The 72,089-nt window shown below is 40.4% G+C and overlaps 6 protein-coding genes across 6 annotated transcripts in view; 2 read left to right on the forward strand and 4 right to left on the reverse strand.

The window, feature by feature from the left end:
- Positions 1-5,813: 5,813 nt before the first annotated feature.
- Positions 5,814-13,526, reverse strand: LOC308378857 (hexosaminidase D; the record flags this gene model as incomplete). Its single annotated transcript, XM_080855860.1, has 13 exons — positions 5,814-6,006; positions 6,143-6,232; positions 7,656-7,754; positions 7,865-7,940; positions 8,115-8,197; positions 8,681-8,885; positions 9,084-9,155; positions 9,599-9,782; positions 11,882-12,046; positions 12,197-12,284; positions 12,375-12,484; positions 12,593-12,854; positions 13,447-13,526. The coding sequence occupies 13 exons, from the start codon at positions 13,524-13,526 to the stop codon at positions 5,814-5,816; spliced, it is 1,707 nt and encodes a 568-aa protein (XP_080711986.1).
- A 1,593-nt stretch (positions 13,527-15,119) lies between these two features.
- On the forward strand, positions 15,120-28,856 carry narfl (nuclear prelamin A recognition factor-like; the record flags this gene model as incomplete). The annotated part of the gene is made up of 11 exons (XM_080856751.1): positions 15,120-15,185; positions 15,866-15,961; positions 16,123-16,266; positions 16,541-16,673; positions 17,374-17,508; positions 19,280-19,398; positions 19,596-19,725; positions 19,829-19,901; positions 20,017-20,154; positions 22,046-22,203; positions 27,893-28,856. 11 exons carry the CDS (start codon positions 15,120-15,122, stop codon positions 28,132-28,134), a joined length of 1,434 nt encoding a protein of 477 aa, XP_080712877.1. The 3' UTR covers positions 28,135-28,856.
- Positions 28,857-35,440: 6,584 nt separating this feature from the next.
- Positions 35,441-37,115, reverse strand: LOC308379799 (hydroxyacylglutathione hydrolase-like protein; the record flags this gene model as incomplete). The annotated part of the gene is made up of 8 exons (XM_080857063.1): positions 35,441-35,653; positions 35,762-35,841; positions 36,021-36,122; positions 36,219-36,322; positions 36,412-36,520; positions 36,639-36,756; positions 36,859-36,923; positions 37,011-37,115. The coding sequence occupies 8 exons, from the start codon at positions 37,113-37,115 to the stop codon at positions 35,503-35,505; spliced, it is 834 nt and encodes a 277-aa protein (XP_080713189.1). The 3' UTR covers positions 35,441-35,502.
- A 6,140-nt stretch (positions 37,116-43,255) lies between these two features.
- Positions 43,256-47,971, reverse strand: LOC308379873 (hydroxyacylglutathione hydrolase, mitochondrial-like). Its single transcript, XM_080857135.1, has 9 exons — positions 47,873-47,971; positions 46,606-46,778; positions 46,434-46,498; positions 46,116-46,233; positions 45,897-46,005; positions 45,682-45,785; positions 45,014-45,115; positions 44,861-44,940; positions 43,256-44,774 (listed from the first exon to the last, which is right to left on the reverse strand). The coding sequence occupies exons 1-9, from the start codon at positions 47,940-47,942 to the stop codon at positions 44,675-44,677; spliced, it is 921 nt and encodes a 306-aa protein (XP_080713261.1). The 5' UTR covers positions 47,943-47,971; the 3' UTR covers positions 43,256-44,674.
- A 329-nt stretch (positions 47,972-48,300) lies between these two features.
- Positions 48,301-50,650, forward strand: fahd1 (fumarylacetoacetate hydrolase domain containing 1). The gene has a single exon (XM_080857191.1). The coding sequence runs from the start codon at positions 48,358-48,360 to the stop codon at positions 49,012-49,014; it is 657 nt and encodes a 218-aa protein (XP_080713317.1). The 5' UTR covers positions 48,301-48,357; the 3' UTR covers positions 49,015-50,650.
- Positions 50,651-66,921: 16,271 nt separating this feature from the next.
- The window catches only part of LOC308379843 (heparan sulfate glucosamine 3-O-sulfotransferase 6-like), a gene marked incomplete at both ends in the record, with an annotated part of 9,502 nt that continues 4,334 nt past the window's right edge, over positions 66,922-72,089 (reverse strand). Inside the window, one exon of the mRNA XM_080857105.1 lies at positions 66,922-67,543. Within this exon, the coding sequence (XP_080713231.1) occupies positions 66,922-67,543 (622 nt within the window). The remainder of the gene's footprint in view (positions 67,544-72,089) is intronic.

Here is a 72,089-nt window from a genome sequence, read left to right on the forward strand (position 1 = left end):
GAACACAAAGTTAAGACCTGCGGGCGGTGTGTGAGAAGAAAGTCTTTACCTGAGAAAGCAGCACCGTTGGTGAATATAACAACCTCCCAGCCCTTACAACTTGTCTGCATGGATTTTCTCTCAGTTGAACCAGATCAGAGTAACACAAAGGACATATTAGTGATCACGGATCACTTCACCAAGTATGCCCTAGCGATCCCTACATCTAATCAAACAGCAAGAACTGTCGCAAAAAGCCTTTGGGAACACTTCATCTCTCATTATGGCTACCCAGAGCGTCTACACAGCGACCAAGGTCCTGACTTTGAGGCCCGCTTGATAAAAGAATTGTGTGAGATTGCCGTAATTAAAAAGATACGGACTACGCCCTACCACCCGAGAGGAAACCCGGTTGAGCGGTTCAATAGAACACTCTTGAGCATGCTTGGGACCCTGGAGAACAAAAGCAAAAGTCGCCGGCGAGAGTTTGTGAAACCACTTGTACACGCCTACAACTGTACAAAAAACGACACAACCGGGTTTAGTCCGTATGAGCTCATGTTTGGCCGTGAACCAAGACTGCCGGTCGACCTAGCATTTGGACTGCCCTTGAGAGACAAAGAACAGACATCACATTCACAGTATGTGCAGAACTTGAAATCTCATCTTGAAGAAAGCTTCAAAATCGCAGCTGTAACACTTGTGGTCATACAATATAGTTGAAACACTTGTACTTACTTTCTTGGATCTGGGCTATCAGAAGATCTCTGTTCTTTTCAGGTGCGCAGTCAAATCACCACAACAGGGTTTTATAATTATAAGATTTTAGTGACAAATTATTATTTACACATACTGTATACAAGGCTCAAATCTGTCAACATTTAGAAAATGTAAAATAAAAACATTCATCAAAATAACTCAATATCAGAACCTTAAATCAACCTCAAACTCTTTATTAATTCCTATTTGTTCTTATTTAACTCTATTATAACCTATTTGCTTCCTATTTATATCTATTTTATAATCTATTTGCTTCTTACTTATCTCTATTTTATAATCTTTACAAGAGTTAAATGTAGTTATCTTTTAATATAAATTATGTATAGCATTTAATTAATAGTTAATAAATACATAAATAAATGATTTAATTATCTAGAATATTCATACAATATACTAAATTCCTTTACTAAATTCATAAAGTACTTATAAATATCCGTCCAATACAAAATGCTTATTATTAGACTATTGTTCACTATTTATTCATATACAGAATCTAAAATATTATAGTTAACCTTGGTTACAATAACCTCACTTTATGTAACTTATGCTGCTATATGTTTATCTGTATGTTCTACTTGTATTATGTAATGTCTTGTCTGTATGTTTGTATGTCCTCTCTGTTGTGCCTGTGCACTTATATGTTTCACCGTAGGAGAGTGGGAAACGTTTTTTTTGAATACTTTGTATGTCTTGACATTTGAAGTAATTGACAAATAAAGCTACTTTGACTTTGACTTTGAAAAAAAAAATGTCAATGTTCCAAAAGCCCATTATTCCGACAGCCCGCTGTTCCGAAATTGTGAGCACAGCAACGTGAACCACTGTAGCCCACATGCACATGAACACACAATCATAAACATATAAATGCCTTCATTTCACAAGCATGAACTTTAATTCAGAATATTGTTATACACACATGGCATTTGCATTGTGATGATACAAATACTTGTATGATAACCAACGCATGCATGCCTTGTCAGTGCTTGTAATGTCCTGCGACAATATCGGAATTTTGAGATTTCGGAATATTGGGCTTTCGGAACACTGAGCCGTCCCCCAGCACAACCAGGTGCTACAGTGTCTTGCGGCAGTGGTGGAGAGTCGACGGATGAGCGGCAATGCCCTTCCTCCACCATCTCGTAGGCCGGTAACAACATTTGTCCAGGAGGGCCGGGTCCAAGCCACACTCACCACCTCAAGACCAGAAACTGGACAGCTAGGTGGGGCACGGGACTGGAAGATGCTGGCAGACTTAGGCCAGAAGCTACATTTCCCAGCAGAAATAACACCAACAAATCTGCAAAAGACCTCGAGCTTTGGTCGACCTCACTCAAGCAGGTTTACATCATCGAGCTCACAGTGCCCTGGAAGAGCGCGGTGGAGGAGGCCTACGAGCGCAAGAAGCTCAGGTATGCTGAGCTGGCAGCAGATGCACAACAAGGCTGGAAAGATAAGGTCTGCCCAGTTGATGTAGGCTGCAGAGGATTTGTAGCCACCTCAACATCCAGGCTTCTCCGAGAGATGGGAGTGCGGGGGCAGGCAGTCAAAGACCTTTCCAGGGCTGCTGAAATGGGGAGTCAGTGGCTAGATAGAGAGGAAGGACTCCGCCTGGGCTGTCGGATGAGTGATGGCATCTAGGGAGTGAGCCCGGGATGTCGGATCTCACTGCTGAACCCTCTGGAGGTGTCGTGGGTCAATCAGCGAAACATCAGAGAAGGAGGGCGCCCACTTGATAACCCATAGGATGCCATCAATCATTCGAACCAACCCACGGAGTCTCGAGTATGCAGAAAAGGGATTTTAACACCTTATCCTACATAACAGATCTTAAGCAAAAACAACTATTTAGTGGGTAGGCATAGATGATAAGCTATTTTTGGTATACACAGGAAAAGATGTTAAATTCCTTGGACTATTGGTTGGGGACTTCCCACAGTGGCCAATCCTCTCACTGTCACATGCAAGTAGCCTACTCATACCTAACAACCTAATATACGTAGCATGATACAGCAACAACGCACAACTGGCTGGTGACAGCCGCAACACGTGCCACATGTTACTATACTGCTTTACTTAAACACACTCAGAATTCACCATCTCTGGTCATATCTAGGATGTTGTCAGTAATAGGAACTAGGCATATTACTTGAAATGTAAGGCTTTAGGAACCACTTGAGTCAAACTGTCTAGAAAATATGTACTGTATGTTAACTGTAGCTATCTTCTTTCTTAGTTATACGGCTTTGGGAAAAGGCCTACAGTCTGATTGTTAGAACCATATCTAGCATGCAAGTTTAATGAACACTTTCACCCAACATGTCCTCAACTAGTGAGTATACTATTTACTATTTTAGTCAATCGGTTGATGTATAGGATTATAGTGAACATACATGCAATTAATGGTAGCCTCTTTAGGCCTATAGTTCACATTAAACAGACGTAGCCTGGGAAATCCATTAAAAAGCCTTTCCACTGAAATAGCGTAAAACACAAACCCACATGTCAATGGATTGGAACAAGTATAGTTCTACTACTCACAATGCTGTCAAAAGTCACACAATGCTTTCATTAAACGTACATTCAGGTACTGCCTTTCAAAACAGGCTTTGTGTGAACATGTACTTACCAGCTGTAGTCTTAACTAAACAAACCGGCAACAAACACACGGTTGCCTGTGTGTCACACTAATGCAACTCCAATAATGAGTCATCATCGACAGACGTCAAAGCAAACAATGTGTATGGCTTCACCTGAGAACCAGCAGGACAAATCTCTAATGTGACCTTGTATTTTACATAGAAACTCCTGTAAAGAGTTTTTTTTATTATTGTTTACACCCCAATATAGCACACTGAGCAACATTTCTGAAACCTTGCATGCAAAACTCAAAACACGTCAGGTCTGCAAAACTACAACCACCTTTTCTGTATTTAATTATTTTTTTATTTAATGCTTCTTGCAACACACAATAAACATTATTAATTAACACTGATCACTCTGTAAGCTGCCACCCTACAAAGTTGCTACCAGTTGCTATGGAGAACATACTGTGCCAAAATATCATGAACACTCACCGATGAGTCGAACCATTTTGTTTGTTATGGCCATACAAGTGGATTTCAGCATCTCTCCCAAATTAATTCACTCAATTCAATTAAATTCAAAAAGGCTTTATTGGCATGACTGCAAACAATTCAACGTTGCCAAAGCATCTGCCAAAGTTGTCTCTCTTTATGTCTACCTATCTCTCTCTCACACATACACACAAACACCCAAAATATTCCAATGTAAGCATGTAATAACTAAATGTGAACAAATAATGAAAATATCACAAGCAGATCAGACCAGATCAGATTGACTAAGCTTTTGAGAGCATCCATACCAAATTGCATTTGAATTAGCCTGTTGTTAGCTCTGTCCCAGCTGACCTCATGGCATCCAATGTGGAAGTACTTTGCAAGTTTGTGCCGCTTCATGACCGGTCTGACCAGCTCCTGCACCACTGCCAGAGAGCCAGATATACTCAGATTCAAGCTGTTGGGGAAATCTTCCATTTCCCTCAGATCGTAAAACTATTTTTGCTTAAGAACAAACTGTTAAAAGATTTAAAGGACACAAATGCACACTACTACCAACCATTAACAAACAAGTCCTGATGCTCTCATAAAAACAGCTCAACATATTGGCAAGTATGTAACTTTTTGTAGCAGGTCAGAGAGCGGCCTTCCTCAAGGTGTCTAAACATTTGAACAAGTGATATCAGCTCAGGGTTATTCAGCTTTACTGGACTCTTTATTTCCTTGATGTCTGATAAACAGGTACATAAAAAAATCAGTTTAAAGTCATAAAGATTCATATTAACTGATAAAAGCCCAAGTACCAAAGTCTACTTATTGCAGCCAGACAAATAAGAGCATAAATGCATCAAAATGAATGGCATCCTCTCTCATTACAACTAAATTTCGACGCCCCACAATCTCTATATCTGAACCTATATGAAAACTCTGATTCGGTTAAATCAAGTGGCCTTTCATATGAGAACATATCTTCATAATCTATCAGAACTCCAAGAGAAGGGAATAGAGGGAAGATCTAGATTGAGTGTCATGACACTATATTATTGTTATTATAGCCTAGGAGAGAAAACAGAGGCCGCAGATTGCAAATAGCTTTTCTTCTCAGACGTCTCAGTGTTGAACAAACTACAAAAAGGAAAAACGCAGAGGACCTAACTTACTTTAACAGATGTGTTTAAACAACTTCAGTTTTCTTTGTTTAGCTCAGGTGAAAACATGCCTCACCTAATGTCTGTGGGTATAAAAAGTAAGGGAATAAAAGATTAGCTAAAAGACAATCGAATCTCATTTGGTAGAATGGTAACTGCAAGTCTGCTCGTCTCTGTTCAAGACTAATTAATTTAGCTGAGGTTGTTGTTATGGTCATACCTTTAGCCAGATAAGAAAACTAACCTGTCTATCAGGTGCTATCAATCACCAATCAGTGGTGAATGTCTTGGTGTGTGTGAGTGTGCGTGACTAGTACAGTACATTTGCGAGACAAATAACCACCTGACTTTACAGCATATTTCCCAAAGTGACTACTACACTTTCGATTCAGCAACAGAAAACCTGAGGAAATACTAAAACTCCCTTTCTAAATTGCTCCCCCTGGTAATAAAAGTGCCTGTGTACAAATGTTTGTTTATTTGGGACTTACCCATTGCCATCTACAGAAATTACTTTATTTAGCACTACAACACAACACTATTAAAGGTACAGCAAACCTCTACTGACCACCCGAATATGTAAGTTTAGCACAACCATATTCACCAGCTATTCTTTTTGTGTGAATAACATGTTAAAAAAAAAGATAAAAATAGACATTTTGGATAAGGCTCTGATTAAAAAAAAAAAAAAAAAAAAAAAAAGGCTCATATGGCACTGTTTCTTGTAAGACAATACTCTGTCCAGTTGTAGCTTTTGAAGCTATGAATCAATTTCTTCTTAACAGTGCAATCCAGCTCAAAGTTTCTTTTCCCACTTGTGAGATACATCCTAAACAAGCTTTTGGGATTTTGGGCGGCCACGGAGTTGAATGACGCGCTGGACATCTTGCAGTACCTCACGGACCCTCTCCAGATGGGGGTTGATATTCTCTTCCAACCACTCCTCAATCGTGTCTGGAAAGTAGATGGATTGCATTTCTGAGCGGAGGTTCCCTATCACAGTCTCCCATTCCGTCAGTGCCCTATGAAAACAAAACAGTGGACTTGTGCCTCAGGCCTTACAGGGAAAGGTTGATGCTAAACGCACCTAAGCATCAAGATGCTGAATTACTTTCTAAGATGTTATGTTTTGTGCATATGCATACTGATATTACTAACCTTGTAAGCTTATGTTGGAAGAAGCCTAGATTCCGTGGATTTCCAAAGTTGTACTTGCGATGATAGGGACTAAAACTACCCCTTAGGTGTCTGTATCCCAGGTAGGAAAAAAGGGAGATGTTAGTAATATATGAGCTACATTACCATAACAAATAAGTTGTACACATACTGCACTATACAGAGATAAATGCATCATAAACAAACAAACAACTTATTGGGCCCTATTTTAACGATCAGAAACGCAAGTAGGACAGGGCCAAACGCAATTAGCTGTGTGGGCGGCTCTATGGCGCATTTGCTATTATAACGGCGGAAAAAACACACTTGCGTCCGGCGCAAATGTCAAATGGGTCGGTCCAAAGGAGGTTACTCAGCCATAGGTGTGGTTTGGGCGTAATATGCAATAAACCAATCAGAGCGTCATCTCACATTCCCTTTAAGAGCGAGGAGCGCATATTCCATAGCGGCTTGTTATTATAATGGCGGAATTACCTGGAGGAAGACCGGAAAGGTTCACATATCACTTTTCTATGCAATATTCGTTAATTTAGCCAACTGTGGTTTTGAATATAGGGTACCGTTCGTGTGAAGGAAATGACCGGCAGATTGTCGCAGGACATTTCAAGCACTGATAAAGCATGCATGCGTTGGCTATCATAAAAGTATTTTATCATCGCGATGCAAATGCCATGTGTGTATAATAATAATCTGAATTAAAGTTCATGCTTGTGAAATAAATGCATTTATATGTGTATGAGTGTTCAATTCATTGGGATGTGCATGTGGGCCTTAGTGGTTCACGTTGCTGTGCTCACAATTTCGGAACAGCGGGCTGTCGGAATAATGGGCTTTCGGAACATCGACATGGAACCATTTGATTCAGTTCTACACTACTGTTCCACCCTGTTCTATACAGTCCTATACTCAGTGGTGGACAGTAACGAAGTAAATGTAATTCGTTCCTGTACTTAAGTAACATATCTATGTATCTGTACTTTACTCAATTATTTCTATTTGGACTTCATACTTTCACTCCACTACATTTCAAAGTGAAACTTCGTACTTTTTACTCCATTACATTAAGTAAAACCTCTCGTTCCTTTTTACCAAAGCGAATCAAATAATGAAAGGTCAAAGTGAGTTCACAATCGCAATTTTTCTTCACGTTTTGTAGCACGTTTGGTAGCACGCGCCCTTAAAATAGCGTCTGAATACGCGCCACGGACTCTACACAATGCGCCTCTGACATTAGACTAGGTTTTTTTCTGGTCTACGGCGCACTGTCGTTTTGAAACTGCAAAATACCACTTGCGCCTGAGAAACGTCTTCTCTGTTCCGCCCCGCCCATTTCGGCGCAAGTTCATTTCGACGCGCGCCTCTGGAGGGAAAATCCCGCTGTGCGCCGGGTGCAAAATAGGAATGATACATGCATCGGTGACAATGTCAATTGCGCTGGGTGCAAGATAGGGCCCATTGTCTTTTCCCCCTGAAGTACATGAAGATGAACACTTACCTATTCTTAAAGAGGTCTTCTATGGATGTTTGGAAATGAGTATGGACAGTGTATACCAGGTGGTAAAGCTCAACTCCAGCAAAGGCACCAGTGCCATAACTGTAGAATATCAAGGGTTGATTATAGGACTACTATCCAAAGTTATTGTTTAGTTATAGACACCCTCTAGGGGGCACCCTTGTTGTGCACTATATACTGTGTCTGCATACCATAGGTCTTTGTCCAGTCTTACTTGACAGCCCAAGATATGCTGAACCTCTGCTTGTGCCTTCTCATTGAAATAACCTGTTACACACACACACACACACACACACACACACACACACATTGTTTTTCACAAAATTAAACTCGTAAAAATATTCCACTTACAGTGTATATAGCACATCGAAAATTATGTTCTTAGCCTTTTTAAATCTTTTTGACCCTATAAACCTCTCCCTCTGTCACCATGACACCTACCGTGCTTCAGAGTCTGGAGACACACAGCTAGGGAAGGGATGCCAACTGGGAGCAGCTCGCACAGGACAGCGAAGTGATCATACCTGCAAAGCACACAAGGACAGAGAAGTGATCATACATGCAAAACACACAAGGACTGAACTATCCCAGCAGCTGAAGATTACTAGTACGGAGACAAATGGCGTTAGACTCTCAAATTCGTTTGCTGTAGCAAATATAATTTAAAAATGACAAACACGGGCAGAGACAGTTCGATTGCGAAATGTGAGGTAAAGGAGTTCAAGGTGCTCGATGATTTCCCTTCCACTGACCTTCATAAACATGGGACTGAATGTGTTTTATGGTTTGGTGCAGCTTTGATTTCCCCACCCATATTAACCAGCACCCATGCATTTATTTTCCGTACTTAAGAAAAATGAATAGAGAAAAACTTCATTGGAAATATCCAATCTCTCTCTCTGTTCCGTCGGCTAGGGAAACCCAGTATTTGTTTAAAATACCTTTGTGCAGCACTTTTTGGAGTATTTCTTAATTCTAAGCAAAGCTAATTAAATGTGTTCTCTCACCTTTGCCAGCCAGTTAGCATTATTCCCTCTAGAGTTATCTGAGGGTAGTTGCCCAGGGAAGAGATTATCTTCAGCCAGGACCCGTGGTTGTGTAGGTGGGGTCCCAATGGTGTCCACATCGTGTCTTCTCCAGTTGCCCCTTTGAATGCACTTGCAAACCACATACGCTTGAACCCTGCTTGCTCGTACCTAGATATCCAGCTGCCTAAATGAAAGAAAAACAACCATTACCGGTGTTCTATTATTTGGCAGGATAAGGATCAATAACTTGGCTTTATTCTTGAATGGTATTCATTGAATGCAACATATTTATCCCTTTTACAGGGCAATGAAAGAATCTTTGTTCATACATATAATTTTGCGCTCTTAAATCAATGAATAAGATGTACAAGAAGACACTTACTTATCATTTTGATGTCCAGTTCTGGCAGATATTTCCAAACTACTGGAGTGACCAGTATTGGCAGCCCTGATTCTAAAGAACACAGTTACATCTCCAGTTATAAAGTAGTTAGGTTAACAAGCTTTGTAACAAGCAGATACAGAGAATAATTCAATAGTGGTAAAGTAAGTGAAATCATGATTATAATTAAATAAAGCTCACATAAATTACATTTACATTTAGTAATTTAGCAAAGCTACGTACATTTAATTCATATTGTGCTTTGCTCAAACACAAGGTACTATGAAACATGAAATAAATTACCATAGAATATATATATAAAATATGTAAATAAAACATGAGACATTTAGAAAAACATGACACAGACAGCAGCAAAGTGTGATAAATAGCTTCTTGTGGCTAAGCAGGAGCTGGATCATGCTTGACTCTCACAGAAATAATAAGGGGCTTGTGGAGAGAGCAGCCAGGGACCAGGCTATTTATCAATGAGGAGAACCAAATGATTAAGTCTGTACCTTTCAATGTATTAACACTGATCTTTCTCAGCATGTCATCCCACATAAGCAGTTTCACGCCGGGCCATGTCTCAGTCATGAACTTTCCCACGGCAGTAACGTGACTGAGATACAGTTTCCCAAGCTCCCCATCACTGCTCTTGAGCCAGGTCTTAGAGTCCTGGCTTGTGCCTAGACCATACACCTGCACAGCAAGAGGAAGGAAGTACAGGCTTAGATGGATACATAACAGAGAATGGCTCTTCAACACAATCATATCAAAGCGTGTCATTAACAGTCACTCAGATCCCTATAAGACCAGTGCAAGAAGAGTCGAAGCCAGCTCTTCTGTCTGGAGATGCTACAGAGAGTTCGTCAGTTTGTCCTAATGAGTGCTGGGCTCCACTGAATGCCACAGAAAGTCATTCTTGGCCTGTGGACATTTACAGTGCCCTCCACAATTATTGGCACCCCTAGTGAATATGAGCAATACAGGCTATAAAAAAATATGTCTTTGCTGTTTATCCTCTTGGTCTTTCACCCAAAATATTCAAAAAAATCTTACCTTTTCATTGAAGTAAAATTATTGAAAGAAAAAAAAAACTGTTAAGATTAAATAAATATTTTTCCGCAAAACATGTGTGCCACAATTATTGGCACCCCTAGAAACATCTTATAATTAAAATCTAACTGAAGTATATTTCCAGTCATGTTTTACATTTTTAAGTTCACCTGTTTGATAAGGAACTCTAAAGAGGTCAACCATGACTTCCTGTTCCACTGGCGTACAAATATGAGGTGATACAGGCCAAATTCCATTAGTCATTCATCACTATGGAAAAGACCCAAGAACACAGTGACGATGTGCGACGAAAAGTTGTTGAGCTGCACAAATCAAGAAATGGACACAAGAAAATCTCTAAACAGTTGAAAATACCCATTTCCACTATCATGGAAATAATTAAGAAGTTTAAAGCGACAGGAGATGTTAAGAATCAGCCTGGAAGAGGATGTGTCTGTACATTGACCCCACGCACCGTGAGGAGGATGGTTCGACTGGCAAAATAATCTCCAAGGATCACAGCTGGAGAATTGTAGAGGTTAGTTGAGTCTTGGGGTCAGAAAATCTCCAAAACTACCATAAGACGCCACCTACATCACCACAAGTTGTTTTGGAGGGTTGCCAAAAAAAGCCTCTGCTGTCAATCAACAACAAACTAAAGTGCCTACAGTTTGCCAAATGTAAGTCAGACTTTATTGGGACCGAGTTATATGGTCAGATGAGACCAAAATAAAGCTTTTTGGCAACAAACATCAAAGGTGGGTTTGGCGTAGACAGAAAGATAGCCATACAGAAAAGCACCTCATACCCAATGTGAAGTATGGTGGCAGATATTTGATGTTGTGGGGCTGTTTTTTTTCCAAAGGCCCTGGACATCTTGTTAAGATACATGGTATCATGGACACCATCAAATACCATCAGATAATTAATGAAAACCTAACAGCACACCTCAAAATCAACACAAAAATGGTTCACCAACCACAGATTAACGGTTTTGCCATGGCCATCACAGTCCCCCAACCTTAACCCCATAGAAAATCTGTGGGATGAGCAGAAGCCGAGTCTACAAACGTTGACCTCAGAATCTGAAGGATCTGGAGTGATACTGCATGTAGGAATGGTCTCAGATCCCGTTCCATGTGTTTACCAACCTCATCACGCATTATAGGAGAAGACTCAGAGCTGTTATCTTGGGCAAAGGGAGGCTGCACAAAACATTAAATTAAGGGGTGCCAATAATTGTGGCACACATGTTTTGGGGGAAAATATGTATTTAATGTCAACAGTTTTTTTTCTTTCAATAATTTTACTTCAATGAAAACCCTAGATTTTTGTGAATATTTCAGTAAGACCAAGAGGATAAACAGAAAAGACATGTTTTTTTATGGCCTGTTTTGCTCATATTCATTAAGGGTGCCAATAATTGTGGAGGGCACTGTAGCAATATCATTAACTTTTCTGTTATAATAATAATCATCATCATCATCCATCATCATTGCCTGTCTGATGAATGTCTTTCAGTCATGTCTCTGAGTCATGCTCCCAATCAATCCTGAGTTATGTTCCAATAATAATGGATCACATGATCATTTCATATCCATTCACTGACTCAGTAGGATAGGGCCAGGCTGATACTAGTTTTTTCCTCTGTGTGGTGCACCCAAAGCACACTACAGTGTAAACACGGTTAGATCAACCATTTGTGGCTCTGTCAGAACACTGTAAACCCAGTCCCAGCTTACCTCATCGCATCCAATGTGGAAGTACTGAGTCTGTGGATGCAACTTCATGACTTGTGTCAGCATTTCCTTCAGCAGTCCTAGAGAGTCAGGAACACGCGGATTCAGGCTGTTGGGAAGTTCTGCCACCTCCCTCAAACCAAAATATTTTTCATGCTTCAGAACAAACTGTCAAAGGGAGTGAAGGTGGTAAAAAAAAAATGTTTTAGCAACAATATTTTTGTGTCCTTATGAAAAGGCATTCAAATAAACAGGCGTATCAAATTGATATATTTTAATGCAGGGGTGAAATGCACCGCTGCCCAGAGAGTGGTGTACCTCAAGATGTCCAAATGCTTGGACAAGTGGAATAACCTCAAGGTTACTGATCTTGGCTAGCCTATTTATTTCCATAATGTCCTCCACGCTGTTAATGAAAAAACTTTAAATTAGTCATCAATAGTCCTTACTAATAAACTGACATGAAAAGAATGAGTCTGTTTCCATGGCACCTGACCTGTATGCAAATGAGGATCTTAGGAGACTAAGGTCTCCATCGTATGGAAACATATCTTCATACTCCATCAGAACTCCACTTGCTCCAAGAGAGGCGAACAGAGGGAAGATCTAGGAGGTCATAGCATGAGAGAAAGCAGATTGATCCATTATTGTTCTTCTGTCACACAAGGAGTATTGTCAGAAATAATAAGTTTTCACTCCCATGGGGTCGCCCACCTGTTCCAGATATTTCACTTTTGGTGGGGCGCCTTTTAGATCTAAGTGCACGATGCGCTGTGCATCCTTATTCTCACTTGGCACCTCTGCTTGTAACACCTGTGGCATCTCCTCTACCTCAGCCTTGTTATTTGCCTGTGGCACACCCAAGTTTTCGCCACCATCTGGTTTCAGTGCATTCACATCACTTTCCTCATCCAGGGCAAGATCTTTACTCCAGAACTGCCCAGTGGATGCCTTCCAAACATATTCTGGTCTGTCACTGAAAAAATATAAACCAGAGGCTACAATAACACAATAATGACCTTGCCTATCTTGCAAAGTTCACAATTGAAGATATATTGTTTAATATAACTATTAGTTGTGAGAAATTAGACAGTGTGTGCATTAATGACACGGGAAGAAGAAACACGATGAGCAAATAAACTCAGGAAAAACTGACAGTAACAAAAGCAGTTTTAGGACCCTATCATGCTCAACTTATTATATAATTGTATTCTATCCTAGTAACACTTCTTATAATTAGCCTTTAGTATAACAATGTCATAATTGTTGATCGAGAGGCCTCAGCATAAGTAGTAACAAAAACTATTTTGACACGGACAAGATTTAAGGCTAGAGGCTTCAACACACTAGAGGGGGAATGTTGCCTCTAAAAATGTTTACAATTACATTTAGTCATTTAACACTTAGCAGACGCTCTTATCCAAAGCGACGTACAAAGGAGAGAACAATCAAGCTACGAGCAATAGAAACCTAGTGTAACAAAACATACTATTTTATAAAATAAAAAAGTGCAGGAATGTAACTACTGTAAGTGCGAGTTAAGTCATGAAGTCACTAAGTCTACTTACCTCCCACGAAGAAGATACCTCACTGTAATCCCAATAAACAAACAAAGGGCAAACACCTTCACTGATTTTAGGTTAGGCATGGTCTAGCCAGGCTAAAACAAAAGAAGAGTAAACTGTGTTCAATGTAACGTGGTTGTGCATGATTCTAATAAATAATGTAGCCGAATACGCAAAACAATAAGCCAATGCAGGAACTTAGTTAGCCTCGCGTTTATATCCTCTGAAAAACATAGAAACCGCCTAAATTGTATGAGTTGAAAAACAAACATTAATAATAATGTAACTATATACCTTAAATAAGAAGTGTGGTGTATGCCAATGTCGTGGATAAACGTCAACGTAGCAAAGACAGCAATAGGCTACCTTTGAAGCACGCTTAGCGAAACTTTGCCATGTGAAAAACGTACCGAGCCGTTTGGTCGGTCAGGGTTGCCTATTTAGAATGCAAAGGGTTGACGTTGGAGTAATAGAGTGACACACAACATCATATAGCAATATAACCTCCAACAACCTGACTGGCTACTATTACTCATGAGAGTTTCACTTCCGTCTAGTCGTTAGACTACCAGCCGTAAGCACAGGTTGAATTTGCTTGCATTATTATAATGGGCGGTGACGGGGTGTGTTCAGTATTGAAGTATTTAGAAGTAGCCTGGCCAATGCTAGAAGAATACAGGCAGTAGGTACATTTGGCAGTAGGTACAAAACTTGTGATCTAAATGTATCTATATGTTTTATTGTAATGATCTTTGTGTGGTTATTATCAAATTATACGGATTCTCCCCATTTTAATTGTTTTAAATCGTAAAATCTTTTTCGTTCTTTTGGTTCAAGAGTTATTAAGAGCATTAACACACAGACGCACGCCACGGTAAATAAATAAACATCAACCTGTGTCTCACAATATCCCCTCTACCCCCGGATTTCCCCAGAGGGTTGCACAGGTGGCCATCCAAGCCAAAGCGCGCTTACAATTTAGCGACATATTCAGGTAAGGCCAAAGCCGCAATCAGGCACAATTCGCGTGGGCGATAGTCGCCACTTCGCTTCACGCGAATCAGGCACAATTCGAGTGGGCGAAACTCGCCACTTTGTGAATGAATCGCGCTTCACCTAGGACGCGATCTGAATTGCACAGAGACGGTCGCATATGAGACATATACGTTGTTGAGACTCTTACTCTTACGAAGTTGAGATCTTACTCATTCTCACAAAGACAAAACAAATAGCTACACATAGCCTATAAACGTTATTGAGACTCTTATTAAAGATCTTACTCATGCTCGTGGTTGAAAGCCGGTAACAAAACAGAGACAAATAGCTACACGGTCAAGCAAAGTCATTTAATGTCATTTACTTCAATGAGAAAGATCTTTAATAAGAGTCTCAACAACGTATATAGGCCTAGTAGGCTAAGATCTTTAATGAGAGTGTCAACAACGTGTCTCATATGCGCCCGTCTCTATAGATTGCGTCCTAAGTGAAGCGCGCTTCATTCACAAAGTGGCGACTCTCGCCCACTCGAATTGTGCCTGATTCGCGTGAAGCGAAGTGGCGACTCTCGCCCACGCGAATTGTGCCTGATTGCAGCGTCCCGGACCTTAGCTCACATATTGCGACAGTTCTTGACTCTTCACCATTCGAAGTGTAGCTTTACGGCACATTTATCCAACATGGCTTCACACTTCAGCGGTGTTTTAATGTTAACGGATCTAGACGATTTCATCACTCCGTCCCAGGTACACTTAAAATTAGTTGTTTAACAGTACATTGTTGTTCGATACAGATTCCCATACAACGATGCCTCTAAACATAAGACGCATGTTCATCGTTAATGGTCAGGTAGATCGAGCTGCTAGAATTAAGCTATTATTACCCAGCACGAACCCCCTAACAACAGTGCCATGTTCACTTTATCTCTAACAGCAAGTTGAAATAAACGACAGCTTCGTGACTTTGGTTTCACTATCTACGTTGATATTATAACTGTTATAACAACTGTCAAACTGTTCTGGCAAGGGGTTTTACAGGTAGCTAGCTATCACAATATCATTTTTGAATCCTAGTTTCACAACGCTGAAATGACTGCGTCAAATGTATGCGAGTGTAGGCTATCATAAAGAAACACTATGCAATAATTTGACACTTTTGAGGTATAGTTATATAGGCGACTAGTTTGGGTATTATCTTCAAATTCATTTTGACAGCATATGGTCATGTGAAGGACGGATACACTCTTTCCCACTAGCCATTGAGGATATGCGCTATGTAGTTCTGTGTTTCCTGTCTGGAACACATTGCAAAAATGGAAGAAAGAAAAGCTTTCACAGCATGACATTTCCAGCTATACTGCCATAAGACACCAGTTAGTTAGAACTCTTTATTGCTGCTTCAATAACGAATTATTCTTGTTCTCCAGGAATGTGTGAAGCCTATTAAAGTAGAGAAAAAACAGGGTCGATCATTGGCCAAAATTCAAATAGAAGATGACGGGAGTTATTTTCAAGTAAATCAGGTAAGATTGATTTCTTTACGTCTGGCAATTCGTTTCACACGAATAATACATATTTCGGTCACATGGTAGTATTTGTACCCCTCCTTCACTCTCAACAACGTGTATTTGACGAGACAGAAGTAGGACTTTAAAAACTTATAGGAGTTTGTCCCCACTTCAAGGATGGCAGAACACAAAAGCTGGAGAAGGCTAAGATCACCCTAAACGACTGCTTGGCCTGCAGTGGGTGCATCACTTCTGCGGAGAGTATCCTGATCACGCAGCAGAGCCACGAGGAGCTGTTCAGAGTGCTTCGCCAGAACAAGGTGCACCATGGGGATAGCATGAATTGATCATTCTGTGATCTGCTTTGTGGCTTCTCACCCCCTCTTTCCCAAATGACACTGAATGAGACATGTGTCTCTTTGGTCATACCTTATGAAGGAACATTTTGAGGATTCAGAGTACTGTCAGATTGGAGCTGAAGCAGGTTTTTTGTTCAGTCTGGTTTTATTTACTTCATTAATCATCTGTTTGTTTAATCAGCTGACTGATTGATATGACTTGTGTGTGTGTGCGTGCGTGTGTGGCAATGAGCAGCAGCAGAGTGGCAGTGAGCAGCAAGTGGTGGTGGTGTCCATCTCACCTCAATCCAGAGCCTCGTTGGCCGCTCGCTTTGGCCTGAGCAGCAGTGATGCCGGCAGGAGGCTCACGTCCTTCTTCAAAAGCCTTGGTGAGTTTAGGGCAGGGATAAGAGACTCCTGGGGCAATGCTCAGGCCTTTTGTAAACATTAGGGATGTCAAAATAGCGTGGTCATTTCGATTAATTAATTTCAGAAAAGTAACACGTCCAACAAATGAACGCAAATAAATCGCACTCTATAATTCTTGCATGGAATATCAATCATGTACTGATGTGTTTCAGAAGAGAGCTCCTTATTTCTAACCAGTTTTTGACCATAATAAATTCCACTTGTGGTGATGCTCCAGGTACTCAAGGAGCCCAAAGAAGGGCTTCCTTAAACAGCACAGCCATTTCCAGCTGCTCAAACACACTAGCAAAAGGGGTTTCTATCATTTGGAATTAGCTAATATTGGTTGCCGTTAAAGTACAGGTGGGATGTTGGCAGAAAATTTACCTTTACTCTTACTCTTTACTCTGAGATTTTCCATTTAAAATCTGCCGTGTCCAGCTAGAGTAATTAACAACATAACACTAGTTTACCCACTATTCCTGAACTTGAATTGACCAAACTGTGATTTTCTTTCAAAAAACAAGGCATTTTATCATTGACTAAAAACATCTGAATGGTAGTGTATGTTAATAATTAGTATTTAATATGTTTTGATAGCTTTTGATGTTTAAGATTTAAGATGTGTTTTCTTTTGTGAGGATGGAAATGCGTGATTGAGCTTTGTTTGTTTGTGTTCAGGCGTTCACTATGTGTTTGACACCAGCTTCAGCCGTAACTTCAGCCTGTTGGAGAGCCAGAGGGAGTTTATCCAGCGCTTCCAGCGGAAGGAGGATGACAAGAAGGCATTGCCCATGCTGGCCTCCGCCTGCCCCGGTAAGGGTCCTGTCCCCTACCCAGTCATAAGCATGGACGGATTATGAAACCATGGGCCCCTGGGCCTGGACATGTAAAATTCTCCCCTTTGTGCGCAATACATTACTTAAATGTAATGACATTTTTTTCAACAGCACAATAACTAAATTCACCTGTACCTCAACAGGATTTACAGCACATATAGGCCATTCTACCGAATTGGTGCAAAGTCACGTCGGAAATATTTTTTCCCCCAAAATTGTTTTATTCCCAAAACTTTGTCCGTATGTATATTCTACCATATCTAAAGTACACATATCTAATAAAAGAAGAGTCAATTTTTATATTGTATTTTCAGAATGTGTTGGAATGTTTTTCCTCTTCCAAAAATTGTCACTACCGAAACATCACATTTACTATAGTAAAAAAGTATTATTATTGACCTGTTCAGATTGTGTTTCCTTCCCTTCTCTGAAGAGTATTTTTTCACAATGAAATCCATAAAAATGAAATGAAAAATCTGTTTTGGTAGTGACTGCACTGTTTCGGTAGTGACTGCACTGTTGGATGGATGTTCATTTCTCTCCCAAAATCTTCCAAAAGGTGCTCTGGGCCGCCCTTTAGACCACACAACACATTTATTTAAAAATTATGGGATTGAACTACTTACCATTTTATTTTGTCACTACCGAAATCATCTGGTCACTACCATATGTTTCGGTAGTGACAATTCTAGCTAACTTTAAGCATAAATAAAGAATTCTAGCAAGCACACGGCTTGCAAACAAATCTTTGAAGAGGTGTACACACATACAAACATAAGATTTTGCATGAAACCCCAAAAGGTTTACTTAATTGAAGAAAACATGGGTTTCGGTAGTGACAATTCTTAAGGTTACACATCGATTTTCAGACTTTGGAACACATTTATATAAAAACTATGGGATTTAGCTACTTACCATTCAACCATGAGGGACAGGGATGCAGTGTCACTGCATGGTCAAAAATGCAGGGTCGTGGCTAAAACACAGGCTCAACCAATGGACTAAAACTCATGTGTTTCGGTAGTGACATGAAAACTAGGGACATGATTTTTTGAGTACAGTTAATTGATTTAAAAATTAAACCCACAATAAATCTAAATATTCCAAGTTATGTTTCAACCCAATCATAAAGATCTTTGAAATTAAATCATTGAAAAAAAAAAAAAAAAAAAATTGAAAAGTGTTATTTGAAGGCATTGAAATTTAGATGTCAGGGTTGGGGACAGCTACTTCCCAATAGAAAGTACCCTATAAATGATGGTTTTGTATATATTAAGCTTATCACTATCTCATTTAATGCATTGGGTTTATATAGACCATAACATATTCTTGCCTAAATACCTAATTGTTTTGTAAATAGTTTTTATTGTTGAGGGACTGCATATTACACGAATTCGGTAGAATGGCCCATATACACATTTTCAAACACAGCGCAGGTACACTCAGGTACACTTTAGGCCAACAGAAAATTAACAAAATACACCTCTTTCAACCACAAATAAGAGATACATAACAGCAACTTCATGCAGAGGCTCTGGCTTTGGGGCCCTCTGAGCTAATGGTAGACCTGTTCTGTGCCTGGGCCTGGTAGACCCGTTCTGTTATCCATTCCTGGACATAGGTCAGCTTCAAACCTGACAAACTAGTTTGACAATATATCATGGCACATAAGCACATGAATGGCAGGTGGTGAAATAAAAATCCTTTCAGGTGACTCAGGTTTTTTTTGTATGTGTTTGTGTGACCAGGTTGGATTTGCTATGCTGAAAAGACTCATGGTGAGTTCATCCTGCCATACATCAGCACAACACGTTCCCCACAGCAGATGATGGGTTCCCTGGTGAAGAACTACTTCGCTGAGCAACAGGTATTTACCCTGACTTCCCAGTCAGTTACACAATAAAGCCAAACAATCTGGAGTTGCTCAAACAGCCGTCTGCTTGAGACATTTGCACCCTCAGTGTAATGAGACAGCAGACCAGCCTCCAGATAGTGAGTTCCAAAGTGCCAATGTGATTTTCAATGAAGGCCTGAATGAATTGGATTGTTTGACTGTCTGCATAGGGCTTGTCCCCCCAGAGGATATACCATGTGACCGTGATGCCCTGCTATGACAAAAAGCTTGAGGCCTCCAGACCAGATTTCTACCTGAATGAAGCTGAGACCAGAGAGGTGGACTGTGTCATCACTTCAGGTATGGGATTAGTGTGCTAAAACAACTGGGCCTTCAGACTTATATAAGTATATGCTTGCCTTTCTTATACATGTGGGTTTATGTGTTGTCTTGGCACCTGTAGGTGAAGTTCTGAAAATGCTGGAGGAGGAGGGTGTCTCTTTGAATGATGTTGAAGCCGCACCCTTAGATCCTCTGTATGTAAATGCCTCTCACGGAATTTCAGAAATAGGCTTTACCTGTATTACCTGTATTACCTGGTATTGGTGCTGGGATTCCCAGTGAATGTAATGTGTGTGTGTGTGACACTAGGTTCAGCCATGTGTGTGGAGAGGAGTTGTTGGCCCACGCTGGCAGCGGCTCAGGGGGGTATCTGCACCACATCTACACCCATGCTGCCAAAGAGCTCTTTGGAGAGGAAGTGAAGGAACTCAGCTATAAAACTCTCAAGTGAGCCCCTGAAATTACATCTCCTCTTGTACACAATCTACACTAGACATCTATGTGGATACATAATCTCCTCTTGTACACAATCTACAGTAGACATCTATGTTGATAAATTATCTTCTCTTTTACACAATCTACAGTAGACCTATATATGGATAAACAATCTTCTCTTTTGCACAGTCTAGAGTAGACATACGTATATGTGGATAAACAATCTCCTCTTTTACACAGTCTAGAGTAGACATATATGTGGATACATTATCTTCTCTTTTACATAGTCTAGAGTAGACATATATGTGGATACATTATCTTCTCTTTTACACAGTGTAGAGTAGACATATGTGGATACATTATTTTCTCTTTTACATAGTCTAGAGTAGACATATATTTGAATAAATGATCTCCTCTTTGACACAATCTACAGTAGACATACATACAGTATATGTGGATAAATGAAAACTCAAAAACAGTAATGCAGGACATATGTAAGGTTTTTTTTTTTATCACTTAGATTTTTATTGAATTTACAGAGCATACAGTAGAACACAGAACATAAGAAAGAAAGAGAAAAACAAAAAAACAAAACAAAAAATAACATAAAAAACAACTTGTAGGATAGTACATTGGTAGATAAAAAAAAAATGTTTAGTATGTGCCTTGTAAACTTAGATACTTGTCCACTTCTGCCACCTCTTCATATGTAAGGTTTTTAGGTATTTGAATCATCCTTTTGTAGTATGGAGTATGTTTGTTAGGCACGACGCGAAGCGGAGTGCCGTTAAACCCCCTTACCTGTTCTAAAATCAGCGCAAAGCACGGACTCGCGGGGCTTATTGCTTTTCTAAACCTGTTACTACACATATTTTATATGGTTTCATAAATAAAAACAATTCAATTTAAGAAACAATAGTTTAATGATAAACGGTCATTCTTCCGCCACTAAAAATTATAGTTCCTAAATAAATCGTTGCCACGCAACCCTTGAAGTAACGCAACAGCCAGATGGAACACTGGGTATGAAATGCGCTATATGAATGCCTTGCCATTCGCTGCGCAGTAATATGGAATGTAATCAGGTCAAATTGTAAGGTAATGCTGGATTTTACAACGGCTTTTAGCCAATCACAATCAAGGATTTGAACAATCAGGTTTAGAATTAAGCAATAAGCCACAAGAGGCCGTGCTTTGCGCTGATTTTAGAACAGGTAAGGGAGTTGTTAGGCACGACGCGAAGCGGAGTGCCGTTAAACCTCCTTACCTGTTCTAAAATCAGCGCAAAGCACGGACTCGCGGGGCTTATTGCTTTTCTAAACCTGTTACTACACATATTTGATATGGTTTCATAAATAAAGACAATTCAATTTAAGAAACAATAGTTTAATGATAAACCGTCATTCTTCCGCCACTAAAAATTATAGTTCCTAAATAAATCGTTGCCACGCAACCCTTGAAGCAACGCAACAGCCAGATGGAACACTGGGTATGAAATGCGCTATGAATGCCTTGCCATTCGCTGCGCAGTAATATGGAATGTAATCAGGTCAAATTGTAAGGTAATGCTGGATTTTACAACGGCTTTTAGCCAATCACAATCAAGGATTTGAACAATCAGGTTTAGAAAAGGTTTTAAGGTTTGTTTGCAGAGGCTTTTTGGCATTGGTATTATGCAGAGGTTTCTTTACAGTTCACTGTGTGCAAGGTTTGGAGTTACATAGGATGTCCAAATGTTTACTAAATGTCTTTGACTAATGTGGAGCATTCTTCTTGTTTCATTTTGACATTTCTATGGTTCAGGTTGTCCCTAGCTAACTACCCATTGTTCTGTGGTTGTCCATACATGTCACAGCATTATTTTGTCTTGCTGCTTATAGTGATCTATAAACCTGTTTGACAGGAATAAGGACTTCCAAGAAATCACCCTGGAGAAAGATGGCGTGGTCCTACTGCGGTTTGCGGTCACCAACGGCTTCCGGAACATTCAAAACCTGGTGCAAAAGTTGAAAAGGGGGAAATCACCCTATGACTTTGTAGAGGTCATGGCCTGCCCATCAGGTGAGCATGGACTCCTTCTGGATTCATGTCTGTGCAGCTCTAATTACCCACCTGATACAGAAGTTGTTGCATCTGTGACTGGGATCTTTACCAAAGTAATTCTATGAGATCCTGTATAACTTCTTTACAACTTCTATTCATGGGTCCCAAAGACGTCACTTCCGTGAAGCCTGCAACCATCTTTGTGTCCGACTCAACCAGTATTCCCATTGTATTATACGGTTTTTGTACCCAATAGTAGCTAGTTAGTCATAATAATATATAGTAATCATATAATAATAATAATAATAACGGTTATATATTAACTGTATTGTTTTCTATTGACAGGCTCTTCAAATTTAAACTTTTTAAAAGTAGTATTTTCTAATTCCTGTGTTTAGTTAGTTAGCTTTCATGGTTAGCTAGCGAAAAGTCATGACTAAGAACATAGCACATCTGAATGAGGCAGAAAGACGGCGATATTTAGAAAAAACATCGATTTTTGGCTGCGATCAATATTGACTACCATCAACTTTATTTTGCCCCTTAAAGTCTGCGAAACGTCTGCCACAACGGTCTTTTCCCGACATATACATTTATCTTGTACACAATCCATCTCCATACACCGGAGATAGGCTGAAGGCTTTCAAGAGTACACACTGCACGAAAAGCAAGATTATCGGTCTGCCGCATGCAAACGGAATTTCCCGGAAACAGACCGGCGAGGGGAGGGGGGCGATGTGTTTAGCATTCTCACCTCCCGCTGACAGAGGTGCAAAATGCTCTTATTAGCATATTGACTGTCAGCAGTCTAGCCACACACACCCTGCTGCAGCCATTAGTTGAAAACGACAAGGAATTGAGTTAAAAAGTCTTGTGATGAGACGGAATGAGATTCTGTCTATTGGTCAGCTTTCAACTGACAAAACGTATCCCCTCTCATTTACAGCTATTGCCCCATAAAAACGAAATTAATAATTTACTCGATAATAATTTCATTGATATTCTGTCTTTAGGGTTTTGCTCCGGGGTTATCACATTTCTTGATTTGCCTTTCGTTTTCAGAGTTCTGTCTTTAGGGTTTTGCTCCGGGGTTAGCACAATGCTTGATTTGCCTTTCGTTTTCAGAGTTAGGGGATCGCAATGTACTTTCAAGGCTGTTCCACTCATATTCCGGAGCTTCCTCTCTGTAATGTTCTTGAGATTCACTTTTGGCATGTAATTATACAGAGTCGGGCTCTGATACTGAGGTAGTCATTTCGCAACTTGGGACATGTTTGCCTCTCGTGAGTATCTAACCTGTGTCTTTCAGGAAGATTATGAAATCTTGCGCGAGCTTCGCGAGTTTCGAACCTGCGTTCTTCAAGTTCCCGGTGCTGTGCTCTCGCCACTGAGCTACCGTGCTGGTTCAGAGCTCAGTTCGTCGGTGCCACAATGTCACTGGTTTATCATTCCCCCCTCCTCTGGGGTATTTCTCTTCTGTTACTGGAGCTTCTGATCTAGTTATAGTTAGTTTAAGTGGGAATTGTTTAGTGGACTTATGTGAAGTTTTAATTATGTTCACTTAAAGGCGCCCGAAGCAACATTAGAGGCTTGAGACTCAAATAACAAACGTTAAATGTCTAGTCTTTTTTTACACGTAGTAAGTTTCAATAACACCATATCATTACATATCGATATTCAAGGAGCAAAGATGAGACGTCGTTGTGTGGTGAGAACTGATACAAAATCGCCTGGCTTCTATTTTCCACGGTAAATCGCAGGTTATGCTAGAAATGGCTTTAGCATGGGTGGGTTGGGTAGAGATATCATCTTTCCATCCAGACGCAAATGTGGCTAATCGGAATCTGTAAGTGGTTTCCAGATATATAGTCCATCTGTCTTAGAGGTCGTTTACATGGACCCTAGTTTGTCAATCTGATACAGATAGCTAATACAGATAGCCCTATCATTTAGACGAGCACTCTCTATCCGCACTCTCTATCCGCAAAGATCCAAATCGGGGGTTGAAAGTGAGTAGATTTGAATCGGTACGGGGGCTGGTGTTCGTCTGCACGGATTCACGCAACATGATGACATCATTGCCCCACGTGATCGTTTTTGCGATCTCCAACCACTATATATATCACCTGTTCTCCCTCAAAATCTCACTCGTGGTGGGCCTCGAATTCACTGTCATTAACCCAGCCTACTGATTTTTGATTAGCCTCCTATCTTTTTTTTTTGTAATTCAAGTTTTTATTTAGAAGTTGGTGCTTGACATAACATCATTATACACTTTACATTGTACATTATGAGACATTTTTACAAAGATGAAAAAAATAAAAAATACATTACAAATAAGACCAGTACATGTTGATACATAACTAGGAATACTATTACATATTACAATTGTTATTATTTTTTATGTTAGTTTGTATGTATGTATGTATGTATGTAATTAATTAATGTATTGATTGATGTTAGGGACACTCAGAGGAAGGTAGTGTAATGTGAGCCCAGAACGAGATCCAAATTGGTGCTCTTTTACTATTACTATTGTTTACCCTGTTGAGCATAAGCTCGTATGAAGCCGTTTTGGTCATTATATTAACCCACTCTTTTATGTCAGGAGGTCTAGGTGTTTTCCATAGATTGAGAATAGTCCTGGCAGCTGTTGTAATCCCTGCCATTATAACGGAAAAAGCTGTGCTGGATATGTTAGGTATTTGTCTTCTGTCCCCTAATAGGCATAATCTGGGAGATAGAGGTATGTCACTTCCAAACCAGTTACTCAAGTTGTCTACCACTATTTTCCAGAATGGTTGAATAACAGGGCACTCCCAGATGCAGTGAAGCAGAGTACCTATGTCTTTCTGACATTTCCAGCATAAATTATTGTTTAGTATACCTGCTCTGTTAAGTCTTTGTGGTGTCCAATAATACCTGTGTTATCTTGTATTGTGTAAATTTCCCTCTAGCTTCCCGAATGTATTTCCCATTGTTAGATATAATTCCCAGCCATTCCTCATCATCCATCAGACATCCCAGGTCTTTCTCCCATATAATTTTCAGGTTCTGACAGCAATCACTGAGTAATTGGTTGGTGGTTCTGTAAAATATAGAGGCTCGGTGACATTCCCCAGGTAGCGTGAGATAGTCTGTGATGTGATTCCCATCCTTATATTGAATCCTGGACTTAAGACAGTCCCTGATCTGCAGATATTTCCAAAAGTTATCCTTTCCTTTAAGATTGTATTTTATTTTTAAGTCACAGAATGACATGAACACCCCCTCCTCATATAGATTGGTAATATGACATATTCCATTAAGATGCCATTCCTTCCAGTATATTGATGCCTTTCCAATGCGGATCATGGGGTTATGCCACAGAGAGGAATACATTTGTTTGCAGTGAGATAATTTGTGCATTTTATGTATTTTGGTCCAGATCTCTTTTGAGTGAGACAAAATAGGGTTCAATACATTATGTGAAGACTGGGATAATTTATCAATAGGAGTAAAAGGGAATGACAGTTTGTTTTCAATAGTAGTCCACTCTAGCTGGTTGTCTTTGTTCCAGTGTTTGGCTAATTTGGCCATTTCAAAGGAGGCATAGTATAGTCTCGGGTCTGGCAGTCCCAAGCCCCCTCTGTCCCTAGGAGAGCACATTTTGCTGAGTTTGATTCTGGGTCTTTTCCTGTCCCATAAGAATTCTCTAATTATTCTATCATACTGTTAAAAGATCTGAGGGGATATAGTTATTGGCAGCATCATAAGCACATAATTAAGCTGCGGTGCGACCACCATTTTTACCACATTGATCTTTCCCCATAATGTAAGCCTGAGTTTCCCCCATTTATCCAAGTTTGTTTTAATTTTTTGCATCAGCGGTTCTAAATTTAATGTAGGCATCTCCTCCACTTCACTGCTTAGTTTGATTCCCAGGTATTTCATCCCTTTTGATACCCATTTAAAGCCAAAATTTGTCAGTAAACTTGAGTTGCATAATCCAGATATAGGCATAGCTTCAGATTTTGTCCAATTAATTTTGTACCCTGATAATTTGGAGTAAGATTGTATTGTGTTCATCAAGTGTGGTATTGAATTTAATGGGTCTTTTATCAGCATCAAAATATCGTCTGCATATAATAATAATTTGTGCTCTCTTCCTCCTCCTTCCACCCCCCTAATAGCTGCATTAGTTCTGATGGCAATAGCCAATGGTTCCAGTACAATATTAAATAGTAGTTAGCCTCCTATCTTGATCTAATTCATTTTATTCAGACGTAACATAACTTTCATGACCACAAATTAAATTGGCCAGCGATTTAATTTGCTTTTTTATTCATAAATGTATGTAAAATGGTCGGAGCAAAGCCTCATGGGAAATGGGATGACGACATGTCATGTTGTACTGTTCCAAATTCTTTATTATCAATAGAAAATAGAATTAATTTTCGCATATCCTTTAGTCTGACCACTGATTTTATTAACCACCATAATGTAATGTTGCTAATTGGAGCTTGAATGTCTTGTAATGTGTTTATCCGTGTGCTGTGCTACTTTACCTTGTGCTGTTCAGTCTCTTCTTCTAGGTTTTTCACGTTTTTTTCAGTTGTGTAAATAAAGCGCTAAAGCGCCACCCACAGGCGTGGGGTATGTACTACAGCCCGTTCAACACAATCTGGTGGCTCCGTTTTTACGCAAATCTCGTTACCAGGCTCTGTCTTTACGAAAATAAAAGATTTGATAGGTGTGAAAAATGTGAAACTAGGCTCCGTCTAAATTCAGCCTTATTTGACGAAGCAGTGAGGCTTTCACACCAATGAGGGCTTCTACGGCAATACACAGGGTCGAAGACTGTCGTAAATCCCCTGTCGTTTCAATCCAGGTCAATTCAATTAACATAACAAAACCTAGGCCTGGCCAAGGGGAAGGGGGGGTGCCTTTCACACCAATGTGGGCTTCTACCGCAATACACAGGGTCGAAGACTGTCGTAAATCCTACATTTCATGCAGTGACAGATGTCAATATGCAGTTGCAGGATGGGTGAACGACACCAATAAATGGCATCTGGAGGCAAAACACATGTATGTCATCACAGGACATGTACGTTACTCAAACAGCGGTTATCAACCGATTTATTTTAGTGGTGGTGGTTAAGAGTGCCAATGTGGGCTAGCTAGGTGTAGCTAATGTCTTTAGTAAAGTTTGCTAGCAGCTTGCTAACTATTAGCACACTAGCTTAGTCAGGAGAGTTTAGCTCTGATAAGGCACAGCAATTGTTCACGATTGTAGTAACATGCTGCATTTCACTTAACATGTCAGTCATTCCCAGGCTCTGAACAAAAAATCAACATCTCCATGGATAGTGGTGCAGGAAAATACAAACTGTACAATCGGGAGTTAGCTGTTAGCTGCTAGTTGTCTCTTCTAATATGCACTCTTATCTCTCTCACTCATACTCTTCTTTCTCTCTGGCTATATCTATTTGAGATGTATATACTGAATATATATATATGTATATACATCTACCTCTCCTTCTCTCCTCTCCTCTCTTCTCCTCTCCTTCTCTCCTCTCCTCTTCTCTCCTCTCCTCTCCTCTCCTCTCCTCTCCTCTCCTCTCCTCTCTTCCCCTCTCCTCTCTTCCCCTCTCCTCTCCTCCCCTCCCCTCCCCTCCCCTCTCCTCTCCTCTCCTCTCCTCTCCTCTCCTCTCCTCTCTAACAGGCTGTCTGAATGGGGGAGGCCAGCTGAAGCCCCAGCCGGAGCAGTCCAACAAGGAGGTGCTGCAGCAGGTGGAGGAGCTGTACCGGGCGGAGCGCAGCAGCACACCTGAGGAGGACGCCAGCGTGAGCCAGCTGTACCACACCTGGCTGCAGAGCGTCGGTGAGGAGCGGGCCCGCCAGTTACTCCACACCCAGTACCACGTCGTGGAGAAGGCCTCCAGCGGCCTCACCATCAAATGGTGAATGAGTACCAACACATGAGGTCATTACCACATGCCGCTGGGCTCCAAAGCGCACAAAAGAGCAGAGTCAAGTACTGCAAGGACAGAGGGAGGGAGAGGAAGTATGTGGGTGACTGTGATGTGTAGGGGCTCTCTCATAATACTCTGTCTGCAAGGACAGAGGGAGGGAGAGGAAGTATGTGGGTGATTGTGATGTGTAGGGGATCTCTCATAATACTCTGACCTGATCAAAGCAATTGCCTTTTTTTTGTGACCTTGCCAGTTATATATCTCTAGAGCAGGGTGTTCATTCCTGCTACATGTACGTCACTGAAGGTGCAGTAATCTAAACTGATTTATATTATTTATGGCAGTATCTTCAGCTTGTTTGAAGAGGAACTGTTAAGATGTGAAGTATCATGCTATCAAATATTTATCTTGCACTAAGAAGCAGTAAAATGCATTGTGGCCTTCTGTTGAAATATGTGACATTGTGTCCAGATGAGTTTCAGGGCCTGATTGCCGAAAATGTAATTATATTTGTATCCATAGCTTATTCTATCATCTGTAGTGCACACTGTGTATTGTTTGTATTGACATGCAAAGTATTTTTTCTGTGTTCATTACATTGATGAATCAATGCAAGCTAAGCTTGCAAAAAGGTTAAGTGCTTTATTAAAAAAAAGTAAATCAAAAGGAGTGGTGCATAACGAAAAGCATGTGAGAAGAGTTGGGTCTGAAGTCTAGATTTGATGTAAAAAGGAAGTTGGTTCCTGAGCTAAGCAGTATAGCAGCTAAAAGGTGCTTCGCCATGTTTAGTCCTGACAGTAGGTATTACCAACAGATTTATCTGTATTGATCTGAGAGGTGTAGCAGGTGTGTTCTGCTCAAACATAACCGAGAGGTCATTTGGTCCTGTCCCATTTAGTGATTTAAATTAGTGTTTAAATTAGTGGTGCTTTAATGTCAATAATGTAACTTTCTGGAAGCCAGTATTGGAGAAATTCCAGCAGTTGCATTTTGTGTAAGCTGAAGCTGTTTGATAGTCTTTCTAAGGAAGGCCTGTGAAAAGACCACTGCAGAAATCAACCTTACTGCAAATGAAGGCATGAATTATATTTTATAAAATCATGTTTTGACACAGGGCCTCTAAGTTTTGCTATATTTTTGAGATGGTAAAATCAAATCAAATCAAACTTTATTTGTACGGCGCATTTCATACGCAAAGGTAACACAATGCGCCTCACAGTAGGAAAGAAGGGAAATAAAGGGGGGGGGGGGGGGGGGGGGTTACAAATACTTGTAAAGAGACATAGATAGATAAATAAGTAAACGTTCCATAAATGTAAAATAGATACATTTTACATGATAACAGGGCATCACATGACATCAGGGCATCACACAACGCATGTCAACAGGGCATCACATGTCAACAGAGCATCACATGACAACAGAGCATCACATGACAACAGAGCATCACATGACAACAGGGCATTTTGTTTTCCATTGTGTTCTGTTTGCCGGGGCCGTACATGCATCCACTCGGCAAACAGGAAACACATTTGATGTAGCGGTACTTAATTGGGGGTTACAAACACTTGTAAAGAGACACGGATTTGTAAATAAATAAATGTTTCAAATATGTTAAATTAATACATTTTTACAGTGAGTGATAAGCCAGATCAAAGAGGTATGTCTTGAGTGTATGTTTAAATGTATCAACCGTTTCAGCCATTCTTAGGTATTCTGGCAGAGTATTCCAAAGGCTGGGGGCATAGAAGCTAAAAGCTGCTCTCCCATGTCTCTTAGTCCTGGCTTTTGGTACTATTAGGAGATCAGTGCCGGAGGACCTCAGGGTTCTACTGGGTGTGTACCTTGAGAGCATGTCTGTTATATATTCAGGTGCTTGACTATGGAGTGATTTATAGACTAGTAGGAGAATCTTGAAATCTATTCTAGAACTAACAGGTAACCAGTGCAGGGTTTTTAATACTGGTGTGATGTGCGCTCTCCGTCTTGTTTTAGTGAGGACTCGCGCTGCTGCATTCTGTATGGTTTGTAGTTGACTAATGGCTTTTTTGGTAGACCAGACAAAAGAGAGTTACAGTAGTCTAGCCTGCTTGTGATAAACGCGTGCATCAGTCTTTCGGTGTCAGCCTGAGCGAGAAACTTAGCAATGTTTCTTAAGTGATAAAAAGATGTTTTAATTATATTTTTGATGTGGGTTTCAAAATTGAGATCTGAGTCTAATATGACACCTAGGTTTCTGGCTTGGTGCTTGGTGTTAAATGCTAGTGTTTTTAAATGTGCAGATAGTTTATCTCTTTCATTTCTTTCACCAATGACTAATACCTCTGTTTTATCTTGGTTAAGCTGGAGAAAGTTTTGTGACATCCATACATTTATATCAGAAATGCAATTTACCAAGCAATCAATAGAGCTGTAGTTGTTGGGTGTTACAGAAATACAGAGCTGGGTGTCATCCGCGTAACTATGATAGTCGATGTTGTGCCTCCTTATTACACTACCAAGGGGTAGCATGTAAAGACTGAAAAGTAAGGGCCCTAAAATGGATCCTTGAGGGACCCCACTGGTCATAGAAATGTTTTTGGAGCTGTGGTCTCCGAGGGCAACAAAGTATTCCCTGCCTGTTAGATAGGTCCTAAACCAGTTTAGGACTGGACCAGCGAGGCCAACCCAATTTTCAAGTCTGTCAATAAGGATATCATGATCAACAGTATCAAAGGCTGCACTAAGATCCAGAAGGGCCAGGACAGATAGCTTTTTGGAGTCAGCATTAATCCTGAGATCATTTACAACCTTAACTAATGCCGTTTCTGTGCTATGATAGGATCGAAAACCAGATTGAAAAGTGTCAAAGACACAATTAGCATCTAGGAAAATATTTAACTGTTTAAAGACAATTTTTTCTAGGATTTTGCTAAGAAAAGGAAGGTTGGAGATTGGTCTATAATAGTTTAGAACAGAAGAGTCTAAACTGCTTTTTTTCAACAGTGGTCTCACCAGGGCAGTTTTAAGTTCTGATGGGAAAACACCTGTAAGCAAGGAACAGTTAATAATGGCTAGAATGTCCTTAGACACAGAGTCAGAGATGGTCTTAAAAAATTTGGTGGGAATGGGATCAAGAGAGCATGTAGACGGCTTCATTTGTGACACTACTTTGTTCAGCGTTTCTATATCAGTCAGTGCAAAAAAGCTAATACTGGTACAGCATGGTGGAGGGGGATCGGAAAACAAAACATTTGGAATTTCTTGAGCAATATTATTTCTAATGTTTGTTATCTTATCTCTGAAAAATGCTGCAAATTCCTCACATTTGGAGGTGGAAAATCTACTTTGGGTGCAGGGTTTATAAGGCTATCTATTGTTGAAAAGAGGACTCTGGAATTGTTAGAGTTTATAGATATCAACTTAGAGAAATTATCCTTCCTAGCATTTTTTATAGCTTTATTAAAAACTGAGAGTTGATCCTTAAAAATATCAAGGTGGACCTGTAGCTTGGTCTTTCTCCATGTACGCTCAGACCTTCTGCAGGATCTCTTAAGTTTAATAATTTCCTCATTTCTCCATGGAGCTGATTTAGGTATTGTTTTTATATGGTTGTTTAAACTGAAATTGCAATCAATTAAGACACAAAGGTTTTAACAGTGTCCTTCATTTAAAGTCCTTTTTGTGAAATGAGTAGCAATTTTTAGTTTCTCCTCATTTTTCCAATTAAAATAATTTCAGTTTTGTCCTTAATCAGCTCATGGAAATTTTGATACATCTACTTTTTCATTTGGTCAGTGCATTGATTAGAGATTCAAGGAGACCATAGTCTTTAGGTGAGGGGGCCAGTATGCAATGATATATTTACCACTTTCAGGACTCAGACTGAGATTAGACTGAGAGACTAAGTGGTGAAACACAGATTTGAAAAAAGTTAGTAGGCACAGTATCTAAGCAGCTTTGTTGCTGGTTATTCCAAATGTTGAGTTGGTTTGTAATTAAGAGGATATGTTCTGCCTGATTATGTCAATTTTACCTTTGATTTACCTTTTGACCTTTGGACTCTGGAAATTACTTATCTTTTACTGATCTCTTTAGGACAGGTATAGCTTGAGTAAGTGAGCACACAGACTTGAACTGAGTGTTTTTATGTATAGCAGGACTCTCTCTGTGACTTTATTATTCTCTGTGATAGTAAGGCAGGTGGCTGGATGTAGAGAGGTGGTTTGAGATGACTGGGGAGAAAGAAGGGAATAAAGGTGGGGGGAGAGAGGTGGCTTTGACATGGTTGGGACAAGTCCCAGAGGCATTCAAACCTGTTCTGCAGCCTTAGGACTGAAGCTGTTCCTTGGGACTACGATACTATCTAGCATGTAATAATAATAATAATCATTCATGCCATATTTATTACATGAAATATTATGTTATACAAATGTTATCAATATTTTAATTAATAAAATACCTTTTATATTAGACTGTGTGAGTCGCTCATACATTGAGGTAGAAAAAAAACAGCAGTAACAATGCAAATTTTTGGGGTTGTATATTTCAAGTGAAAATAAAATGTCATCGTTCAAATACTCAAATATTCACCTTTCTAAAATGCAGTTTCATTCAGTTTGTACACAGCAAGTCTTCATTCATATAGTTGTCACCAACATATATGCAATAGATTTTAGACAGCTTGGTGTAGAACTGTGTGCGCTTCTGCAGAGGAACACAGAGCACTCAACACACTTGTAAGAGAAGTAGGCTTCAAGATGTAATAGTCAAAAGAAAGTTAGATTAATTTAGCTGCTCATCAGAACAATAAAAACCTCTGTTATAAGAGAAGGTATAACTCTTTCAAAAGTTATCACCATTATCTTAAGATTTTCCTAATCAGTAAGAACAGTTATGATGTAGAATATTTCAATAGAATGTTGCACATTTCATCTCTTTGTTTTTCTACATGCCACATTTCTTAGCTAAGACTGCATTTTATCCATCCTCGTATACTGCCACCTAGTGTTAACAAATGCAACAGCATTAATATATATATAGTCTGCAAAATCCTTGGGAGGGGACAACAAAAGTACAATTTTGGTGGGCGTACTACGTGAAATAAAAAATAAATGTAGTTCTTCCATACATGTTTATCCCCTACACATGTATTCTTGGTAGACAAGCCCTTTGCTGCACTAACTGCCTTTAGTCTCTGGAATTAATGCCAGCTTTGCACATTATTCTGCAGTGTTTTCCCCCATTCTGCTGGGTATATTCATAAATCACCCAGGTCGGTGTGATGACATTTCTGTTGTGCTACAGATTCTCATTTGTATTATGATCAGGCTTTGACTCGGCCATTATAGAATTTCACTGTTAGCAAACAAAAGACTCATTTTGCCTTTGGAATAGGCCTACTTGACTACTTGATTTCCTACAACACAGATCATCAGGAGATGAGTTAACGTTAATGTCTTAACAAGAGCAGACCAGACTACCATTGCTCCATTCATGTCAGGATTTCAGCAATTAATAAGGAGTGCACCCTCAGGAACCCAAGCAACATGAGCATGTTTTATAATATTGATGCAAGTTCACCCTCCACCCTTGACAAACGTGTTTGTAAAGTGCATTCCATGGCAGATAAACTGTGCTTTGTTTGCAGGACAAACATGGAGTAGATAGCTAGCTGGCTGAACCTTGAACTTTAAATAATAACATCTGATTCATAGCAGAAAGCAGAAGCCTTTAGGAATGGTCACTTGAAAATTCAATAGCTGGGATTATATATTGGTGAAATCAAGAGACTGTTTGCAGGAGGGAGTGAACACACAGAAGTTCAAGTTCCTGTGACCTAATTTTAGAAATATTAAATCCCTACAACATAATGATTTCCATTTCAGGTATGTTATTTGCTGTTTGATTTCCGGCCATGTTACGTCAATTGAATTAGGTCAAATGTTAAGAAATATACACTACCTTAACAATGTTTAGAATCGCAAAGAAATGTCCTTGTTTTGGAAAGGAAATCATATTTTGAAAGACAAACATCCAAATAAACTGAAATTAAACAGTAAATAGTATCGACATTGTTTCACCGGGAAACGGCTGATTTTGAATGGAATCTCTAGATGTTCTTATGAGGCTAAGAAACTGAATATATCTTACAATGATATGTACCACTTCCTTCTTGAAACAGTGCAAACGGACTTTAACCAGGGCAGAACGACAAGCTGGGGACCCCAGTACACAGCTGTGAAGGTCAAGGTGGGTAAAAGCATCAGAATCTTTCATTTGAGAAACAGATGCCTCACAAGTCCTCAGCTGGCTGCGTTATCAAATAGTATCAAGAAAACGCCAGTTTTAACTTCAACAGTGAAGATGCTCTGGAAAGCTAGCCTTCTGGAAACTGTTTCAAAGAAAGAGGAATATTTAAATGGGCAAATGGAAGCAGATATTTAGTGGAGGATGATTTCAAAAATGTAGATATACAAATCTAAGCTGTGGTGTTTGGATCACAGAGAAGAAACTTTGTGAATTGCTCCAAATTATGCAAGACATATTAATGGAGGAGTCAGTCAACTTGTAATGGTGAAAAGTTTATAATTGTGCAAGTGGAGTATTTTTTTATATATTCAAGAACAAAACTCATTTCATGCTAAAATCGCAATGTCTACATTTTCTATTAATTTTGTACCTTACTTGATGGATAAAAACATGAGTTTTGGGATATTTTAAACTTTTCAACGGTAGTGTATATTGTTTAAATATATAATTGCACCTCTGAAGAGGCCACTTATTTAAAGTGTAACATTTGATCTGTGTGTAGGTGATGTTACATTAATACAATTAAACATTAAATACCAACTGATCTGGTATACAAGCCTCATTAGTGTACACTCTCAAGTTCAAGTGCAATACAAACACTTGGCCCAGCCAGTCTGTTAAAGTAGCACACAAGCAGCATCGGTCCATATCATTCAGTTGAGTGCCGGGGCATTTTGAGGTCACGTATCTATTAAGGGCATTGAACTCGAGTTATGAATAAAACAGTATTAAGGTAAGACGAATGCTCTTAGTGTGATGCGTGCAACCTGCTACCCCCCCAGGGTGATGTTCAGGCCTCTTGTGTTTGTTGCATCTGCCCAACCTTTGCAAGCACTTCTCAAGCCTCTTTCTTCTTTGCATAGGTTGGCTGGGATTGGGTGTCAGGATCGCTTGGGGGTCAGGATTACATTGGTGGTCCGGATCGCATTGGGGTCAGGATCGCTTGGGGGTCCGGATCGCTTGGGGGTCAGGATCGCATTGGGGTCAGGATCGTTTGGGGATCAAGATCGCTTAGGGGTCATGATCGCTTTGGAGTCAGGATCACTTGAGGGTCAAGATCACATTGGGGTCATGATTGCAGCAGCCCCCACTCCATTGCCATCATGGTGTGGAGGGTTGCTCGGTCTTTGGGCTTCTTGAAGTTGTCCTTCTCCTTGCGGAGCACACGCAACACCTCCACGGGGTCCGTCTTCCCAGTGAACTTTTGGACGGCCTCATTCCTGTCACGGGAGATATGAAGAGTTAAGTGGTACAAATACCACTCGGAATGACTACTGCTGGAGCCCCAGCTCTTCCTATGCTAGGTAATTCAATACACAGACACTCACGAAAGACGCAGGAAGGGGTTGTACTCAAATTCCTCCAGTAAGGTTGAGGGAACCGTTGGTTTGTCATCATCATCTCTGGCCTTCTCACAGAAAGAAACAATTTCAATGTCAATTTCAACAACATTGCATTCAGGCAGTAGTCATTTTTCTTGTTGTCCTCATATGTTAAACTTAACTAGAAAATAGTAATAGTCCTTAACCTTATAGCATATTAAACACATCAAACACATCTTCTTCCTGGTGGCGCACACACACACACCTTTGCCCAATTCAGCATCTCCTTCACTTTCTCGTTCTCTGGCTCAACCATTAAGGCAAACTTGAGGTTCTTCTTTGTGTATTCATGACCACAAAACACCTTCTGCAAAATATACCAAGTCAACAAAGCTATACTTCACCGCATCTTCTTGGTGTACGTTGCAGACCTGGGAGTTCTTTGTCACTGCCGGAGACTTACTGTGTCTTTAGGGAGGGTCCCCAACACTTCTGTCAGGTTATGAAGCATCTGTTCTGCAGTTCCTTCTAGGAACTTTCCACAGCCACCAATAAAGAGCGTATCCCCTGCCAATCAAACCACAAGTGTTATCAGAGATGTCCGTTCTTCAGTTGGTACAGACTTCATGTCGTAAATCCACATGACCGCTGCTGACCTGTGAAAACAGCAGGGGAATCACTGCAGTCATCCTCCCACACGAAGTAGCACATGTGTCCTGTAGTGTGACAGGGAGTGAACAGGCACCTCACATTGATGGAATTAAACTGGAAAGAGCACAACATTATTATGAACTCATATTCAGCAACATTCATGTGCTTAAGTGACATCTTCAATAGGCTCACGTTATGAATGTATAAGAGAGGTCTTAGCTCACTGTACTACCTTCAACTCCTGGCAGTTGGTTACTTTATCTGTCAATCCTTTGATACGATCATCTCCACCATACACCCTCAGTCCTGGAACTTCTTTCAACAAATCTTCGTTGCCCCTTGTGTGGCCCCTAACAGAGACAGATATTCTATAGGCCTACATCTCGCTAAGTGATGCATGCCACTGCAACCTAAGGTATACTCTTACAAAGAGATGACAAGACAGGGCTTACCAGTGATGATGGGTAGTGAGTATCGCTAAGAGAGACACTCCTTCCCGTTTCACTATCTGTAAAAGCTTTGACAGAAAAAATATTGTTACATCAGTTTGAAAGAATTACAGAAAAGATGACACTAACATATTTGAGAGAAGATCTGATCTTACCCGATGTGGCAAAGCAGGGTCGACGGCAATTGCCTCTTTGGTCTGCTCATCAATGACCAGATACATATAGTTATCTTCCAAGATAGAAATCACCTTTACCTTCATGGCCACAGTTCGACAGACACACACGAGGAGGTGACGACGGACCAATTGAGGTTATGGGCTTCGCTAAGATCGGTTTAGAGCTAGAGTTGCCAGACGTGTTGGTTTAAATATTTTACGAAACTGATGTGATCATTTGCAGTTCAAATATAGTGTTCATGTTTTATTTGAGGTTAAAGTGCTAAGGGGTTTTAAAGTAACCACTGGGTGGCATTTCTACACAATGACATCAAGCCGTTGCAATTAAGCATGTGTGTTTTAATACCAGAACAAAAAAAAATCTTTACAAAAACTTAATTCTAACTTACGGAACCCTGGAGGGGTCATCACAAAAGGTTTCACATGTGCAGAGAACGTGCGCTCGTTTTACTAGAACGTGCGCTTGTTTTACTACAATGTGCTCTCGTTTTACTATAGTGTGCTCTCGTTTTACTATAGTGTGCTCTCTTTTTACTTTATTGTGCGCTCGTTTAACTAAAGTGTGCCCTCGTTTTTCTATAGTGTGCTCTCATTTTACTAAAGTGTGCCCTCGTTTTACTATAGTGTGCTCTCATTTTACTAAATTGTGCTGTCATTTAAAGCATTGTAAAACGAGGGAACCATTTATTAAAACGAGGACACTATTTACTAAAACGAGGGAACGATTTGGTACAATGAGAGCATAATTTAGTGTGTGCACGATCTACTTAAACGTGGCCACAATTTGTAAAACGTGCACTCGATATTGTCTTGAGTTGACACATTTAAACATGAGCACGTTACAACAATCCAGGAGATAGTGGAAACCTGTCTAGCGAGATGGATCTGGTCAGGGTATACAATGGTTTGGGCATGGCGTACAAGGATACATTGAGAACTTTAGCCAACCAGCATGCCATTATGAGTTTGAGCACATTAAAAAGGACTCTGAGAGCGAACCGTCTCCTTAACTTTGTTTTCACACCTCGCATGTGATTGAACTCCTCCTACAGATTTAATAGTAATGCCTTCAAACGTGGCCAGGTTACTCTTCAGCAATGGGGAATTAAAAGTTATGAGAGTCTTTTACAAAGTGTGAAGGGTGTGGGCGTGGCAGACCATCAAACTATGCACTCTTCACAACTCCAGTCACTTATAAGTTATAACTTAATATATTGTCGAAAGTGCACGAAATTGAAAGTGGTGGGACATTATGAGACCCTCTGAATGAGCAGAATAAACCGGGAAAATGTCGGAAATGACAAAAGTGAGCACATTTGATCAAATCGAGGGCTCGATTAAAGGAAAACGTGCTCACGAATTATCACGGCCAGAAAATATATAATTTAACGTGACCTCTCCCGGGTTCCGTACCAACTTCTGTCAATAAGGATAGTATTAACCCAGCTGCCTAGGCAACAGTTCGCCATTACCTAACCCCAGTTCACATAGTTTCAGCTGTTTTAACGTTGCCGTAAACTGTTGCATTTGAAGAAAACTATGTTAACAAAATCGCATTCAATGTCAAAGCGCTAATATGTAATAAGCGCGAGTTTACACAGTTGCCTCGCCATCGTAAGCGATCTCATGTTATTTCAACTCGGAAATGATTCTGACAATGTACCAGTCCAATAAACTGATATCAGAGACCTGTAAGGACTACAAATCACCTAAGCACAACTCACCATATTCCCACAAATACAGCTCTTTCTTTCTAGTGTTTCTCTAAATGAAAGTCGGGGGCAAATAATAAATAAGCAACTGACATTTTGAGTTGAACATTTTTATACGCTGTATGTCGTTTAAAATGTGGACAAGCAACATTTATGAAAACACAAAGTGCAAAGTCTGCCGGATAACACGCTCGAAATTAACTTTGTTAGTGACCAGAAAACAGATAAAGAATGTTATCTATATCTCTTCAAAGAAAATCATGATATATGAAATAATATATTGCAATGTCTTTAGATAATCCACATTAAAACAGCATATCCGATAGGCCTAATGACAGATTTACATAAATAAAATAGTACCACAAAACCATTGCTCTACACACAAATAGCAGAAGTTAGGCCTATAGCATACATTTCTCAAAATTAAAGTGTTCCCTGCTTTTCTTGTCATTTTATAACATTTCACATGGCTACCCAGGGTTGCCAATTTTAAGAACTCAGTAATATTAAAATATCTTTTATGTTATACATTTACAGATAACATCCTTCTGTACACGTCACATGAACCAAATCATGTTTCAAATACTACTGATGCCACAGAGATACAAAATTTCAAAAGGAAATAAAGTTAACTGAAACGGCTTTGTTATTGGGTGACATTTGTCAGCAGTAGCTCTTTGAAGGTACTCTCTGGTAAGTAGTGTGGTTGTAACCAGTGGTTAAATTGGCTTTTGTGAGGAGGGGGAGCCCTTGTGTGCGGTCAATGGTCATATTTTCAAAAGCATCTATATTCATATCGCCCTCACATGCAGTATTACACTAAATGCAGTATTACACTAAATGCAGTATTACACTAAAGGGGCTCTTTTTCTGCTTCTAATGTGAAGGGATTGATTCGTTTTTCAAACAAAAAGGCTAGAATTCAATTTATTATCTTTTTATCATCAAACAACATTAAGAAAACATTCTTGCAAGCTATCATTAAAACAGACATAGGTATTTATACAATCAAAAACACAACACATATATACAATCATTCTAGGAAACACTAAAAAAAACTTAGTTAGTCAATGAACTATGGAATTTAAAATTTCCCCCAAAAAATTTGAAAACAATTAGAAAACAACTAAACCTTAAACCTTAAAAACCTTAAACCTTTAAAACCTTAAACATTTTATTTTGAGATAGATCGACGTGTGTTCTGCTTTCTATACGAAATGCCTACCTAAATTTAGTAGCTTTAGTACATTTAGATTAGTAAATACTGCCCCCCATTGGCAAGCCCATAAGGGAAAACGCGCAGGATTGGTTTTCATTTAATCAGTTGATGTATCACGAGAGCTGAGCTTGTTTGCTTTAAGCTGAATTCCTCCTCGAAAAGCCTTCTTCCACGCGCAAGATTTGGACACGCGTTGGACAAGCTTTGGACATAATTATTCTGTAAGTACATATTTTGAGTTGGTGTATGAATGCCGTTTAGACAATTTCGAAAAGTAATTTGAATTTATGTTTATAAATGTCACGAGGAGAATTCCCAGCTAGAAAATAGCAGCTAAACTATGCTAGCTCTCAGTGTCATGTTACCCTCGTGTGCGGCATGAGGGAAGCATGACACCAAGAGCTTGCATAGTTTAGTTGCTATTTCAGAAACGCCATTTTGCCAATATTTTTGTCTGTTCCAGTTTGACTTTTTTTAAAAAGAGGAAACCCAGGTCGAGGACAGCATAGACATAATATTATAGCCAAAGTAATTAATTAGCCTAATTCAGCACCTGCCAAATAGGAGTGAAAGCATGGTCCTCCTCAGGGGGATTACGCTGTCTACAGGCTAAATGGTCTGCCGACCTTCTCCTCAAAACCCACTTCTTAACGAACTTCGATGGCTTCCACAACTCTAGTGGAGGACCCACTAACTTGATAAACAACAACGAGGAGACATGCTCAATTCTCAGCTTATTCCGAAGGGTTGACAGAACAGAATTCATAGCTGAGAATCCTCTCTCACACTCAGCTGTGCTCACTGCTAGTGTGTTGGCTACTTGGTTTAATTTTAAAAGACCTTGTGTCATAGGCATCTGTGGGTTATCTTTATATTCTCGAAAACCCTGTTTGACAACAGAGAAATTCATTTTAAAGTGTTCACACACCTCTCTTAATTTCAGCTCTCCAAACAGCAATGGAACTGGAGAAGGCCAAGTGTTTGGGGAAAGCACATTAAGCTTTTCATAAAGCTGAGCTTCTTCCTCTGGGACCATTCTTGACATCATACTGTCACTAAGTATGTGATAAAACTTCTCAGGGTCGATCTTTGTTTGTCTCCCATCTGTTTTAACGGACACCCCCTTGAAAATACCATCTTGAACAGCCTGGTAAGCAACCTGATAATGAGGACCTGGTGCCTCCGCCATCATTGCAAAAACGTCTGCCTGGCGTTTTACATTTTTTAAAGCTTCCGTCAGATGGATCTCCCTCCTCTGCAATGCCTCAGACAAATCTTTGAGCTCCTCTAATGCATCAAACATCAGTCCAATATTCAGGATAAAATCAGCTGAACTAAGTTTAGTGGCAAGCCCAAGATACATGGACTTATCCACTGAACTCCTTGTTGCATCCTTGCTGGCATTTATAAAGTGCTGATACAAAGCACCATACAAGTTCCAGACAGCCTCAAGAGTCCTGTAAGAGGAGGCCACCCATCTCACACCCAACACACGCCCTATTTTGCGCAACTGTGTGCCCACTGCAGATGCAGCCACTTCCAGCTCTCTTAAATTTTTGGGTGACTGATGGTAAAGACAATACAACTTATCTAAGAAACTGGTGAAGTGATTAATCTCCACACAGCTCTTGACTGCATCCCCAACAGACAGCTCAAGCCTATGATTAAGGCAGTGCCAGCCAACCACTGCTGGATATCTGGCCTTCAACTGTGTGTACACCCCTGCCTTCCTACCTAACATCACTGATGCCCCATCTGAACAGAAGCCAAGAAGGCAATCTTTTAGAAAATCATCATCTAGCCCGCTGTCACCGAGGCACTTGAGCAAAGCGTGTGTTATGCCATCTGCTGTGGTATGGTCCAGCTCGACAATATCAAAGAAAAAAGTAAGCGGGTCTGAATTTTGCACAGATGCCCGAATGTAAACAATTAAACAAGACTTTTTGCTCAATGTTGTGCTCTCATCTACTAGGATAGAAATTTTGGGCCTTGTGTTCTTGATACTGGCAATGAGGGCATGTTTCATTTCAAGAGAAATAAAATCAACAATGTCTGTGCATGTGACATTGCTGTGTAAAACTCTCCCCATATTAAGGCCATTCAGACGCTGCAAATCTATAAGTGCAGGATGATCAGTGTAAGGGCGGTCCCTTTTAGCAATGTGATAAGCAGTGCGAAAAACCCTCTCAGTAGTGAATAGTAGCTCCTGCTGTGCTTTTAGGAAGCTGGCATCTAGAGGGTTTTCAGCTTGTTTTTGACATATTGACTCCGCAAGTTTGTGGCTGTGTGATGTGTGATGCTCATGAATTTTTTTACGTAACGATTTCATTTGTTTTTCTTTTGTGTCACCATATGAATTCACTCTCCCATTCTGCCATTCAATTGAAAATGTGGACTTGCTGCAACCAGATCTCAATGCCCCTGGTGACCCTGCCTCTCTGCATACATGACACCCTAATGCTTTATTGGACAAAAAAAGAAAAGAGTATTTGGTTTTGAAGTGTTCGTATTGGGCCAAAGTCCAACAATTTGGTAAACTGTCGCTGAGGGCTAATGCTGGGCTGCTGCTGCTGCTACCACCACTTAGGGCTGACGCTGGGCTACTGCTGCTGAATGCTGATGCTGGCCTGCTACCACTGCTGAGGGCTGACGCTGGGCTGCTGCTGCTACCACCACTTAGGGCTGACGCTGGGCTACCACTGCTGAGGGCTGACGCTGGGCTGCTGCTGCTACCACTGCTGAGGGCTGACGCTGGGCTGCTGCTGTTACCACTGCTGAGGGCTGACGCTGGGCTGCTGCTGTTACCACTGCTGAGGGCTGACGCTGGGCTGCTGCTGCTACCAGTGCTGAGGGCTGACGCTGGGCTGCTACCACTGCTGACGTCTGACGCTGGGCTGCTGCTGCTGCTGCTGCTGCTGCTGCTGCTGCTGCTGCTGCTGCTGCTGCTGCTACTGCTACCACTGCTGAGGTCTGACACTGGGCTGCTACCACTGCTGCGGGCTGCTGCTTGGCTGCTGGTTGTGCCTTTTTTAAGGGCTTTGCTCTTGCCACTATTCAATTCATATTTATTTCGCATATCACTTTGTTTTTCATCTTCATATTGTTGTTATCATTATTATTTGCAGTAGTAGTAATAGTTATATTAGTAGTACTATTGGGCATATTTTGCAAAACAACCTTAACTTACCCTCCAAAAAAATCCTCCAGGGTCCGCTTCATTGTTTAAGACTGAAGACTCAGACTCAGTGTCTGAATAAATGAATACAATCAGCTTAGTCAACCAAACAGTTTGTTTACTTTAAAATGAATGGAGCATCACACATCACACAGCCACAAACTATCAATTTTATTTTATTTTTTTGATGATGATGTATAGAGACTTGATTCCTATTCCCACTATTCTGCTGCTTTGGCAATTGAATTAATAAAAGTTTATCCTATCCTTAATATGCCCTCTGTCTTGTTTACAGTTTTAGCATAGTTCATGACAAAATAAAAAATTCTGAGAGGATGTCAAAGATTTCTTTTGTGACCATATGTTGTTGTTTCCAGTATCCTACATTGATAGTCAGCTAACGCTTAATTAAATGTGAAATGTGTTCGGTGAGGACAAACGTAATCACTCGGAGCTGGTTGCTGTGGTTGTTGCTTATAGCTGGGTGCTATGGTTACCTAGTTATGCTAGCTAACTAGCTAGCTAATGAAGTCTTACGCGATTTAAATGGAAGAGTTCCATTTACATAAAATGATCGCTAGTTATCTATGTGATGGTCTCCTCTATTTCACTTATAAAATTATAATGGGAAAAGGTAGAAACGTCTGGTCGCCTTAAGGTAGGGAGGGTGCCTGTGCAACTTTGTATGAACTAGTAGTTCATATTCATGAGTTCATATTGACACAAATTATATATCGTAGCCCGCCCCTACGATCTGGTACGTAAATTAATATTCATTCAACTGCCAACCAGGATCGCGGATTTCGGAAAACGTAAGTCCCTGCCCAAAAAGGGTATTTAAATTAGCTTTGTAGCAAAAATGGCACATATTCAGCGTACGTCTAATAGGTCGGGCTACAATAAATGTAATAAAGAGTTCAGCGCATGTATTACCTTTCCTATGTTTCTGTAAAGAATGTTGTTATGAAATATAAAAACCAGCAGAAACGTCTTAGTGAATAATGTTGTTTAAAAACTTACCTTGCATGAAAATGCTGCCGATTGCAGTCCAGACGTACAATTTGACACTAAACACAAATAAGTTACACTCAGACGTTCACACGCGCAGGTCGCGGGAGATTGTTTACAAACTGTCAAACTGCAAAGTGGACGCTATTGAGACCGCGCAACAAATCAGCACCATATTCACGAGAGAATCAGTAGAATGCCCTTAGACGTCTCATAATTCCATGTAAAATGTATTGGCTAGAGTATCTTTGAGTAGTGTTGTGAGTTATATAGTCTCATATTGCAATGCGTTTGTCAGGAGATGAGAAAAAAATTAAAGAAGTATATGATTACTTTACACAGAGGGAGACGGAGCTGAGCTCCGGTTGGGTTTGTTGTGGGCCAAAGGAGGCGGAGCTGCGCTCCGGAGCGCTCCGGCCCAATTTAACCTCTGGTTGTAACCATAGACATCTATATACAGTATGTCTATGGTAGTAACAGCATGGACTGTGGTCGTGGAAGGCTTCTGGAGCGGGGTCATTGGTTCTTTTTAGTTCTTCGGGACGCGGAAGTTGTCTTTTTCCTTTCGAATGCTTTGCATTGCCTCAATGGGGTCGCTTGTCTTCGCATGGTCCTGGACTGTTTTCTCTCTAATCCACAAAGACCAAGTATGATCAGCATAACCAGGAGACAGATTAGACTTTTTTCAAAACATCTCAGTAGATGGCCTACTTACCGTACTCTCATAAATGGGTTAAACCTGAATTCATCAGCCACAGTTGAGGGGAGGGTTGGTTCTCCGTTTGAGCATTTTTCCTGAGAAACCAAAGTAATTTGAATCCTTTTTTTTCTGGATGTAAATAACTTAACTTGTGTCAGAGATAATTACCTTGGCCCAGGCAAGCTTTTTCCGGATGACTTCATTATCTGGTTCAACATGGCGTGCAAACTTCAGGTTGTTCACAGTGTATTCATGACCACAGAATACACGCTGGAATTCAAATAATACTTTACATTAGGAATAATGCCAAAAGGATATGCACAATGAAACAGCAAATTGATACACAACTCACATTCCATCCACCAGTTTGAAGTACCAGTCACTCAAAGATGTGTCTATCAAAGTATGGATCTTAAAAATTACATTTCATGACAGGTACGATATTTATAGTCATTTATAAACTACAGACTACAAATCTTCAATATAACAACAAATAGGGAGGATGTATTACTGCACAAATTCCTGCCACACTATATGATGGCCACACACCCACAATACTTTTTTCAGTCTCTCAAAATACCTGTTGTGCCTCAGGTATGAGGAATACAACCAGAGTTGGATTTAAAGTTGACAGGTAGTTTGGCCTTCTTGACTGACATTTCATACGTTTATAGACTATTTGTTGACAGTTTACGGTCTGCTTGTAGAGTGTTTAAAACTAAATAATTGCAATTGTAAAGCAGCTTTACTTCAGCCATCCAGATGTTATTAACCATTTCACTCACAGCACAGCTGTTGCCTACTCCAATTTGCTAGTTAAGAACAGGTGTGTTTACCGTTTCAGGAGGAAGCTGACCAAGAATCTCAATCAGTGCTTTGTACATCTGCTCAGCAGTACCCTCAAAGAACTTCCCACAACCAGCAACAAACAGAGTGTCTCCTGAACAGACATGAAACGCCAATAAAGGAGAGGCATGAGTATTCATATTGTAATGAAGCACATGTTTCTGTCTGTGTCCTCGTGAATAACCATAACAAATGGAGGACAAACCTGTGAAGACAGCTGGCGGTTCAGAGCTGTTGTCCTTGGTCACAAAGTAGCAGATATGCCCAGTGGTGTGGCACGGAGTGAACAAGCATTTAACGTTAAGCGAACCAACCTGCCAAGGAATAGAGGAGACAAAAACATTAAGTACATCTGCAATAGAAAACGTAACCTCTACCTTCTATACATGAACTGACCCAGGTTGGGCTGGCAGACATAGGTTACCTTGAATGTGTTGTTATGTTTCACTTTACTGGTCAGGGCATCCACTCTGTCATCCCCTCCATAGACGGTCAGTCCAGGAACCAGTTTCAACATTTTTTCATTCCCACCTGCATGGTCCCTTAGTGAAAAAAGCACCATATAATACAAATCCTTTTGCCATCTCTGACAATGGTCAGCTCTGTGAGAAAGGACCTATATTTCTTCCAGTTATGTTAAAGATCTGTTAAATCGGTCAGTGGCATTGCTGTTGTGGTTATTTTCTGTCCACTTACAGATGCTTTTAACCAGATACTTAAAAAATGATGACGTTAAACCTACCAGTGATGATGAGTGGTCAAGACAGTTTTCAGTTTCACGCCATGCTTTTTCACTGCTTCTACAACCTTACAACAGTAAAATAAATGAATCATGCATTAATCAGGAGTGGATGACATACCCAAAGCATAGGGGATCCAATTATGTTTGTATGTTTACAGTTCATTGTGTCTACCTTGACTGGCTCCACGGGATCAACAATGGCTGCTTCTTTTGTATCTTCATCAATGAGAAGGTACATATAATTATCCGAGAGTGCTGGAATGAGTTCAATCTTCATGGCAGTTTGTTCCACTATGGAAGATTTTCTTTCAACTGAATGGAGGAGGGCTGCTTGTACCCTAGGAGCTAAGAGAGAAACAAAGAAGACACACTGTCAAGCTCCAATAATCTATATTACCCGATTCAAGCTCATTTGGGATACAATACTCTGCACAACATGAAATATACATAAAGATGTCATAATTCAATTTTGGACCAAACCAAAACACAATCTGACTTATTAAGTTCCCAATGTTTCCTATGCATCATAATGTAAAAAGGAATGAAACAAGGAAACAATGTGTATATGAAATGTTAACACTGTATTCAACACTATATTTAGAGTCGCACCTTAACTATTTGTCCAGAAGAAAAGCACTTACTTTAATCAGTATGTCTCTCCACATTTGGTGAAGCTCAGTTCTGACTAACAATGTGTGTATGGCACTCTAGCCCCATTTGACCCAGTGTGCGCTTTTGTTTCTTTTATCTCGACTTCTGCTTTTAACACGTCATGAGTCAAGTTGGCAAATACATACCATTTTGATTACCTTCTTGGCTTGCAGTGAAATACTTGTATCTATCGTGGCGTGTAACATGCAACTTAATAGTGTACACTTAAAAAACGAAATACATTAGCTACACAATCTTTTAATGTAAAAAACGATATTAAAATAGCAAAGCAGTCAGTCAGCTGTTATATCACGTGACCTGAGTACGACAACGTTTAAAAGCTGCACTAATTTAAGTTGGAAAGCGACTCCGTAGAGGAACGCTATGGCTCAAGTTATAACATATATGTTCTACACCAGTCGAAGCACTTTTGTGTTGTTGCTTTGCCACATGACAATTCTAGCAATGTGGCACTGACCCATTATGTCAGAACAAGAATGGCAGGATTAGCCTGACAGTATCTTCGCATTGCAATGTAAGTTACTAGAATCCTCTGTCTTTCACAGTCACACCATGTAAATGACATTTTGTGACATGTGAGAAGACCTGGGGATGATGTAACAGTGTCCTGTTCATGGTCCTAGCTGGTTCATTCTGGTTCAGTGCATTAGATTTGTTGTAACTTCACCGCAAATGACAACGCGTGTTAAATTAGCGATAAATCTAGCATAAAGGGGAGATAGTGACAGTGCATCGCTTAAAGAAAGTCGTGGCCATTAGCAACATACCAAATGTATACGTAGCAGCTCCAAACACACCGAGAGTGCAGGCACTCGACAACAGTGACTTGAATAACATAGCAGTATGTCAGATGTCCTCGAATATATGGCAACAGCAAATGGAGGAAGCAGAAAGTTTGGTTTAAAGTACAGTCCAGCCCTATTTCAACTTTGACCCCATCTATAACCAATCGTGTGTGGGGGTGCGGCACGCGTAATGAGCTTGATGAAATAATCAGTAAATTAAAAATGTTATTTATATAAAATCATGTATTGCTTAAAGCAGCATTGCGTTAAGAGTAACAGTTTAGTCACAGCCAATTCGCATTAACTGAAATAAACCCGACCGATCTAAAAAAAAAAAAAATTCATGTTTATTTACAGTGAGGTTTGTGTCCTATCGCTTTCCGTACTTCATTACGTTGTTGGCTTACTTGTCAGCCAGCGTTCAGAGGTCATTCCCAAGCACGTTATCCTTCTTATCAACCTGAAGAATGACTGCGAGAAATCTGACAAGATTTTGGGAATGGGGGAGAAAGATTATTTGTGTAGGGAGGAATTACGCAGATCACGCTAAAGAGCTTAAAAACGCAATTCCAACCGAGCCCGTGCTGTTCCTGAAGACATCGTCGGCTTATTTAAAAGAGGGAAGCCCAATAATCGTGCCTGCGTACTCCAACAATCTGCATCATGAGGTTGAATTTGGGGTGGTCATCGGCAAAGCGGGAACAGCCATTCCCCAAGAATCTGCGATGGACCATGTAGCCGGCTATGTTCTTTGCTTAGACATGACTGCACGGGACATCCAAGACGAGTGCAAGTCCAAAGGTCTACCGTGGACTCTTGCCAAAGCCTTCAACACATCCTGTCCTGTCAGTGAGTTCATCCCCAAAGAGAAGATCCCTGACCCAGGAAACATCCAACTGTGGCTCAAGGTGAATGACCAGATGCGGCAGAATGGCAACACGTCTCAAATGATCTTTTCCATACCATACCTCATTAACTACATCAGTGACATTATATCCCTGGAGGAGGGGGATCTGATACTCACCGGAACCCCTAAAGGGGTTTCCAGAGTCCAGGAGCACGATGAGATCGAGGCAGGGATTGAGGGCATTATTTCTATGTCTTTCAAAGTAAAAAGGTTATGAAACTTGATGTTCTCTACAGGCTGAAATATTTACTCTGCATTAAGGTTCCATGTAATGGTGAAGTGTTGAAGTGTTTTCAGTTGATTTGGCCCAGATTGCCACAGGATTGTTCACAGCTTGGATTACAAGTTATGTAAATTGCCAACACACTTTATGTACTTTTTTTAATATGCATATACAATATATAGAATACACCTTTGGTCATGAAGTGCGACCTTTGACACTCTCTGCTCATAATTCCGGTGCAAACGGCTTAACAGTACCAATATGCTATGGTTCCACTCTGAGCAGTTTGATGCAATTAAACCCCTGTGCTGGTAAGGAAAAGCTAGATTGAACAAGGAGATGACGGAGACCTACATAAACTTATTGAGGCTATTAGTAAGTACCGGTATTTCTCTTTGCCAAATATTCTATGCATTATGAGATCCATCAGGAAACATCATAGAATTTATTTTTTTGCACTACAAATGAAATATCTTGTGTATTTATGATGGGAGACATAATCATCTACAGCAGGGGTCTTCAACAGGGGGTCCGCGGAGGTACTGCAGGGGGGTCGCGAAATCTTTGGTTGATAAGATAATTTGTTTTAATATTTAAAAAAAAAAAAAAAAAAATATTTAAAAATAAATAAATAAATAAATAAAAATTCAACCAATTTTTTTTCCACAAATTTAAATGTCTTCCAAATCAGAATTGTATTTATTCCCTTTAAATTTACATTAACATAAATCCGACATATTGTAGCGAACATATAAATTGATCGAGAAGACGTTATCTTTCAGTCCAATCGACACATTCAGCTACCCACAGGAGCTCTCTCAAGCTGGGCACCGGTTCACTCACAGCACCTTTCATGCACAGGCACTAGCCAATCAGATCGCGTTTCTGCTCAAGTCTAAAGAGCGCGAAGGTCAAAAATAAAAGATGACGAACCAAACTCCATAGCTGGTCTTGTTTGTACCTATAAATTGTTAGTTTGACATTTGCTTAGATTTAAAAAAATAAATAAATAAAGAGAAATAGACACTGTACAAGGTCAAAAAACGTTAATTGTAACTGAAAAATAAGTGAGGATTTGCGAGGTGTGTGAGCCTCCTAGCTAATGTTAGCAAGCTACTACCTACAATCTTAACAACTTGCTAGCGGTGTGATTGGTTTGTTGACCTGTCAATCTCACTATAACGTCTACGTTGTCAACACAACTCCATGCGCCAGACTCCTCCTCCGTCATCCGTTGGATCGTGTCAGTCAGGAGTAATTGAAAAGAAGATACATCTCCTTAATGTGGGAGGATGTGTGCCATCGACACAATAACAGGGTAGCTATGTTTATTTGGCACTAGGCCCAGTATATTATAAACAAAATTGTATGCAATTTATATAGTAGGGGGTCCCTGCTCATCTCGCCATCAGTTTGGGGGTCCCTGGCCTGAAAAACGTTGAAGACCCCTGATCTACAGTAAATGTCTAGCCAGGAGAGGGCAGCACAGTGCTTTAAAGTTCTTAGACATGACCGGGACAAGACTGAATGGACTGTTTCTGTCTGAAAGTAGCCATGAGAGAAAAGAGAAAATCTTCCCTCCTATTGTATCTCGTCACAGCCACTCTTATGTTGAATGTGTTTTGCAATTGTGGGGTGTAGGAAAGGTTTGACACCATGGTGCTTCTCAAACAAAATAAATGCCTAAAGAATTTACCAGTCTTATAAAAGGTAATTGCTTGCATTTAAGTGTTACTTTATCCTCACCAACTTGTCATAAGCTGTACAACTACAGATGTAAAATTCACAGGTTCTGCTATAATTCTGAATATTATATTTCATAATTAAGTACAAGATTCACTCAGGGACATGGCCCCCTCCTATTCGACAGTCTCTTACTCTATAGCATATGACAGTTTGGCCTACGAGGATGACTTATCTGTGACCTCCTTCTCCCAGGTGTGTAACATCTGTTCCATATTCGATTACAAACCTCTTTTCCTCCCTTTTTAAGACCCATCAGCATACTTGTCTATGAAGTGTGAGTGAGCAGTGTATGTAACCTGAGACTCGGTATGCAACATCTTCCCACACTTTAGTGAGCTCCATTTTCTGCAGCATGTCCTCTGTTAACCATTCTCAGTTATATATCATATCAAAACTCTACGATCACAAACCTACTGCTTGTACATTTCAACCGGTAATGTACCTGAGCGTCTGAATTGATTTATTAATTGAGTGTTGCAATATCCCTGGTAGATACTCCTATAAGAAGTAGTGGAGGAACTACCCTTTAAACCCCCTACACAAAGTGTGCAGGAAGTGTAGTACCCGATATCTATTAAATTACAGTGGTGGTGATTAGGCTGCCTTTTCCAGGATGGTAACATTGCTAACAAGAGCAATCTGAGATTTCTGACCTCCAGCAAGGGTTGACGTTGATAGTAAAGCAAGATCTATCTCTCGGGGCAATGTCACTTTAGGTGTGAAAACAAAGATACGGATCCAGAATCCGGATCGTCCTGAAATTTTAATGGGGATGTCCCAGGACCAAGATCCACCTCTTGAGACATAAAAAGAACAACCACGGAAACATTGATACATTTTCTAATATTATTGGACACTAAATATAGCAGACTAAATATTTAAAACATCTAGTTTCAGTAAGTTAGTGAGCTAATGCTAAACAAATACCTACATTTGCAATGGATATTAATAAGGGCGAGGGAAGCCTTCAACATCTCTCGCTCATGGAATTACGATTTCCATCTAACATCAGAAATATCAAGCAATTCCTGTATTCCATTTGTTAGCAAATCTGTCACTTGCTATAAGCACCTAGTATTGACAAAAAGTATTTTGTGCAAATGAAAGTTGCAAAAGTTAGTCTTGACAGAAGTCATTATCCATATGGAACTGACTAGTTTATGTTCAAGTAAATCCTTTAAAAAAGCATTAATAACATGGGAGTTAGTGTTGAATAAAGTTGTGGAATGCATTTAAACCCTTATGAGGAAAAGGCTAAATTCATCCATGCGTTTTATATTTAGGTAAGTATGTTTTGGAACAAAGAATTGGTTTCCCAGCTGTTGAGGTGATGCCAACTACCACACTATGTACCTCTCGAAAAATGGATGAACTGGCAATACTATTCCCTGCATGTTAGGATTTCTCAAACCATCACTTTTATTCTCATAGGTGTCCACAGAGATCAGAGGTCTTGTCTCCAACTGATTGAACTTGGTGATCCCATGTAAAAATATAGTCCTTGTCGTACTCTTTCTTTCCTGTATGGGTTAGCTTTCCAGACTGTTCTTCACCTTGCTTGTCACAGTCATATTTTAGTTGCAGTCTATTTCACATAGACATCTTGTGAGATTTCAGCTTTTCCATGTATGACACATCGTGAGTGATTATAAATCCCTCTGTCACTCCTGCATTTTATGAAATCAAAAAAGAGGTGGTTAACTATTCAGCACAGTATCATGTAAATATTTAACAGGAACATGTATAGAGGTTAATGTGGCATAGACATGCCAGCTCACTTGCTGACAGCATTTTGTGAGATATCATGCAAATTGGTTGATTGATTTGTTTATTTGATGAAGAGGGACAGTGTGCATTAATAAACATTAACATGTAAATGCACCCAATTGTAGCCAACAGGCTAGTTTTCATTGGCAGTCCCCCTGCCAGAGTGAAACTGGCTAAAGATAGGGAAGAATTACAGCATAACATTGGGGAGGGAAGGAGAGAAAAGACAACACCCAGACTATGCTCCTATGAACAGTACAAAAAAAAACACCTCAGCACCTAAGCACATACAACTCACAAACAATACATACATGAATACAAAACACCAGAACTACATGAAAAAGCTGCCACTTGCGTTGGCGCTAGGGATAGCCAGGAGTCTCATGACATGTAGGCTAGGCTACCAGGACATGACAAACAAAAAACACACCTCAGCACATAAATACATACAACTCACAAACAATACATACATGATTACAAAACACCAGAGCTACATGAAAAAGCTGCCACTTGCGTTGGCGCTAGGGATAGCCAGGAGTCTCATGACATGTAGGCTACCAGGACATGACAATGGTTAGGTCTTCATCACAAAGTTTCATTATGTGTTAATGCTGGATTGCTTTGAACACATTAAGGAAAAGCTGTAGACCAGTGCTTGGAACTAAAAAGTTCAACAAAAATGAGTAAACTCACTGCAATAGTGTGTCAGAGGCCATCACTGCAGTAGTCTGACAGGCATACCAATGAGCCTGGCTCTTTCATAATGTGACCAGAGAACATGGCTTTCACCCCAAACATCCAGGCTGGAGTTTGGCAGGGGTGGCTTCTCCCTCCCCTCACTGCAGACAGCTGTGCACCTCTATAGCAACGATGTACTTGTGTTTCAGAACAAGAACAAACCTGAAAACAAATCCTGTACAAATGTAACCCTTTCAGCAAAGAGATTGTGGTATTTTGTTTGGAGTATCTCTGATTTACAAGATTTCAGAAAGGAGGAGAGCCCACTTTGACACTGTAACCCTGCCTTCATCTGGTGTCCACAAATCGTCTCGTTCTCTGTTCAGTTTGCAGGTGCGTGCTCTTGATTAGGTTGCCACATGTCTTAATGCAAGGCACGACTGAAAGTCCATTGCCCCCTCATCACTGGTAATCTTCCAGAGTTACACAGCACTAAATGAACACAGGCTGGGTCGTAATGAAGAGACTGATGAAACTGCAGTTTAAGGACTGGTATGCATGAAATTATAGGTGAATAGCCATGGCCAGCTCACAGATCATCTAATTAGGAGCTGTGTGCTTAAATAACTCACAGACCTTGAATTGCATATGTTTCCTGCACTGATGATAAACATTAAAAAAACAAATATGTCTACTACTGCACATCCAGTTTTCCATTGGGTGTTTAGCTATGGTCAAAGAAGGGACGTGATAAAGAGGCACACTTGTAAAACACTACTTGGTTGCCGCAGTGACTGCCTTCACTGGTTACACTTATTATTATTTTTTTTTTGCTCACATATTTGATCAAGAAGAACAAGTGAAAAACCTTGGTGTGATCAGCTAAACCATCCACATTCATAATCTGTTTGCAGAGAATAATGTAATTGTTCGAGGGTGTTGTTAGGCCAGACGCGCCTAAAACCAAACGTTCGACATTGATCTCGCACCATTTTATTCATTCACATTGCTCATTTTAAAAAGTTGCCATTAAAATAACAAAAACGACAATAGGACACTTTCAACTTTGTTAATATTTGTTTATATTGATTTGGATATCGCCACTAATTGTGCATCCGTGGCGGTTATAGCGAGGTGCTAGGAGGTCGCAAATTTTAAGCTCTACCGCTGGAATGTAATTTAATCCTACAATACTAATCAGAATATTGTCCAAAGTCACGCAACACGTGTATAAGAGTACCCTGAGTTAAAATGTCAGCAAAAAGTCCTAAAGAAAAGGCAAAGAAAGATAAAAAGTAGGGCTGGGATAAACGATTATTTTTAAACGATTAATCTAGCGATTATTTTTTCGATGCATCGATTAATCTAACGATTAATTTTTTCAGTTCGATTCGATTCGATTATCAATTATCTCCCCATTAATTCACTAATAGCAATTTACTATAGGCCTACATGTTGATTTCTACATCTGGGGAAAAAAACATGAATCCCTTGACATTGCAATATGTGTTTGTTTATTGCTCTTCAAAATTCCCAAATAAAAAAGAAAATTGAAGAAAATCACCTAACCAGGGCCCTGTTCGGCATACAACTGAAGCTAAGATAATTAATTTAGCTCGCAACTGGAGATTAACTAGCTCGCTAAATGAGAACAGGCCAAACCGGTCTGGCGACGGGCGCTAATTTATTTTAACCTCAAGTTAATTTATCTCGTCAGCTAAATTGCGCGTGCACGTCTTGCTTCAAAAGGCAAGAAAGGTCGATCCCCAAAACCATGATTTTTTTGAAAGGTACAATGGTCTAAACTCAAAGAAAAAGACTATTTTTTTTCTCCGATAAGGCAGGATATGATCATGAACGCGTTATGAAGAATTCAAGACCATAATCATGTCAATCATAATCATGTCACTCCCGCGGCTACCACAGCAATATAAGAAACTGTCTATAAGATGTATAATACGTGACATCTTTTCTCTACACATAAAGGTACTATGGTGCAGCGGGTTTAGCGTATAGCTTGCATACTGTAGATCACCGGTTCGACTCACCTCACCCTCGTAGGAATTGTAGTTTTAAATCGCTTTGAAGAAAACCGTCTGCTAAATGACTAAATGTGAATGTATTAATAAGAAATTCAATACATTTAAGCAATGAAAAGAAATAGTGTCTATTTCTCTCTTCTTATCATGCACCCACCTTACCATCCACCTCCACCATCCACCATTCACTACCGCACAAACACTAGACACATTTTCAAAACTGAACGTTTGCAATGATGTAAGTTAAAGTAGGTAAAACAACTTTAGCCAATATCTATTTGGGTTATGTGCTCAAATTTCCTGGGATAAAAGAAAACGTTAGTATTCATGTGCAAACTAAAAATCACGTCTCAGGCTGCACATGAAAATTATTTCGGGTTTATCAACTGTACCAATGTCTCAACTGTACTATAGGCTACCACTGTCATATAATTATGAGTGCTTTGTTCTCCGCATCGCCGACATTACAAAAATAAAGGCTACCACTCGCAAGAAAGTGATGACATTCAATGTTTGACGGTGGTGTATGCAATAAATGACTCGAGAAGGTCTTCTAAATGAATTATTCCTTGTCGGGTGGATCGGTAGCGCTCATACAAGAACTCATCATGATGGAAAAATGGATCTTCTTGGCAATCGCAAAGAACTCTTCCTACGCTAATCAAACTATGACTCCTTGTCAATGGGATCCCTCCTTTTGGCGTGGGTGTGGCAAGTTTAGCCAGCTAAACTTTGCTTAGCCTGCCCTGGAGCAGGCTAGGGCTAAGCGATTAATTACCATGGCAATTGAGCAAAAGTTGCTACGCCGAATCCGCTAAAGCGGTGTTGTCTTTTTTTAGCCTGGAATTTAGCTCGCTAAACCGCTTAGCGAGTGTCGCCGAATAGTACCCAGGTGGTGGTCGCTGCCAACATCCGCCCCCCGGTGGACTTTGACATCCAGAAGAGATCGTTGCCATTTCTTGTTGATGATGATATGGTCAATCTGGTTGACAGTATGCCCACCTGGGGATCTCCAGCTTAGTTTGTGGATGTCCCTGTGGGGGAAGATGGTTCCACCTATTTTGCATCTGTTGTTAGTGCAGAAGTCAACAAGCCTCTCTCCATTGTCATTGATGATTCCACAACCATGCCGCCCCATAGCATCTTCTCTCCCAATGTTGTCCTTTCCAACTTTGGCATTCAAATCTCCCATTATCAGTAACATGTCATGCTGTGGGACCTTGGAGACTGCACATTGTAGTTGTTCGTACCAGTTGTCCTTAGCCTCCTCCTCTGCCTCATTTGTAGGGGCGTAACACTGCAAGATGGTCATTTTGCAATATCGAGAGTCAAAACTTGTTCTGAGCAGTCTATCACTGATGGGTTCCCACTCCATAAGAGATTTGGATGCCTTCTTACTTGCGATAAGTGCTACACCGCTGGGGTGTGCATCATCTTTTCCAGAGAAAAGGATAGTTGGGCCCTCTTTTGTAACCCTGCGTCCTGAACCAGTCCATCTGCACTCACTCACGCCAAGGATGTCCAGCTTGTATTTCTGCATTTCTCTGATGACTTGCGCTGTCTTTGATGTTTCAAACATGGTTCGGACATTCCATGCTCCAAGACGGATCATAGTTCGGGGTCTTAAGAGACTCATCTTCGGGCAGCCGATTTCCCGAGCAGGGCTTTCATCTACTGCCGTCATAGTGCCAGTGTTTTGGCTAGAGCTTCTTTTGGACCCCAGGTTTTGTGGTTTTCATGTTGCAGTTTCTGTAACAGTTGTTAGTTTCCGGGATGGGGTTGTTAGCCCCACGCCCAACCCCCAACCTGGAGGACCAGTGCTGCTTTTTGTCAGACCCCTCGCCCGTGACCTGTCCGGCTTGGTTGAACCTGCCAGGGGCTTTAAGCTCCCGCCGATATAGCTCACAGGGTCCTTGAAGCACGCAAGCCGCCCCACCACGTCAAGGTAGCAGCCCGGGGCAGCCACATCTATGAGGGGCGCCTTAATTACTTTACTTCCAAAGCCAGGGAAACCAAATACAAAATGTGAAAATATTGCGTCCAATTAGTCTTCTAAATTCAGACACAAAAATACTTTGTAAAATTTTAGCAAGAAGATTGGAGGACCTTCTACCTACGGTGGTGGGAGAAGACCAAAATGGGTTTATTCAAGGGAGACAGGGTTTTCATAAGGTCAGACGAGTGCTCAATATTTTACACAGTCAGAGAGAGGCCACAGACACGGCCTTACTTTCACTTGATGCAGAGAAGGCCTTTGATCGTGTTGAATGGCCCTATCTATTTGAGGTTTTAAAACAATTTCGATTTGGAGATACATTCATTAAATGGGTTAGATTGCTTTGTACAGGTCTTACTCCAGAAGTTTTGACTAATAGTAAGGTTTGTAAACCTTTCAACATCTGTCGAAGTTGCCCACAAGGAAGCCCTTTATCGCCTTTGCTTTTTATCCTTGCGATAGAACCATTTGCTATAGCGGTGAGGTCACATTGTGATATTTACGGAATTCGAGAGGGTCATTTAGAACATAGGATAGCGCTCTTCGCCGATGATGTAATATTAATTATTAAAAATGTACATGGCTCTATCCCAGCGCTCCTAAATCTTATTAAAACATTTGGAAAAATATCCGGTTATAAAGTTAATTACTCCAAATCATCTATAATGCTCCTTACGAAACAGAGAGGAAAAATAGTCCTGTATATGCTTCTACTTTCAAATCAACAGATCATTTTACATACTTGGGAATAAAAATTGTCCCTGAGGTGAATAAGATTGCTCAGATAAACTATGACCCAATTCTGGAAGCTAGTATTTCCTCGATAGAGCGTTGAACATCCTTACCTATCACAATGATTGGCAGGATTAATATTCTAAAAATGAATATACTTGCCAAATTTCTTTATTTGTTCCAGAATATCCCCCTACCCCCTCCCTCATCCTTGTTCACAAGAATCAAGAAACTGTTTACCAACTTTATTTGGCAAAATAAACGTCCCAGATTGCGTCTTTCTTTACTTTATCTACCATATGATCGAGGAGGCCTTAAATGCCCAAATATCCAATGGTATTACTGGGCAACTCAATTGAGGTCGATCATGTTTTACTTCTCTTCTGAAAACCCCCCTGCCTGGATTGATTTGGAATCCTGTTCTGTTAAACCGAGTTTACCATTGCATCTGAATTTGTACTCAGCAGGCCGTAAATATCTGAAAAAAATACAGACAACCCTATTATATTGAATATGATTGATGTTTGGTTCGACATTTGCAAATATTTTGATTTTGAATATAAATGTGTCCCATTCACGCTTCAGTCCTATTTGGGGCAATGCCAACTTTGAACCAGGGCTAAAGGATAGCGGATTTAAATTATGGGCTGAAAAGGGGTTGAGGAAGGTGCAAGACATGTACAGGGAGGAGGATGAAGTATTAATGTCTTTTGCAGAAATATCTACCAAATATGACATTCCAAATAATATTTTTTTCAGATATCTTCAGCTTAGGAGTTTTATATCTTCATCTCAAAACCATTCATTAGATATACCGACCATTTCTTCATTAGAAGTAGCAGTCACTAGACATTGCTATGATAAAGGTTTAATTTCAACTCTGTATGACTTGCTTGTGTCTGGATGTATTGAATCATCAGAATCAAAACTGAGATTATGGAATGAAGATATAGAGGAGGAAATATCTTTAGAAGAATGGAGTGAGGCATGTGAAGAGGCAAAGAGGCAGTCAGTCAGCAGCAACCTAAAACTTCTACAGTATAAATGGCTGATGCGTACATATATAACTCCTGTGAAATTGCATACGTTTAATGCTAATATTCCTGATACCTGTATTAAGTGTGGTGAGGCAAGGGGGACACTGTTTCACTGTATATGGGAATGTGGGAAAGTGAAAACCTTCTGGCAAGATGTTGTTAATATGATTTATAAAATTTTATCAAAGGAATTACCATTGAATCCCAAGCTTTTTATTCTTGGTTTATATCCTATCATACCACTTCTACAAAGCAAAGAAGTCAGATTCATAGATATGTGTATATTACAAGCTAAACGTACAATAGCTCTTAATTGGAAAAGCGTTGATGGCCCAAGAATTGGTATGTGGGTTAAAGAAATGGCCTCAAACATGTCAATGGAAAAGATAATGTATATTGTAAGACGTAAACAAAACGTTTTTGATAATATGTGGGGACCTTTTAGGCACTTCTTAAAGCATAATACTAATGTTGGTAACTTGCTTCAGCAAGAACAGGCAACTATCTGACTATGTACATTGTCTAGTAGGAAAAACAACAAAAAGAAAAAAACACCCATTCATTTTGTCAAGTATACTTTTATGTTCTTTTTTATTTTATTTGTATTATCTGTCTTTATTTCTTTCTTTGTATTTAACTATAATTTGGTTACTTTATTATTATTATTATTATTATTATTATTATTAGGGGGGGGGGGGGTGAAAATGTTTCTGAAAATCAATAAATACATTGTAAAAAAAAAAAAAAATTGAGCATCCGTGGAAAACGTTTTTCATGTCCCCTTCGTCTCTAATGATCTGGGCCTCGTTTCCCGATAACGACGTATCTTAACGGCCTACGTGGATTTTCGCGACATCGTAGACTAAGTAACACTTTCTATTTACGTGCGTTTCCCAACCATCAACTTAAAGTCAGGTGCACGAGCGCAACGTGCACGAGTTCTTAAGTATCTCTTAGGAGCTGTTTACGTCACGTTGAGCTGTTTACGTCACGTTAACCTGTTTACGCTAATTGCTGTGAAATTAGCTAGCCTATGCGTGCATCGAACGTGCACTGTGCACTGAATTCGGGGCGGGGATAGTAACGCCATCTCCAGCAGAGTATTTAAACTGTGTTCCCATTGTAAAGACATTTATTACGATCTGTCTGAGAGTGGGCTGTCAAAGCTAGCATCATCGAAGTCATACAGTACAGTAGGCTACATACATTCAATAAAATTAACCTACATTTGAGTCCAACTGCATGACCATTCTTACCCTACACTTACCCTTACAATAAAGAAGTGATCCTATTTCAACCATAACTTCATTTAAAATAATTTCTTTCTTTATGACATTTAGTTTATAGTTTAGACAGCAACGTTGAAATCTATATTCAACTGCATCCACTACATAATCTCAAACTTTATTTGTTGGTAACTCTCCAAAAAGGCTACCATTAACACATTTCTTAATGAAAAGGAAACATGCATCACAATAATACTTCAGTGTAACCTGTACCTATGTGGAGTGCAAATATGTCTTGCCATTACACTACCCAACAGCTCTACGTCTGCTAACACTACAGAATGCATAATTCCTACGGGCACTGCACTAGTTTTGTTTAGCCTAATCTTTATTTTCAAATACTCAATATTCTTTATTTCTATTTTGATGGGAATAGGCAGGTGAAACAATGACATTCTCATGATGTGCTATACACAGAAACATCCTTTGGATTTTTTCTGTAATAGGGCGAACGACGCCCCTGGTGGATTGCATCGCTAAGTGTGAAGTTACTACTGGTCCTGACCACACGTAGAATTCTTCTCAACGAAAGATACACTTAAGCTAAGTGCTGCGTCGGGAAACCCGTCTGCAACGTAGGATTCCTCTTACGAACGATTTCAAGTGCTTTTTAGGCTAAGTGCGCGTTCGGGAAACGAGGCCCTGATGACCACTGTTGCTCTCTGCTGGTGGATCGGTGTTGGAAGTGCCTTCTCCAGCAAGCTTGAAATGACAACTTAAGTAATGTAACAAATCACGGAAGTGTGGATTACTTGTTATGGTTTATTCACTAAACACTAGACACCACACAATACAAAATGGCACAGGCTTTATGCTCTGGCACACATAATCAGGAACAGGTTGCATCCCCGCTACACCCCTGTACGAACTCAGTACCCATAGAACGACGACGTGTCATTTAGAACAGTTTAAGGAACATTTGGATCAAACACAGTTGAGCGCTAGCGCACCACAAACAGAACATTATGCGCCCGCCGCACGGTATTATGGGAGCGACTATGCTGGCACGCTACACAGCCCCCCACTTAGACTGGTTGGTGTCCCCTGATGGATTCTAACAATTAAGTAAGTAAGTAAGAAGTAATATAACAATTCATTTAATTAGTGTAAGGGGTTTTTAGTCACACAGACACAGCAACCGTGTAAGATGAGTAAGAAGGGGAGGGTCATTAGACAGCCTTCTGATTGGATGGAGTCAGAGTAGATGAGGTCATTTCATTGGTTGAGGAGTTCAACCACTCATGAGGAAGGTGGGAGAGTCGGTTCATGTTTTTAAATATGAGCCCGCGGACTCAGCTCGGCAGAAATACTACCGGTTTTGTCTTTCTCTAATTGCTGTTAAAATCTGCAATTAAACCGCACTGAAACCAGCATTTGTAATCCGTCTTCTGATTGTGAATTAGTTTATAATACTTAGAATTGGCCACAAAACCCCATCAACCAAAGTTCTTAATACAAAGTCTCTCAAGTGTGTCGGCAATCTGTGTGGTCGAGATGTGCGCCCTGCTGGCGCGACCGTCGGAGCAGCAGTCAGCGCAGCCTCAGGAGCTGCCGCTGGGGATGGCACCGATGTTGGTGCGGTGCCCGCTGTCTCACAGTCTCTTTCTGCTCCAGTCGGTGCCAACGGCCGGTATGGGGCCAGCCGATCTCGGTGGAGGGTCACAACCTTCCGACGCCCTTACACCCGAACCCGGTACACCACATCCAGTACATCACACGGCCCTACCCACTGGTTAGAGAGTTTAGGTGAAATACCTTTTTTTCCTTCCGGGTAGAAAACCCACACCTTGTCACTGGCGTGGAACTCCACAGCAGCGTGTGTCGTAAGCCCGCATCTGTCGAACTCCAGCAGCGCACATCGCCTCTGGCCATTTCGTGCACTTCTCGCATCCTCTCACGCAACTGCTTGTAGTACTCCATTCCAGGCTTTCCATCGATCTCTGGCTCCGGGGGTGAGCCAAACACTAGGTCAATGGGTGTGCGCAGCTCTCGTCCAAACATTAGAGCTGCAGGTGTGCACTTCGTTGAGTCCTGCACTGCTGTCCCGTATGCCCAGAGGACCATGGGTAGATGGCAGTCCCAGTCCTGCTGTCGACGATGAGTGAGAATGGCCAGCTGAACAGCGAGTGTCCGGTTGAACCGCTCCACCAGACCATCGTTTTGCGGTTGGAGCGGAGTGGTCCGGGTCTTCCTGATACCCAGCCGCTTACAGACTTCACCGAATACCTCCGCTTCGAGGTTCCGCCCCTGGTCACTGTGGAGCTCCTCAGGCGCGCCGAAACGGCAGAACATCTCAGTCACTAATTTTCCTGCCGTTGTAGAGGCAGTCTGTTCAGGTACGGCGTATGCCTTTGTGAAGTAATCCATGGCCATGATCACATAGCGGTTTCCGAGGTCGGTGAGGGGAAATGGACAGAGCACGTCCACTGCTACACGCTCCATGGATGCCCCCACTGCGTACTTCTGTAGCGGGGTGTGGGAACGGTGCGTAGGCCCTTTCTTAGCTGTACAGGCGTCGCAGCAGTGAACAAAGAGCTGCACATCGCGTCGGCATCCGCCAGCTGTACACTTCTGGCTCTCCAGCTCGTGGTCCTTCTAGGGGCGGGGGGCGTGGTTCTTCGCCTAAGAAGCGCGGCCTAGTGCTGCACCGTCCGGTCTCCCACACGAATGATCCTAATCGCCAGATCCCTGGGCCAGCTCGCCGTTGAAGAGGCGTCTTGGGTTGAAGGTCCTCTGAACTTCATCACTGTGCTTTCCCGTGAATAAAGGGTTTGCCATAATCCCACTTCTGACACCAACGTAACAAATGTGTGGATTATTTGTTATGGTTTATTCACTAAACACTAGACACCACACAATACAAAATGGCACAGGCTTGAGCGCTAGCGCACCACAAACAGAACATTATGCGCCCGCCGCACAGCATTATGGGAGCGACTATGCCGGCACGCTACAGTAATTTGCTATGGAGTAATGATGGAAGCGTTGCTCTCAATCCCTTACATAGGGAGTGTATTTCACGTATGTGTAGAAACTATTTAGAATGGCTGACCTTACATACAACGGCAGTGAAAAAGCCCAGAGACTTGTTATACTTATTAGCAGCAAGGCTGTGTTTCAATGGATTTTTGGTTTAAGCGTTAGCAACAACCTACAAATAATATTCAAGAGCTTAAGTCAAGACCTACAATACTCTACAACATTCGTGTAGCACATTAACAACTAACCGAGTCAATGTAGACATATAAAAAGTCGTTTAGATGGCTTAATTCACATAAAATACTTCCCACTAACAGGCTCCCAAGACGCCGCCATCTTGGTTTGATTTTGAATATACTGTTATTTTGAGTGCGCACTGATATGGAACGCTCAGGTAAATGTAAACAGGTCGTACTGTACCTTTATCGCTGATTAAAGCACACCCCGGAACTCACTCTCAGAATGCTTGATTTCATCTACCTGTGTTATAATTGACATTAATATGGAGTCAAAAGGACACGAAGCACACCTGTGCCAGAAACCAGAGCTGCTTTGAACCTTTAGAATCTATGGGACCCACAGGTGGGGGCATCCATGTCTGCAGCTGCATCTCATCCATTGTATGTGTTTAGCACTGTGCCTAACTGAAGAGATACACTGTTGATTTACCAGTAAATTTGAGATATGGTTTTGTACCCAGGTCTAATTATCTGGTCAATGAAGATGCGGCCATTAGTACAATTAGGCAGTCCAAAAACAATCCTTCTCCAGAACAGGTCATGAATAAGTCCTCCACTATCATAACTGGGAAGAGCCTTGGCCGAGGTCGTTGCAGTCGGTAAATATTGTACACTGCTGTCTCGAATTACTCGAGTTTCCACCACCAAATCAAATGGACTGGATCCCACGACAGACAACTTTGACAAAAATTGAAGCAATGTGGATAGGGCTCTTTGGTAGATTCTGTCTTTAATTCTCGCTGTAGTTTATAATGAAAGGCCAGAGAAAATAGTTTGAGGACTGCGCGTATGGCTTTGTTGCACTAAAGAATAGGAACTACATGGTCAGGCTGAGGTCTGTTGGCCTTAAGCAGGCGGGTCGTCCTTGAGATCTCTGTTTGCCCAATTCTGTGCATATGCTTCCTGACCTGAGGTCAGGGCTTTTTGAAGTTATTAGTGTTACTTTATTGTCTTTTATTTATCATGATTTGTTTTTGTAATGAGGCGCGTGCCGATCCTGAATGCAATCCATGTTATCTTAACAAGGCATCAGTGTTGTTTGGAATCTTTTTAATGCAAGCAGTGGAATGCACAATTTCAGTAATCTTTATAGCAGGCAATTCTAATCATGCACATCTTAACAGGACATTGATAATATTTATACCAGGTACAACAGAGATTAATACAGTTGAACAGGGGTTTGGTATTGTTCTTTATACTGTTTATAAATGGATTGCAGGGATTAATACATGTTCTCAAAAAGATAAACTTGTTCTTGACAGTGAAAGAGCAACAGCTACAGACTTACAATATATGGGCCATTCTACCGAATTGGTGCAAAGTCAGGTCGGAAATATTTGGATTTTTTTAATGTTTTATTCCCAAAACTTTGTCCGTATGTATATTGTACCATATCTAAAGTACACTTATCTAGTAAAAGAACAGTCAATTTTTATATTGTATTTTCAGAATGTGTTGGAATGTTTTTCCTCTTCCAAAAATTGTCACTACCGAAACATCACATTTACTATAGTAAAAAAGTATTATTATTGACCTGTTCAGATTGTGTTTCCTTCCCTTCTCTGAAGAGTATTTTTACAAATATTTCTTGAAGGTTTTCACAATGAAATCCATAAAAATTTATTTTTTACCAAATTTTCAAGTTCAATTTATACAATTCATCAAAATCTAAGTGCAATATTTCTTTGTAAAATGCTAAATACTGATCATATTGATTCCAGAGTTGTTCATTGATGAAATTGAACATACATTAATCCAATCAGTATCATAACAATTTAGTTGATTACTCAATATACTTAATTTTTTACAAAACATCCTGTGTTTCGGTAGTGCTGCACTGTTTCGGTAGTGACATCCAGTGTTTCGGTAGTGACTGCACTGTTGGATGGATTTTCATTTCTCTCCCAAAATCTTCCAAAAGGTGCTCTGGGCCGCCCTTTAGTCCACACAACACATTTATTTAAAAATTATGGGATTGAACTACTTACCAATTCATTTTGTCACTACTGAAATCATCAGGTCACTACCATATGTTTCGGTAGTGACTGTTTCGGTAGTGACAATTCTAGCTAACTTTAAGCATAAATCAAGAATTCTAACAAGCACACGGCATGCAAACACATCTTTGAAGAGGTGAACACACATACAAACATAAGATTTTCCATGAAACCCCAAAAGGTTTACTTAATTGAAGAAAACATGCGTTTCGGTAGTGACAATTCTTAAGGTTACACGTCGATTTTCAGACTTTGGAACACATTTATATAAAAACTATGGGATTTAGCTACTTACCATTCAACCATGAGGGTCAGAGATGCAGTGTCACTGCATGATCAAAAATGCAGAGTCGTGGCTAAAACACAGGCTCAGCCAATGGACTAAAACTCTTGTGTTTCGGTAGTGACATGAAAACTAGGGACATGATTTTTTGAGTATAGAAAATTGATTTAAAAATTAAACCCACAATAAATCTAAATATTCCAAGTTCTGTTTCAACCCAATCATAAAGATCTTTGAAATTAAATCATTGAAAAAAATCTAAAAAAATTGAAAAGTGTTATTTAAAGGCATTGAAATTTAGATGTCAGGGTTGGGGACAGCTACTTCCCAATAGAAAGTACCCTATAAATGATGATTTTGTATATATTTAGCTTATCACTATCTCATGTAATGCATTGGGTTTATATAGACCATAACATTTTCTAATTAAATATCTATGCCTAAATACCTAATTGTTTTGTAAATAGTTTTTATTGTTGAGGGACTGCATATTACACGAATTCGGTAGAATGGCCCATATACATACTTGAACACAGGATGGAACAGCTTTCACAAAATATTCCCATGGAAGGGAAAAAAAGAAACTTCGAGAAGGACTTTAGTCATTTGAAGCAAGTGTTTTTTGACAACACTGAAACTCAGCTCATGGAGCTATCCTGTGCTGAGCACAATTCATTACATCCCGTTCACTCTTAGTCTCCCTCACTGATTTTAGAGCATCCTGAAAGACAAGTGAATTATCTTAAAATAAAATATGTTAAACTTACACTCTCTGATCTCTGTAAAGGGAATTTTACGATACCCTGACATCCTCAGTCAAATAGCTAATCAAAGTGTCTTCATGTAAATATGCTGCACCACGTGCATTTATGAAAGCACCCACCAACATGTCTTTGGCCTCAGTCTGGGAATGAGAACATCTTTGGCCCATCCAGTGTAAGTGATAATCAAGTGATACATACCCATGTTTTGATGATATTTCAATAACTGAGGATTCACCATTGCCATAAAATGACAACAGTCTAATTGTCCGAGAGTGCCTCCTCTACAGCCTCAGCCTGACCAGTATTGAAATATGATGCTGCACATGATGAGACATTCTGAGGACATGTCCTGAGAGGATCAGTCCCAGCCAAAGTCTTGGCCACTCATGTGGTAGAACTTCAGGTTAAATGGCCTGTAGAAGTCTCTGAGCTTCTGTAGTGCCTCTGGAGGTATGAGGGGGTGGTGTCGGCCTTTGGACTTCCCCAGGCAGCGGGGCCGTCCGCTCCCCTCCGGCTTCTTGAGGCAGGGGAAGCCTTTGGTCTGGTTGAAGTAAAAGTGCTTGTCGCCGACGATGCGCTTGAGGCCCAGGAAGTCCTGGACGCGTCCCATCTCCCCCGCCGGGTCAGCCACCAGCTGCTCGCCACTGACAAACAGGAAATGCGAGAGTGGGAAGTGTCGCAGCCAGCTCTCCAGGTGCTGGGCGTACAGGCCGATCCGCACGGCGCTCCAGGACGTGTCGACTGTGTCCAGACTGGAGGAGTTGCGGAAGGCCAGACTCTGGAAGGAGGGCAGCCCAGGGTTTTTGGACAGAGTCTGGGTGAAGTCGGAGACCAACCTGGTCACCGGGTCCCGCACCACCACAATGAGTTTGGTGTCACAGTTCATGGCGCAAAGCCTCTGCGGTGCCTCTTTGGTCACAAAGTAGCTGGGTGTCTTTTCCATTGTCACCTGTCCTTCCAGTGTGCGGGGCATCAGATTTCTGTGGAGAGAGAGATGGTTGGGGTGAGTAATGATGTTTTCACTAGTGAGTTCAGCACAAGTGACCAAACAGTGTGAAACATTTTTAATTTGCCATTTACTGTAATGAAAAATTATTGAATAAAATATTAAGTCCAGAACAGAAAGATTTCCTGAAGGTCCAATCTGTCCTTTTCTTCTTGAGCCTTTTGACCTTTTCACAACTGTCTGGCCTGAAGCAGGTATGGGGTTTACTGCAGAATGCACAGATATGTACTCATGTACTACTAATATGTATATGTGGCTCTGGAACAGTATCTGTCCAGATGAAACCAAAGGGCACATTGTTAAAGTTACCTCAAAATGGCAGCCTGCGCCCAAGAGATAGAGACTACAGCTGAACATCAGTTCACATTCGCTTGGTTTCTTTGGGATGGAAACACACCCATGATGGAGAAATTAACTGGAAATTCCAATCGCATTCTGTTTCATTTCATTTCACCCGTCAGTCATTTGGCCTTTCACTGATTTACTTCCAATAGATTTTCCAGAGAAAAAAAAACAAATCACAGTCTGATCCAAAGAAATTAACTTTCTTTGTAAGGTTATTGAGTCGTTTTTTTGGGTTTGTTTTTTCACCACATGTGGGTTTTCCAGCTCCCCTCTCTGGTCTGTTTGTGGTTCCGAGGGCCATCAGAGAGGGGACATGCCTCCATCACCAGCTCATCTATTATTTACGGCCTAAGCCAGCTCACATGGCTTGTGGTTGGCATGAGGATTTTCAATACAAATTGTAGCAATGTGCTTTGGGAAAATAAACACCATTACAAGCTCAACAACATAAATGGCAGAGGAAACTTTGCTGACAAGTGCAATTCAGTTTCAGTGAAACTTACTTGATGGATTTGCAAAGTAAAATGTCAATATGGCTAATTTCTGTCATTTGTTCCTGTCTGAGAATGTTAGCTGGAGCATGTAAGCCCATATTTACAGCACACACCCTGTGGTTTTAGATTAACTTAAATATTCTGGATGGATTTCTAATCATCTGTGAGTTTTAGCTATCAAAAAATCTAAACACATTACTCTTGTTTTTTTTTTTCAGAACATACCTAACTGTGAGATACAGGAACCCTCATTCGTCTTCCTATGGCCAAGAAAACTAAAGTTGCATAAAATCTACTCAAATTGTACACATTGTTACACAGCATAACAATATACATGTTTTCTTTCTGTTGAAGGTACAGATCCCACCTACTGCCTTAGTAGAACCCAACTGTGTGCTATGCCCCGTGGCCAGTTGGTGGATGGGGTTCAGCTACGTGCATGAGAGGAATGGAATAAGGAAAGGCAACTTTTTTGTGAATATACAGTAATATGGAAATACTGTGAACCTTTAGCACAGTGGAACAGTGTGTTTGTTATATTTAAATTACATCTCATTTAATAGTTAGGGAATTAGGAGATGCAGTTTCTAAAAATTGTCACAGAGAAAGCCATATTCAGTTTTATAGTTAGTTTCAATTTGCTTATCTTCATATGTGATCAAATGTAAGCATATCATGTGCATCTGTCATTAGGTGTGCTTAAGTGTGCATCAGGAGATTCTACATGTACCAGTGTTCCATGGTTGGACAGCAAGAATCACACCTCTGTGTTGGGTTAACATGTTGTCAGGCAGAAACAGATTCTGATTAAGGTATGTCCAGCTAATAAATTAGAAAGTTAGCACAGATCTTAAACTTCTTATTTCATTTCCGAGACGCTCTCTGCAGGTCAGCGAAGGCTGGCTTCTTCTCTTGTCCCTGAGTGTCTGTCTGTCTGAGTGTCTGTCTGTCTGAGTGTCTGTCTGTGTGTCTGGGTCCCACTGGGTTGGCTCCTTCCCTTATGAGATCATTACAGCCCCTGATAATGAACACTAATGACTTCCCCAGCAAAAAAAACCCAGAAACACTTGAGTGTTACATGTCATTGTCTGGCCTCCTGTCTCCTAAATATTATTTCCCCCCAAATCAATCGGTCTCGGTGGCTCCAGAAGAGGAGCTCTTTAAATGAGGATCAAGCTGCCCCTGTACCTGCCCCTGTACCTGCCCCTGTACCTGCCTCTCTAGCAGGGCTCAGAGCCTCATGGTGGATCCAGTCTGCAGCTGATTGGTTTTACTTTTTTTGGTAAGTCCTCACCTTTGCTGTTGTTCGCCACTTGTAAATGTTGTTAATGCAGGCGGAGGCTCTGAGATACTCTCGGCCCCATCCTAATACCAGTGTGGACTACAGACATGCATTTGTATGGGAGTCGTAGTGTTTGTCAGGAAGTATGAGCATGCTTGGACATCTGTGTGTGTGTGACCTGCACGTGAATGTATTTGAGGACATTTGAGAATGTTGGAGTGTGTGTGCGTGCGTGCGTGCGTGCGTGCGTGCGTGTGCCAACTCCGCTATATGAGTCTGCATTAAGGTCTGATAGAAACATCTCATAAACACCAATACCACAGAGGCATGAAGCACTATTGTCTTTTGCTGTTGCACTCCCTTCTAAGACAACCATCTTTTTCAAGCAAATCCTGGCCATGTGAACAGGTCTGTCCAACAGCAATGAAGTCATGCAGTCATGTTGTATGCAGAGAGGGCTATGTTTGCTGGAGAGAGCACTAAATTAAAATAGACCCTGGCATAAACTTAAAAAGATATGCAATGTTTTTTTACAATTGAAAATGTATGTCTACAGCTGTGAAAACCGTAACACTTCTTAATGGGACTTGATGACATGCAAGGGTATTAAGAAGAGACAACTCCTTAACATTTGCAATAACAACAACGCTGCACGCCCAGTTAAACATGCCAACATATTCCTCAAACCAGCAACAAAAAAAACCACATCATACAAAAACTGCTGCATTAGATCCTTTTTATTGCCAATAAAACAGTTACTAAAATTAAGCAGTAACCTAGAAAATTATCCAAACCGTCAGATGACTACGGACAAAAGGAAGGTGCATAATTGACAATGCACCCACAAGTCTCAGAAAGTTGGTTCTTTATGAACAGTCAAGGGAATAATGGCTTGAATAAACATTGTTATTTCATGCCCTTGTGGTTGTGGTCAGACATCTCTAATAGGCCCAGGTGTGATCTGCCACTTTATAACTAAGGTGGTACGTGAGGTAAGAACCTTTAGATTGCTCTGTGGTTTATGGAGTCCGTTTTATACGGATCAAACATGACATCCAAGAATTTAGAATATTTTCCACTGGCTAGTTCCTGTTAGTTATTACCACTGCTCTGTTTGTGAACATCACATCTCAAAGCTCAGTTGGCTGAGGAATTATGATAATGAAAAAAAACCACTGAAAACCACTTCTTTGTGTTTCCGAATAGATTTCAGTTTATAAAAACAATCAACTGCCAAAGATTAGATTGGAATGGATGATAAGATCCAATAAGCAACCCAGATCTGGTGTCTGAGACCACTGAGTACTAATGTACAGGTAACAGAATCATTAAAGATAAATAGAATGAAATTATAAACTACAGGAAAGATACAAAGGAAAATACATAGGAACAGCTTCATCTGTATTTGTGCAACTGACACCTTAAAGCCAATTCAAAGTGGAAGCCAAGATGATAATAGCAGACCTAAATATCCCATATATTTGTATGTTCTTGACTTTAAAAACATTACATGGACGGTCAAGACAAATTTATTTCAAGCATTTTGAACCATATCCATCAATCTATGCGGTTAATGCTATTCTTGGAATAATTAATCCTGACTAATCAATTTTCTGTCATGATTGATGAATGTATTTAGAATGCAGTTTTTCATTATTGAAAATCAGGTATGGTCATTGACATGATGGAATAAGAATGTACTTAATGCCCTGTGCTATGTAAAACATAGACTATGTATATTAAATATTTCATATGTTTATATATATATATATATATATATATATATATATATATATATATTAAAAATATCCATCCACATTGTCTATCATTGGACCTAGATAGATCGCATACATAGATTTAGTCTAGACTGACTGACAGGACATGGGGTGTGGACCCCCGTTATGGACAATAGGTCTTCAAACTGCGTTCCATGCCAAACACTGTTGTTTTATTTCAGCTTGTTTTCCATCTCATGTTGTTCCACCTCTACAGAATCCCCCTAATCCCCTGGCCAAAACCTTCCCTTGGTGAACACACATGGTGTCTACAGGAAGAGTCATGTAGAGAAACCTCTGAGACTGCCTGAGCACACCGCAAAGGAGCTCTGGCGTAGTGGAGTCAGTGCTATCATTCCTACTAATATATTTCTGGCATGATCATAGAATGTCAAGGCTACAGAAATTCCTTGTTCTAGATGGCTACTGGCCCCCTTTGCTGGTATTTCCATATTTTAATGGCAATCCAATAGAAGAGGGCCTTCTGTGTCAGAGGGTAAAGGTCAACCGATTGACAGACTGTCAACATATTGATAACAGAACTTGTGGGGTGCAGTAGAGTTTGCCCAGATCAACTGCATTGCTGAAACTCTCTGGAGACGTTCTCATAAATCATAGGCCCCA

The sequence above is a fragment of the Sprattus sprattus genome (genome assembly GCF_963457725.1).
Source record: "Sprattus sprattus genome assembly, chromosome: 18".
In the NCBI taxonomy this organism is placed as follows: Eukaryota; Metazoa; Chordata; class Actinopteri; order Clupeiformes; family Clupeidae; genus Sprattus; species Sprattus sprattus.

Excerpts from the sequence above, each read along its gene's own strand:
- LOC308379873 (XM_080857135.1), bottom strand. The coding sequence starts at position 47,942 with ATGTTATTCAAGTCACTGTTGTCGAGTGCCTGCACTCTCGGTGTGTTT. Across the intron at positions 45,786-45,896 it reads ACCGCCAGCTGTCTTCACAG|GAGACACTCTGTTTGTTGCT; the intron begins GTTTGTCCTCCA and ends ATGTCTGTTCAG. Across the intron at positions 44,775-44,860 it reads AACCCATTTATGAGAGTACG|AGAGAAAACAGTCCAGGACC; the intron begins GTAAGTAGGCCA and ends TTTGTGGATTAG.
- fahd1 (XM_080857191.1), top strand. The coding sequence starts at position 48,358 with ATGACTGCGAGAAATCTGACAAGATTTTGGGAATGGGGGAGAAAGATT.